General features: G+C 41.7%; 2 protein-coding genes across 5 annotated transcripts; one reads left to right on the top strand and one right to left on the bottom strand.

Annotated features, from left to right (window-relative positions):
* Positions 1–8,918: 8,918 nt before the first annotated feature.
* Positions 8,919–23,930, bottom strand: TACC3 (transforming acidic coiled-coil containing protein 3). Of its 4 annotated transcripts, none has more exons than XM_034416130.3 (16): positions 23,655–23,930; positions 21,570–21,732; positions 20,706–20,827; positions 18,685–19,410; positions 17,719–17,803; positions 16,809–16,980; positions 16,214–16,260; positions 15,971–16,101; positions 15,344–15,437; positions 14,496–14,666; positions 13,638–13,714; positions 12,282–12,325; positions 11,153–11,313; positions 10,202–10,308; positions 9,988–10,108; positions 8,919–9,524 (listed from the first exon to the last, which is right to left on the bottom strand). In XM_034416130.3, exons 2-16 carry the CDS (start codon positions 21,729–21,731, stop codon positions 9,456–9,458), a joined length of 2,289 nt encoding a protein of 762 aa, XP_034272021.2. In that variant the 5' UTR covers position 21,732; positions 23,655–23,930; the 3' UTR covers positions 8,919–9,455. The 4 variants fall into 4 exon arrangements, with proteins under 4 accessions (XP_034272021.2, XP_087751741.1, XP_034272006.2 ...); XM_087895615.1 differs by having other exon boundaries at positions 15,344–15,434; XM_034416115.3 differs by having other exon boundaries at positions 18,685–19,413; positions 23,655–23,862.
* A 4,468-nt stretch (positions 23,931–28,398) lies between these two features.
* Positions 28,399–35,873, top strand: SLBP (stem-loop histone mRNA binding protein). Its single transcript, XM_034416154.3, has 9 exons — positions 28,399–28,784; positions 30,413–30,538; positions 30,865–30,969; positions 31,341–31,400; positions 31,806–31,937; positions 32,549–32,698; positions 33,818–33,902; positions 35,097–35,179; positions 35,618–35,873. The coding sequence occupies exons 1-8, from the start codon at positions 28,738–28,740 to the stop codon at positions 35,136–35,138; spliced, it is 747 nt and encodes a 248-aa protein (XP_034272045.2). The 5' UTR covers positions 28,399–28,737; the 3' UTR covers positions 35,139–35,179; positions 35,618–35,873.
* Positions 35,874–68,603: the final 32,730 nt, after the last annotated feature.

Genomic DNA, 68,603 nt, shown 5'->3' with positions numbered 1-68,603 from the left:
GCTTCGCTTCTCACCTAAGAAGCTTCTTGAGTTCCTAAAGACAACCATGACCCGGATGATTGAGAATCTCCCTAGGAAGTTTGTGTAGTTTTAAACTTTTTAATTTGCATAGTTTTAATATTTTAATTTCTATTTATCTTTTATTATAATCTGTTAGCCACCCAGAGTCACCTTATGAGGAGAATGGGCAGCACAGAAATTTAATAAATAAATAAATAAATAAAAGTAATAAATAAGAGCTTCTTGCTTAGAAATTGCTCCCAAACGGTTAGAGAAATAAATTGTGGAAGGGCTCGCTTTCATTGATCAGGTGGTTAAAACTGCAGGTGGGAAACTTTACAGTAAAATAGAATTAGCTCCTTTAGCTGAATTTTCGGTCTGGTTTACCGGAAAGACTGGCATTGATTGGGTTCATTCACAACATTCCAGATCAATATTCAGCATATTTTTGCAATACCACAAGATGGTTTCAAAATAGTTGAAATGAAGCTTCAAAACGGTTTTTGAAAAATAGATTTCTATAGACACATACTTTTGGGGGTGGAATAAAAAAAAATGTGCTATTTTCTTACAATGCCTGTTAGTTTTGTACATTCCAAGCATTTGAAAATTGCTCTCCCAGCCCGAGTTCATTAATTACCTGAAATATATTATATATTCATATATAATATATTTATGAAAAATTTTACAAAGGTATATTTCTTATATAATTTTAAAGCCAGGGTTTGAAAACTTGGATGTTTCTTTCAACCTTTATTCTTGTCCACGTTGCAGTCAAGAAGTTTGCAAATTGTGACATTTGGGGGAACATTTTCCCAGTTCGGTGTCTTACAGCTTCTGTATGGCTTTTGAACTTTTTAGAAGATGTGAAACAAAAAAGAAAAGAAAACTTATTCTGTTTTTGCTTACCTGGCCCCAAAATAATAATAATAAAAAGTTAAACGTAATTTATTGTCACACCTGCCTTTAATTTATGAGTGAATCTTTTAAGATTTTATATGTCCTGGATTGGCAACTGTTTGTTTAGTGACTGCTCAAAGTTACAATGGCATTGAAAAAAGGGATTTATACCATTTTCCACATGGCTATTGCAGCCTCCCCAGGGTCATGGGATCAAAATTCAGACGCGTGTTACTAACTTAACAACTGCACTAATTCACTTAACAACTGAGGCAAGAACAGTCATAAAACGGGGCACAACTCACTTAACTGTCTTGCTTAGCGACAGAAATTTTGGGCTCAATTGTGATTGTGAGGAACACCTGTGTTCAAAGCTGGAAAAGGATACAGGTAGTTGTCGATTTACAAGCATTTGTTTAGCAACCGTTCAAAGACATAAAAGGGCCCCAAATTTCATGGCTGGGGAATTCTGGGAGTTGAAGTCCACCCATTTTAAAGTTGACAAGCTTGAGAAATGCTGGTATAAATAGATGCAAAGCTTCAAATGTGACTCTAGAAAGAGTGCAGAGAAGAGCAACCAAGATGATGAGGGGATTGGAGGCTAAAACAGATGAAGAACAGTTGCAGGAACTGGGTATGTCTAGTTTAGTGAAAAGAAGGACCTGGGGAGACATGATAGCAGGCTTCCAGTATTTGAGGGGCTGCCACAAAGAAGAGGGAGTCAAGCTGTTCTCCAAAGCATCTGAGGGCAGGACAAGAAGCAATGGGTGGAACCTCATCAAGGAGAGAAGCAACCTAGAACTAAGGAGAAAATTCCTGACAGTGAGAACAATTAACCAGTGGAACGACTTGCCTCCAGAAGTTGTGAATGCTCCAACACTGGAAGTTTTTAAGAAGATATTAGATAACCATTTGTCTGAAGTGGTGTAGGGTTTCCTGCCTGAGCAGGGGGTTGGACTAGAAGACCTCCAAGGTCCCTTCCAACTCTGTTATTCCGTTATTCTTATTTCCAAACCTTTCCCCTCGTAATTCCTTATCATTTTTCAAATCAACCCTTTTGAGACAAGGGGAGGGCATTTTTTTTACAAGACAGAGCTCTTTTTTTGTTGGGGTGCAGAAGTATTTTCTGTGGAGGCCACCCAAGGTAGCCATCTTCCTCTCCGCAGCACCAGGAAACCCCCTCCTCAATTCTAGCGCAAAATAAGAACCTGGGGAGGTCAGAAAGCTTCTGTTTCTTGAGTCGCAGGTAGGAAAACTCAGAATTTCTCTCTGGCTGCAAGTCAGCGGGAAAGGAATGAAGCACTGGGGTTATCTCTTGGCTTCCTGCTGTGTCTCCGGAGGATAAATGGTGCCAAGTCCCTCCTCAGCAGCAGTTGTATCTGCTGCTATCTGGAACAAGTCGATGCTTCTGTATTTTGCACTGAAATCTCTACATCTGATACACTTTAATACACTTGTCAAGCTTTTTCTTCCCCACAAGTGTTATCTTGTAATAATTGCACTTTGCCTCCAGCCATGCTCGCTTTGCATAGTAAACAGATTGTTTAATAAATGAGAGTGTTTAATCGGGACTTCTGGAACTGCTGAACACTGATAGCTCTGAGATATGGAACTTTTTAACAAGTTTCTTTCAAGTCAAGGTTGGCTCCTACTGACGTGGAAGACAAGTGTGGCTTTTTGTCCTGGCTATTGCGCCATCCTGGATGCATTTTCACCACCCTGAGTCCCTCGGGAGAAGGGTGGTATATAAATTTAAATATTAAATTAAATTAAATTTTCAGATTCTGTAGAATTTTCTGGAGATCTCCCATCTGAAAAGTAACCCAAACGTGAACTTCCCAGGTCACTGAGGCCCTACCGTTTGCTAAGACAAGCAGCCTTGGTTGAGTTGGAAAGGTCTCCTTCTCTGGGACCTTCTTTTATTGGCCAGGGTAGTGGACACCATCCCCCTTCCATTGACTTCCAAGGCCTTCAGCTGGAGCAGGAGAACCTCAGCCTGTCCTCCAGGAGCTTCTGTTGGGAGGAAAGATTAGCATCGTCTTCAACAGTTGGGTTCCACCAAGGGCTTCCACATCTCCATCTGCTTTTAGACAGCAACAGACAACAAGCTCTTGCTCCTTTCATACATGTGTACAGATGTGTGCAGAACCCACACAAACATGTTAGGGCTTTTGTCAGACTGGCTGGTTTCAGCTCCTGTCCTCCAGAAATACAACTACACAAGTACCTAACCTAGCAACACAACCCTCAGTCCCTCACCATTTGTGATGGGGTCTGGGGGTACTAGGGTTGGAAGCCAAGTCCTTCAGTTACCTATTCCTGCCATCAGGCACAAAAAGCACAATTTCAAGTCTGTTTTGGCCCCCAAAATGTTGTCCCTGAACACTTGCCATCAAATGGTGATTATTCCAACTTGTATACCTTTCTGATTGCAGTGATTCTGAGCAGCTAACAAGCTCCTCCAAAAAACAAGGAAATAGTCTGAAACTCGCTGAATGACAACAATGACATCCTGCCCAACTCAATGCTCTGTTCTCAGAGGGTAGAGGAATCCTCAGTCACCTTCAAAAGCCATGTTCCTGCTAGCTGGGGAATTCTGGGAGTTGAAGTCCACAACTCTTAAAGTTGCCAAGGCTGGATACCTCTGGATTAACCCATTTTGGGTTTTTTCCCCCTATACAACAAGGTGAGAGAAATCTAACTCTACCTGAGTTCAGAAGTGTGATAAAATATAGCTCTAAATATATTTGAGTTCACATTACACTCCAGGGGCCTCTGCAGTCCATGTCAACATATCTGGCTGGTTATTAACAGAGGATCAAAAAAAGTAAAGACAGTGTTATAAAAATCTCTGCCGTTTTGCATGCCACACACATATTAAAACGGGGCAGGGTGTCAATCATGCAGTGTAGTCATCATCTTGACATTTCTGCACGCCAAGACACACTCGGTTCCCCTCATTGAGTTCACACAATAGGCTCACACATCCCATTTGGTTGAGCAGATTTTGTGACCTTTGTCAAATGGTACCCAGCCTTGAGCTATTGTGACCCCAAAGTCAGTGGAATCTTCCTTACAGAAACAGACATTAAGACAACACCTTGCTGGTTTCAGCATCCCTTTGTGACACAATGCTAGAGAAGACGGCAACCATGGCATTTCGAAACACACAGTGCTGAGGAAACAACACCAGTTGGAAATATGTATTTCAGACTGGCAGAAATTCTCCTCAAACTTGTTATGAAAGCAAGGAGTTAATCCTTACTACACTCATAACAATTTGGTTCCTTGCCCAGGCAGATAAATCATTTACTTTTTAATTAAACTATGATCAAATTGGTATAGCTTGTTTTTGAAGCAAAATCTTAAAAACAGTTTCGCTTGCTTTAATATTAAGTTGCTGCTGGCAAAACAGGAAAACCAAGTTGATTAATGGGCTCCTTGCTAGCAAATATTTTCAGCACAAGAAATATTTGATACGAAATGTACAAGCACACACATACATTTATCCGAACATATTCGAATGACGCAACTCCTATACCAATGCTGTTGGCTCTTGGTTCACTTGTCCATCATTCGTCAAGTGGCAATTTTCAAGGATGCTGTTTTAAATCCATGGCTATCAATCATTCCTTGAAATCTGGAGAAATAAGAGCCACTGAAGAACAGGTTACTCACAAAAACCTGACACTACTCTCTACATCCACCTCTTTGACAATACTCCTTCGTGAAAACAGTTGTAGAGATGTAAAATTGGGTGAAAGTCTAAGATCAGCCAAAGAAACCGAATGAGATGTGATGTGTTGTAAAGACAACCATGGTGAAAACAAGAGTACTTGAGCACAATTTGTCAAGCATATCCCTCATTCTCCCAAAGGGTTTTTTTTCAAAAGACAACTTTGTTTTTTCCCCTGAATACATTTCACTTTTCATCCAAGAAGCTTCTTCAGTTCTAGTTGAACAGTTCTAGTTGTAGCTCAGTTCTAGAACTAAAGAAGCTTCTTGAAGGGAAGTCCTTCTTAGTGTCAAACAGTCACTAAATAAGTCAAGGATTGCCTGTATTCTGGTGCTGAATACTTTGAAAGGTATAGAAATGCTCAGGTTTATTCATCAGTATTTTATTTATAATAACATTATAATTTTCCTGACAGTTAGAACAATTAACCAGTGGAACAACTTGCCTCCAGAAGTTGTGAATGCTCCAACACTGGAAGTTTTTAAGAAGAAACTGGACAACCATTTGTCTGAAATGGTGTAGGGTTTTCTGCCTAAGCAGGGGGCTGGACTAGAAGACCTCCAAGGTCCCTTCCAACTCTGTTATTCTATTCTATTCTATTCTATTCTATTCTATTCTATTCTATTCTATTCTATTCTATTCTATTCCATTCCATTCCATTCCATTCCCTAAGCAGCACAGTTCGTCTCCAATGGAAACCTTGCTCTTTTTTTTATTATTTTTTTCCCCTTAAGGCATGTATGAACCGAATGCTACCGGTTCCCCCCCCCCCCTCTTCCCTACTTAATTAACCACCCCTATACATGCAGGGCGTGTGTGCGTGTCAGCATCTCTCTGAAGCATTTCCCTGGCAAAAGGTAACGTCAACATTACACTGGAAAAGGCAAGCTGTTTCTTGCAAGGTAGAGACTGGTACACACCCAGTTATTTTGAGGGATCAAAAAAAATTAATAAATTTGGGATGTTGGAACCAGCCCACATTAAAAGTCCTTTGAACATTTGCTCAGTTAAAAAGTGAAATTACCCAAGGGCTTTTTTGTGTGTGTGTGTATGTTTTTTTTTTTTTTTTTTTGGTGAAAAGTATAAAATGAATACGGCATACACCTTTCCTAAATATAACCCCAGAAGTGAAAAACGTTAAAAAGAAGAACACACCTACGGTATTTTCACTTTCCACAGAGCAAAGCACAGCATCAAAACCGTGGCAACCTGTAGGACCAGCTCCAAGCCTCTTCTAAGCCAACATTCTGTTATTATAAGCAGCTGGAATCGCAAAGCCCGGAAAATAGATCAGCAAAACATCAATACAATTTACCCTCCTACCCTCCTCGCCTAGAAACAGGTACCAAGCACCGAACCAATTCTGATCTCTTTTCAACACACCTCAGAGGCAAAGGCAGGTTGAGCCTCCATGAATCTCTCTGACCCCTTTCTGAAGTCACCTGATTTGTTTCAAGCCAGCCTGCAGATACCCACGTTGAACCAAGGGTGGGGAAAGCAGCTGGGTGTTTGCACAAGCAGCTTCTAAATGGAAAATAACTTTCTCACGCAAGCGGTCAGATTTAGGAGCTGGAAGTATGAATCAGACAAGCATTCACCTCTTGATGCTTTCACACATTCGGGTTAATTTTGCAGGTTGGACAAAGCCGTTCCCTTGAATGAAAGAAGAAATTGGTACTGATAGAAGAGAATATTTGCAGCTCAGGGTTGAACTGTGGGGCCCTTGGTGCTCTCTGAGCTGGTGGTTTTCTTGCAGACGTTTCATGACCCAACTAGGGAATATCATCAGTACTAGAATGGAGTAGGGTTTGTGGAGAGCAGGAGGAGGAGGAGGAGGAGAGGGGAGGGGAGGAGAAGGGAGGAAAGGAAAGGTCCTTGGTTGTTTTCTTGCAGATGTTTCATTATCCAAACATCATCAGTGCTAGGAGGTTTTGCTAGAACAAATATCACGTCCTTCTAGGCTAATGACGTTACTTAGTGGGGTAATGAAATGTTTCTACCAAGTCCAGAGAGCACCAAGGACCCCACAGGGGGGAAAAAAAGCTTATTTAATATTCTTCCTGTCACAGGTTCAATCTATCTCTCAAGGACAGAAAAGAGAATCTGGGAGAGAGAGAAAAGGCCCCAAGTACAGAGTAGCCTTTGGATTGTGGTCTGATCCAGGACTAGAGAAGAATTAGTGACAGGCAATGGGGCATCAAGCTGAACCACCTTGGGGACCAATGACCTTAGATTTGAGCACAGTAATTCTTTCAAGCTAATCACTGGGGGGAAAAAATTTGGAAAATTCTGGCTGGATGCACAATGAACATTTTTAGATTGTTCTTAAGGCACCAAACACCACCATACTGAAGAGTTTGATCTGCTAGGAAGGCGGTAACCATGTCCTCAAAGGATGTAGACACATGCATGGATGGAATGCCTTGCCTCCAGAAGTTGTGTTGAGTTGTGCTCCACCAGTGGAAGTTTCCAAGAAGAGACTGGCAGCCATTTGTCCAGAATGGTGTTGGGTCTCCTGCTTGAGCAGGGGGTTGGACTAGAAGACCTCCGAGGTCCCTTCCAATCCTTTTATTCTATCTTCTATGATATAAAAAAATGGTTTCATGCAAAGTGTCCCACTTCATTTCCTTCTCCAGCTCATTGTCCGATTTTGGAGTCTGAACAAGACCCAGGGATCTGAAGTTTGTGGGGCCTTTTCATTTAGGAATCTTAAAATCAGTCCTTTCCCATGCTGAGATTCCCCATCTTTAAAGTGGTCGTTTTGTGGAATTTCTGTTTGTTAACTAGAGGTAGAAATGGATTTGGGTAAGAGTTTTGCTTTACGCGATCATCTCAGGAAAACAATTAAGCAAGAGCTTCTCTTTTAAATAATGGTGGAACTGCATGTTGAATGTTTACCTGCATACATCCCTCATCTTTCTAGTATGATTTGAAAAATTTAGGCAAAAGGAGGAAATGCATGAATGCTGACTTGTAAAACAACATGGATGTTAGAATGTAAAGTCTTTATAGCATTTGTTACACGGAATATAGATCTGATGCTTTAAATTCCTGAGGATCTGTAGGAAATAGGATCCATTTTATAATCTTAGAAATCAACGGGTAGAACAGAGATCCCTTGGTCTCTTGAGAAATCAAAAGATGATCCGTGTGGCAACAGTGACATCTCCTGGTTGGGAACGGAATAATTATTTAAGTGTAAAATAGCGTAATTATGCCTTTAGGAAATTGGTAACTTTCCTTTCTTTTCAATGAGGAAAAGGAAGCGACTGCCTACTTGTGGCCCTCTCTCCTTGCCTAGTCAACATCTACATGGAGCCGCTGGGCGAGATCGTCCGTCATTATGGGTTGACCTATCACCATTGTGCTGATGATACTCAGCTCCACATCTGGTGCCCAGAGTGATGAGGTCACACTACCTTTTCGTGGTGCTTGGAAGTTGTAAGGACCTGGGATTGGGGGACAACAGGTTTCAACGGAACTCTGCTGGGCAAGACTGAATGGCTTTGAGGGCATGGAACCTCATGATCCGAGGTTTTGTCATCTTTAATCCTGGACGGGGCCGCATTACCCCGTTCAGATCCAGTTTGCAATTTAGGGGCTCACCTGGACTCACATCTCCTACTCGAAGAGCAAATGATGGCGTGACTAGGAGAGGTTTTGCACAGCTCGTTTCTGCACCAGCGGTGACCTTTCCTGGCTCATGATTCCCCTGCGCTCAGTCACTCAAAGCTCAGTCCTCTCTTCTCTGGACTACTGCAATGTACTCTACATGGAGCTACCCTTGACATCCATTCAGAAGTTTCAGCTGGTGCAAACTACGGCAGCGAGAGCCATCTCTGAGGCCCCCAAGACGGCCCATGACACACGTCTGCTAAACAAACTTGGCTGGCCACGCATCTGCTTCCGGGGGCAGTTCAAGGTGTTGGTTATGACCTTCAGAGTCCTTAATGGCAGAGGCCCAGGCCACCCGAGGATCCACCTCATCCCGCTAGGACGAGCCTCTCCTACTCGTGCCTTTGATTGGTTCTTTCCATTTCTTTTATAAGTCGCCTGAAGTAGCCCCATGACGAGATAGGCAGCAAATAAATTTAACAAATAAATAATAAATGTTACTAGTTTTATGGTATATTCTTTGCTAGGAAAAATTTGAAACAAATCTCAACATCCCTAACAAATATTGACATGGTCTTAAAAAATTAGGAGTTATAAATTGAGTTTTCTACTTGCATTAAATGCATACTATTTATTCATTTAGTTATAAAATATACAACCTAGTAAATTTACAAATTTAATGAAACATTTTTATTTTAAAGACCAAAGAAAGAGAGAGATAGATGGCTCAACAACCAGAGACTTATTTTGCAATTTCAGCAAATTGATTTGTATGAATACATCAACTTGTTAATGAACAATTTTTATTATAGAGTCTGTGCAATATATCAGAAGCATTCATTTTTTAAATGAAAGATAAATTTTCTGTTTCATACAAAATGAAACTAATTTTCTTTGCTGACTATCAGAAACATATAAGGAAACAATAAAGTTGAGTTCAAGAATGTAGAAAATATCCTATCAAACATTGGGTAGTTTAAAGACTGCAGGCTAAAAACAAAAATACCCCAAACCTTGCCATCCACAGAAGAGCCACAGTAGGCCTTTTCAATTACTTTTTAGAAACAGAAAGTGGGAATAAAAAGAAACTATTTCATATCAAATAATATTAGTCAAACTAGTGACACTGAAGCGTAGAAATACATTTAATAAATAATCTACCCCAAAATTGGAAAACAGAACAAAACGGGAGGAATGCAGAGATCTAGCACAATTTTTCCATCTTAGAAATCAATTCTTCACAAATTTTTGTGAGTTCCTTGTTTTCTTTTACCTGTTAAAGAAACAAAAAGAAAGCCATCGTATGGTAGATGTTGCATAAATACAATTTAGAAAGTAACATTTATATTAACCGAGTTCTCCTTCATAGGAACAGCTCTCTCTGTGTACATGTATGTGTGTGGTACTTATAAAAAGGAAAATGTAGTTGCATATGTCGATTATACAAGGAGCTGTACACTTTTAAGTAGAGTTCAACTTGAATTTTAATAGCCCACACTTTCCAAATGTCAGTTTGGAGGGCAGTTTTTTCGTATGCCCCACAGATGAATCCAACTGACTTGCAGGCTTATCAATGAAGAGTTAGCTAGAATTGCTACGTAATGTGACGGACGTGCCATAAATTCGCCATTACTGGTTTTCTTCTTTTAAAAAACCCACCCAGCGTGGGAGACAAGTCTTGCCTCCGTGGTCGGCCTCGTTGCTTGGGAAGAGCGGGGGCTCTCGGTTGGACTGACCTTTTGCTCAATGCTGCTCTCCAGCGACTGGACCCTCATCTGTTCTTTGCGCAAGCTGGCATCGAGGGCAGCCACTTCCGATTTGGCTTTGCTTCTCACCTGGGCAATCTCCTCGTTGGCTCTGCGTGGGAAGGAACAAAACAGCCACGCACGTTAACTCAGTCAAGGTTTCTGCTTTCTCCCCAACTCGGAAGGACCCAGATGCCCAACTCACTGATCCAACTTTTCTTCTGCGTGAGCCTTCAGGGCCTGGTATCTCTGCTCTTCCTTCTTAATTCTCTCAAGGTAATCCTCCACGCATTTCTTCAGCGTGTCTTCATTCTAGAGGACGAGATTGGGTCCTTTGGATTTCACTGGCCAGGACAAGCCCCCACCTTCCCCGTTGTCTTCTTGAACACAAAGCCATCACACAAAACAATCCTCTTCGTTTGAATGGGAATATTATACCTTTGTTCAGTTTGAGGCTTTCAATTCTGGCTCTGCTAATAAGCACTTAGATTTCGAAATAAAAAATGCCAGTCTTAGCTCCTTTCACCAGCATCATCACCATTGCTAAACTGTTGGTAATTAGATTCTTAAACATTCTTATGTGGATATTTAAGGTAGCATTTTGCCTGTTTTTGAGGCAAAAACTTTCTTTAGGCAAACCTGTTTTTCTCCAGTAGAGCAAATCCAGATATCTGATCAGATACAGAAACTGGAATTTGTTTAAAATAAATGTTCATTTAATGACACCCTTCTCTTCTGACCAATTAGCGTAATTAACCAGGAGACAATACTGGTTCCCTATGTACAAAAGCAAATATCTTTTTAAAAAAAAGCAGAAATAGCACCCTCCTATTGAAAATAAAGAGCTATTAACAGCATTCCAAAGAAAGACAGCAAAGTGTTTTAGGATCTATTTATACTCCTTCAAATATACAATTATCCCCAAATGTTTGAAGATTGGTATTTGGCACAACTGTAGTTATTTATATTGTATTAGCAATGTAGGCAGCTCTGTTGCCGATTGCAAAGATCCTCATTCACGAAAAGGACACCTAAAGCTTCCATCCTTTAAAGCCAAAATGCTTGTCATGAAAAAAATGAAAGTTTCAGGGAGTCAAAAGCAGCTCAGAGCAGAGCAGCTGAAGGAAAAAAAAACAAAACAAAAACACCCGCTCACCTTCTGAAATCCTTCTATGGCCTCCTTTTGTTTTGTAAACCGGTTGAAGAATTCAGAGAAAGACTTTTCCAAGGCATTCAGGTCCGAGACCGCCTGCTGTTTTGCATCCAAGGCTTTCTGCAGTTCTTTTTTTGCAAGCTCCTTCTGGGTCTGACAATCCTCTGCGGAAAACAAGTCAGTTCAATGGGCACAACCTTCTAGGACAGGAGCCCCCAGCCTGTTGGGAACTGGGCTGCACAAGCAGAGGGCGAGCGAGCAAAGCTTTATCCGCGCATGCGTGGGATCTAAGGTTCCGCAACACCCCCACCCCCACCGCCGGTCCATGGGAAAAATTGCCTGGTCCTTGGTGCCAGAAAGGTTGGGCGCCACTGTTCTAGGAAATATAGAAAAAGCCAGAAGGAAATTCCCCCCAAGACACTACCTATTCAATTATTGATCTTAAAATCTAAATGTCGATGGAGATTCTCAGTCATCCAAGTCATTGGTTGTCCCAAAGGTGCTTTTCCAAGAGGCAACTAAGCTTCCTGGTTTTTCTTCACCCAAGAAGCTTCTTCAGCTCTGGCTGGCTGGTGGGGAAGGATTTATATTCATTGCAGACAGCTGGTCATTTGCATCCTTTTAGAGAGAGAGGACACAGATAAACCTCCAAGTAGCCTCAACGACTCTCCAAAAAGGAGGCAAATGACCAGCTGCCTGCAAAGAATAGAAATCCTTCCCTTCCCCACCATCCAGTCAGAACTGAAGAAGCTTCTTGAATGAGAAGCAAAACATCTTCAAAGAAAAAACAAAAAGTTCAGTTGCCTCTTGAAAAAGCACCTTTGGGACATTTTAAAATCTAGAAATTTTGGGCAGGGGGATCTAATCTCAGGGTCTCCCTACCTGAAACCCTCCCACTATCACTGAATGATGTTCCCAGTCTTCCTTAGCCCTCATCATAATGACTTGGCAGTACAAGTTGTGTAGTGTCACAACACCTTAATCTAGCCATCCAGTCTGTTTTCTAGCCGACTGCAGGTGAGGTAGTTTCATGCGTTCAAGTCTCAGGCACAAAATGCCAAGTCCAGAGGGGATTGTGGGATGTTGCTCCTTCCTCAGAAAGAGATATTTACAGCACCTAATCTGAACCTACCCATCACTTGTACGATGATGTCCTCAAACTCTGCAACAATTTTTCTGAAAATGAAAGAAGAAAATTATATTAACATGCCATCAGGATATTTAATCAAATGTCACACTGTTGAATAGGTCCCACTTTCTGTCAGCAAGTGCCTTTGAGACGTCATCGTTCTCTGAAGACGGCCTTTCCTTTCACTCCCAGGCCCTCCTAGCAAAACTAGGCGGTGAAGGAGATGAAGAGAAGACAAAGCAAGAAAGGTCATTTGCCCTCTCAAAACAAAAGATGGGCAAGGCAAACAATTGGCAAAATGAAATCAGGAGAGGCACCTACAGCCTCATCAGTTACCGATTGCTGGTGAGAAAAGGAAGATTAAATCCAGGGGTTAAAGGCTCCTGGCTACAAACCAGGGGACGGGAAGTCCTAGTCCTGCCTTAGCCATCAAAGCCAGCTGGGTGACTTTGGGCCGGTCACTCTGTCCGACCCACCTGACAGGGTTGTTGTAATGAGGAAAATAGGAGGAAAGAGGATTAGGTATGTTTACCACCTTATTTATATAAAAATAAGAAAGGAGGGATATAAACCCATCCATCCATCTCTGGAAAAACAGAATGCAAAGCAAAAGCATGCGACCTAATGCAGCCGTTCTCCTGGCCATCATTATCCAATGCGGAGTCTTTTGCTGGTCTTTGTGGAGAGAAAAGCCAATTTATAATTGCATCACAAAACTAGACCAGGGCTCTTCATGACGTGAGGATTAAAGAAATGCTCCTTTTATTGTTGCGTGCATGGTATAACTATGCACCCCTGCTTGAGTTTCCTCCCCTCGTATGCAGGTAGTCCTTGACTTACAAAAGTTTGTTTAGTGACCATTCAAAGTTACAATGGCAGTGAAAAAACTGACTTTTGACCATTGTGGCATCCCCATCATCATATTATTAAAATTCAGAGGCTTGGCAACTGGCATGGACTTATGACAGTTGCAGTGACCTTCTAACGAGCAAAGTCAACAGGGGAAACCATTCACTTAACAACCGGGTTACTAACAACTGCAGTGATTCACTTAGCAAGAAAGGTCATAAAACAGGGCAAAACTCACTTAAAAAATATATCTCACTTAAGAACAGAAATTTTGGGCTCAGTTGTGGTTGTAAGTCGAGGACTGCCTGTACTGAAAACTCAGTCAAGGTGCAGCTATTCTGAGTTTCTTCCTCCTGCTCATCACAAGGCAAAGCCCAACCCATAAAACATACGTTCAAAAAAAAAAAAAAGAAAAGAAAAGAAAAGAAAAGAAAAGAAAAGAAAAGAAAAGAAAAAGAAAGACAAAGGGCAACCTCTCTTGCACACACCCTCCTCACCAGTGATACCTACTCCATTTCTTTCTTTTCAGCATAGATCTTGTCGTGCTTCTTCTTCCATTCCAAGGCCTCCGTTTGCTTTTCTTGGATCTGAAACAGCAAAAATTCCCTAAGCCCTTAGCAAGAAGAGGTGGGTGGTTGGATTTCGGGAGGGAATGAAAGTTAGCTAGGCCACGTTTTTCCCCTGGCTTCCCTAAGTTTTCTCCAACAGAAGCACAACAGTCCTAGGACCGCAGTCTTCTTTTGTCAGGGAAATTCCACTGGGGAAGCTGGATAAAACCACTAGGATATAAAAATCTACCACAAGGCCCTGGAGCATACCATTGAGGGGACCAAATGGCAGCCGTGGAATTGGATGGCTTTGCAAAACAAGCACGTGGAAGATGGTCCTTTGTCTTGTTAGGTTTCCAGAAGAGCCCAGAATTTAGAGCCATAACGCTTACAGGCAAAGGCGGAATGGCTTGCATTGAATTGGAATGCAGCAGGAGGGGCCAATTAATTTCCCCACAGGACGCTGCTACTGTGGTCCCCGCCATGGGCCGCATGGGGACAGCCAAAGGGTTGAGATAGCCTGGGGGGCTTGGAATGCCCAGGTCTGGTCTAAAGCAAGGATCTCCAAACTTGGCCACCAACCGCCAGAATTTCCCAGCCGGCCGGCCGGGGAATTCTGAGAGTCGAAGTCCACAAGTCTTCCGGGTTGGGGATTCTGGGAGTTGAAGTTCATAAGTCTTAAAGTTGTCAAATTTGGAGACCCCTGGCCTAAAAGATGGCTCCACCCATTGAATGGTATTTACGTAAGAAAATGACGTATCAATTTCCGGTAGAACGGGCATGGAGGGAGGTTCGAAACAAAAAGCGGCAAATTTCTTACCTTGGCAGTGAGGTTTTGGACAGCAGCATCCCTCTCAAGCTTCACCTGCTGCAAAGCTTCCTCCGTCTCCTTCTCACTGGGTTTCAGCACATTTGCCACAGCTTCCAAAGGCTGAGCGCAGGAGAATGGGGGCACCTCTTGATCGGCGGGGATGTCTGCAGGTGCCTTTGCCTGTGGTCAGAAACGGAGAACAGCTGCAGTGTTACTCGAGAAAAGCTCATTTCCTCAATGGTCTGCAGGTTGTCCTTGACTTACAACAGGTCATTTCCTGACCACGGTACTGAAAAAAGTGACTTATGATCGCTTTCCACTTAGGACAATCGCAGCATCCTCATGGGACGTCCTTAGGACAATTCCTTGCATCTTCCTATGTGGGAAGAGTGGTTTCTTTGACCAATCGTCTTGAGCAGATCTAAAGACGCTTCTATGTATCTTCTATGGCATGAAATGGGAAGCACGAAGGCCCAAACTTCATTTGTCAGCAATACCTTGATGTTTTAAATCTGACAATGCCCCAAAGGGGCTTTTTTCCCCAAGAGGCAACTGGACTTTCTGGTTTTTCTTTGAAGATGTTTCACTTCTCAGCCCAAGAAGCTTCTTCAGCTCTAGCTGGATATTGAAGGATGGAAGGAGTTATAAAGAGCTGAAGAAGCTTCTTGGATAAGAAGCGAAACATCCTCAAAGAAAAACCAAGAAAGCCCAGTTGCCTCTTGGGGAAAAAAGCCCCTTTGGGACAACCAGGACTCGGAGGACTGAGAATCTCTGAAGACAAATCTGATGGTGTGTTGGCTTCCATTCTACAAACATTAAAGGGAACAAACCACCAGAAATATTTGGATGGCACTTACCAGATCTGGGAAAATGAGGCTGTCAAGCTCCACCAGTTTTTCTTCCTGTTCCGGTGCTTTGACTTCAGTGGAGGCAGTTTTTGTAGAAGTTCTGCTTAGAAAGAAACAAGGGCAGACATGTTGTAGATCAGGTGTTTTTTTTTTCCCCTTACCTCTTAGATTTAAAGTAGTAATAGCACCTGCCTGTCTTCAACTTGGCTCAGAAGCTCAATGGTTGAAAACCAACCAACCCTGTAATCTCTCACTGGCGCCTCTTGCCTTCGTCAAGCTGGCGGCCCTGCATGGCTCAGAAGAGGAAGCCAGCCAAGCCGGAGGGGTTTTAACACTTCTGCTTAACCTCCTTGTTGGGGTCGCCAAGTCTGGCCCCCAACTTCCTAGGATGGCAGCCGTGGAGCCCTTATAGGGGCCCAGACCCCTGTAAGACCAACCCCTGGGCTGATGGAGCCCCCCCCATCTAATTCCATTTAATTTCTGAGGTAGGTTGTTTCAACCATTGATTCATAAAATCAATCGAATCATAGAAAGGCAACTTTGAAATGTAAATACTGCATTTAAAGAGGTCTCTCAATGAGCTTCTAAAATTCTCACTTAAAAAAATAATAATAATAAAATAAAGGCAACCCCTACCCATTTTGTATCAATGCAGCTATTGGAAAAGCCGCTTGGTCAGGATCGGGGCCTTTCTTCTTAGGGCTGTCTCTGAGCAGAGGGTCAAACTTCAGGTACAGGGACTGCTTTCTCAAGACGGATTCCTTCAGCTGGAAGAAACGCACGTGTGAAGTCGACACAGGCTGCCACTTCGCACCTATTTTGTGTCTGTGTGGGCGGTTGTGCATAGGGCAGTGTCCTTGAACAAGTAATCTTACTTACCGAGGCCATTCCAAATTGCTCTAGATAGTCTATTTGGGTTCCGAGAACTAGGAGGAGAAACAGATGAGACGCAATACAGATCAAAACTTTGTTGCAGAGTAAATTACTTTCAGAGACAAATAAAAGTAAACCCTTCCTGCAATTGATAGCTGCCTTTCTTCCCATTGGCCGTGTCATCCGTTTCACTATTTGCTGTTAGCAAACAGAAAGTACTTGGCCAAAGCTTCCAATCAAAGACGATTCTGAAATAATTACTAATGTGGATTAACAGATTTAACACAACTGCTTCTCTAAATGAAGAACTGACCATGGCTTTCTCGCCTTCATTAAAACGGCACTTTCAGCCTGGTGAAACTGCCCGGGGGGTTATGGTTGCAGCACTTAGTTTTCTTCTCTCTTTTGAAACAGTGGGTAAAATCTTTTGGTTTATTAGTCTGGTGCTATTGTCTACAGGGTTTCGGAGTGCTCTGTATAAATAATGTTCCAAGCTTCTTTGAAACAGGACAAGCAAAAACAAATAAACAGGGACATGTGACTATTTACTTAAGTTTTGCTCATGGGAACCTTCCAATGTTGACTTAAGGCTCACACCTACCTTCCATGGGGGATCTGAATTCTTCATTTTCTGTAAAGAGCAGGTTACTCTCGCTCTCCGGTTCTGTCCTTCCGCAAAGGGCCTGGGGCAATGGGTCACCTGCAGGCAGCTGCCCATTCAGAGGCACGTCTCCTTGGTCCCAGGCCTCAGGTGAGATGCTTTTTGGCTTCTCCTAAGTAAAAAATATTTGGGGGGGGGGGGAAGAGACATGTTCAGTAGGCAGAGGTTGTTTCCAATCGCACGCATGGCTAAACTTTTTTTTTTTTTTTTTAAATTTGATTTATATGCCGCCCTTCTCCGGAGACTTAGGGCGGCTTACAGTGTGTTAAGCAATAGCCTTCATACTTTTGTATATTTATACAAAGTCAGCTTATTGCCCCCACAAACTGGGTCCTCATTTTACCTACCTTAGAAAGGATGGAAGGCTGAGTCAACCTTGAGCGTGGTGAGATTCGAACTTACAGTAATTGCAGACAGCTGGTGTTAATCACAATGCTTTTAGTCTGCTGAACCACCAGGCCCTTTTGAACTTCTCCCTTTCATTCTGCTGAGCTGTGCTATAACAGCACAATGGGCGGTTATTCCACTGCAGGCAGATTGTCCTAGCAGAAGTCTTGTCCTGCTAATCTCGTTTTGCCAATCCCACAGACCAGCCCCCGGCTTCTCGTGAAATCAGCAGAAGCAGCAGCAGCTCAAACACCACTTCACTGTGGAGAACGTGTCAAAGAACCTGACGAATAATAGCCTCGGAATAAATCGGACCAACAGTTTAACTGGGAACCCACGGAGGACCTGGTGTTGCAGAATCGGAGACAGTGGCGTTCTCTGCAATGTCCCCAGAAGCAGGGCCGATCTCTCTCTCTGCAAGGCCCGCGTGGCATAAACACAACCATGAGTTTTGGGATGATACCTGGGTTTCTTCTGGAGGTTCACTTCCGCCATCGTTTTCAGCCACAGCCTGGCTCTTTGCTAAAATCCGATCTTTAATCTCTTTCCTGAGCAACAGAGAAGGTTGATATTAGAACGTCTTGACAGAAACGATGTTTGACATTTCATTTTATTCCATTCCTGTAGCTGCTTAACTCAACCAAGTGACTCGAGGTGGCTGGCAAATCTTTTGTGCTTTTTAAGTCAGTCATTTGCAATTCAACACCTCTGTGGTTCTCCTGCTTTCTCTGTATCGTACAGCTAAGAAAGGTTTGGGGGGAAATTAGCTTTTTTCAAATAACTGGCAGTATAAATTACTAGTATGCCCCAAAAGTTCTAGGCTCAGAACCATGGTTTCAAGTACTCTGAGTTCAGAAGAAGCCACGAGGCTTCTTCTTTTCAGTTCATTCCATTCAAATAAGCCCTCTGACCATTTTTTTCAAAAAATTAGACAGCAGGCAACACTATGAAGGTACTATCCATTGATGTACTTTTGTGATGTTGAAAATCTAAACATGGGATCAGAGGCTTAATTATTTCCCACGGTAAAACACACAAAACATATTATAATTTGTATTCGATCGGAATCCAAACTAATCAAAATGTTCCAACAGATTAAAACTTTCCATGTGGAGATGATTGTTTTCCAGCTCAAAAGAAACTTTGCATTGCTTGCAATATTGATAAAACATGTTTATACTTAAAAACTGGACAAAATCTAGCATAATGAAGTTAAACAAAACTTTGGACTGGCTAAAAGAACTGGATATTGAGCAAAATTTTAAAAAAAACTGATAATGCAACCCAGAACAATTGACTAGATGCACACCACTTCATTTACACCCAAAGGTAAATTTCTGGCCTTCCCTGATTATAAGGGCTTTACCAATACACGCTACAGTATATTTCAAGGCTCAGATTAGTCCGGCTACAGTCCCCAAACACTTACAGGCTTCTGGGGATTAATTCCATTGTCTCAAATGTATCTGGTACTTTCGGTTCCTGTGTTTGCGGAATGTCTGCTTCATCTTTTGGGACATCAGATTTCTCTAAACCGGGTGCAGGACATTCAGTGGCTGGAATGTTGGGCGCACACCCAAAAGTGTCAAAGTCAGAATCAAAGATCATGCAGTCAGAAAGTTTGGGAGCCCAGCTCTCTCTCGTTTCAGTGCTAGTCTCCTTTTCAATGTTCTTTATTTCATCATTGTTTAGATTTTCAAAGCTCCCGAATTTTTGAATGGGCTGCAAGGGAGGATTTTGTAAGTAGAATATTGGTAAGGGCTCAGAGTTGCAAGTTCTGGTAGAAACAAGGTTTGGGGCATGATCGCAACTTAGAATTTGCTTGGAAACGTCATCATCGTGCAGTAAGGAGTCCAGGAGGGAGAAAAGATTCCTGGTTGTGCAGCCTGCTTCCTCAGATGGAGTATTTTCAGGAACGCTTTGAGGAAAAGATAACGAACCACCTGAAAGGGAAAATCCAGTAAAATCTTCCCAAAGGGGCAGTTTCTGGCCGTTGGAGAAATTCAGGAGGTTGCCTGAGCTCTGAAATGGCTCAACATCATGGACAGTGGACAGGAAGCTTAGATCATCTGACAGATCAGGAATCAGGACTTCTCCTTCTGTGGGCACCTTCTCTTTTCCTGAAGGAATCTCAGTGGTCATTGTGGGTTGACTCCTGCTGAAAAGATACACAGTGTTCACTTTACTTAGTTTTAGAGGATACGGAAATTGAAGAAAAGGCGGCTTCTGTTTGGCACTCAGGAAGACCAAGGAGAAGAGGCTGTAATTCATGGGGCCCTTGTTTATTGACCAGGACATACGCTACCCACTTCTGAGAGCCTGTTTTGAAGCAGAGTATTTGTGTTTCATTGGGTGCTTTGATTTTACTCTTTAACACCTATAGCTGATCTGATCTGAACTCCATGGGAATAATTTGGAAATAAATATTGAATGAAACCTCTGCAAGAAAACAACAAACCTCAGAGAGCAGGGCTCTCCAACCGTGGCCACTTTAAGACTTGGGGACTTCAGCTTCCAGCAAGCTGCCTGGGGTATTCTGGGAGCTGAAGTCCACAAATCTTAACGTGGCTATGGTTGGAGACCCTAGAGCACAATGACCCTACAGATATACACCAAATATATAGGTAGCACATTGAATAATTATGCTCCAATTTCTGAATCTGATGCATTGGTGCAGTTTTCAAGATAGGATCATAATATTCCCACCCACCCCCAGGAAAAGCAGATTTTAAGTTTCTATATTAAAATTTTGAAAACACGATTGGCGGAATAAAAGATTAAGAACTGTTTCTCTGGAAGACTAAAAAGTACAATGTTTTTCTCGAGTCTTTATATTAGACATGACTCTGGCGACAAGGAGAAACTTATGGAAATGACTTGTGCAAAGTCATACAGGTGGCTTCATACCTAAGACAGGCTGTAACTCAAATTTTCCCACTATTATTCCAGAACTTTACTAACTGGTATAGAAAGAATATTCGGTCTAGTAAAGTAAAAACGAACAGCTCAAAACAGAATATAAACCATCCTTGCATAACCCGTCCCTAGACTCAACTCACAAATGATCTTAGAAGAATCCTGACATGTGTGGAAAAACGAAGAAGGTCTTCCCGTAGCCCATCGGACAGAAGGCAAGAAGCATCAAAATGTTTGACCGCAGAAGGTCCAAGCTAAGGCAACTATCCTTCCTTTCCAGACCGAAGGGCCAAGAACAGCCGCCATATTTAAATATGCTTTTAAACAACTAAGTACATTTAGCACAAGCCCCTCTTTCTCCGCGTAGGCTTCCAAGGGAGAAAAGTGCCAATTTCTACAGGGAAGGAACTCTTCCTTGTTTCAAAGGGGGAATTCTGTAAGGGAATGACAAGATTTTGGGAAAACAGACTGTCATCTTGCCACTTTTTTGGTCTAAAAATTCTCCAAACGCATATTAGAGAAGTCATTACTCACACAGCAGTGCATGTAGGCAAGAGAAGATTGTCTGTGACAAGAGAAATTTCAGCCTTTTTCTTTCTATCTGGACTTAAGATCCTGCGAGTTTGAGGATCCCGCAGTGGTGTTTGGAAAGTTACCTGAAAAAAAAAAAAAGGGGGGGGGAATAACCCTGTTCAGAACAGCAGGGAAAAAACTTACAACTGCATTTTTTTTTTACATATTTAAGAAGACATTAATATTCAGCTATTCCATTGCTAAGAGACACTCAAGCCAGGAGCCCAAAAATAGTTCTGTTAAAAGTTCCAGCAATTAAAAAAAAAATAAAAATCCAGAAAACTTTAAACACAAATCAGAGCTATAGTAAAAACTAAGCAACAAATAAATATTTATTTGTATCCCTATGTCTTCTACACAGTGCTGAGCTAACAAACCAGTTTAGAGCCAGTTGGTCTAATGGCTAAGGCACTAGGCTAGAAAGCTGGAGTCCATGAGTTCAAATCCCACTTTAGGCACAAAAGCCAGCTGAGTGATTTTGGGCCACTTACTCTCTCTCTCTCAGCTCAACCCACCTCACAGGGTTGTTGTGGAGAAAATAAGTGTGTATAAATGTTCACTGCCTTGAGTTATTTGTAAAAACATTAAAAGTGGGATACAAATAAATAAAAACAATAAAAGACATGCTGAGATACCAACTATCCAAGCCCACTTGAGCCTAAACGCATCTCTTTTGCAACCCCCCCAGCTAATAGCTTCTTCTAAAGTGGTATTCAGCCGAATCTTCCGGTATATGGTGTTCTGTCTCCTGGCTACAAAACTGAAGATGCCTTTTCCCCCTGTTGTTTCTGGTATAAAATGGCTGTGATAGACCTCCATGCGTACCTTCATAGGTTTCACTATTCCTTTGGGTGGCAGATTTTCTTTCTGCGACAGCCGAAGGATAGAAGTCCTGCCTGTGGTCTCTGCAGACGTCAAAAGCATTGCACAGTTTCCGGCCGCTAGGTCCTCACCGGCATTTTCTCCATTTAAAGCGTGCAGGCTCATCCTAAAAGGCAAAGCACGTAAAGCACATTATCTGAGAATTTTGCTTCGGGATAGCAGCCTTGGAATGCAACAACCTCTGAACACAGGTGCCCCGCTTCTTTCAATTAATTCACTGCTGGCAGCAGCTTTGAAACCGGACTCAAGAGCAGGAATGAAAAACCTGCATCCCCTTCAGGTTTGCAAAAATGGCAGCATTAATAAGCTTTCCCCACCAGCGGTCAGGACGGGGCCTTTCTCCCTACTCCTTTGAAACACAGAATTGAAAATAAGGAATTCTAGCTTGAGCCAGACTCTGCACCCAAGGCCGTTTTCCTGGAGGAGAAGACATTCCGGGGTCAGGAAGAAAATGATTGGCAACAATGCTCCCTTTTTACAACTCTTAATTAATCCCTTAGTTCGAAGTAACAACAATTTTCATAATTATACATTTAGCACTGTTGATGTTACCTAGTTTGGGTAACGGAACAGCTGCAGAAAAATATCCCCGCTCAGAGAGCAGCAAGGACTCCTACTACTCTATACTGCAAGTTTATAAATATACAAATGACAAGTATTTTGATATTTATAAATAATTGGCATAACTTTGTCTGGCAGGAGGTGGTCATTCTTTTAAAGTGCAGTGTTACTGTTTTATTATTTTTCTTTTTATTGTTTAATTTCTTTTATGTTGTGTTTCTATATCTTTGCAAGCTGCTTTGAGTTGCCAAGTGTGAGAACACTATATATATATATATATATATATATATATATATATATATATATATATATATAATGTTTATATATGTTTATATATATATATATATATTTATATATATATATATATGTTTATATATATATATATATATATATATATATATATATATATATATATATATATATATGTTTATATATATATATATGGTTCTTTTATTCGTAGGTTTATATGTGCATTACTGTTCTAGCCAGGGTTTTTCCTACGTAAATCAAGATGTTTGTATTGCCATAGTTCAGTGACATCTCAAATCACCCCTTTCCAGGCTTTATCAGACATTTTATGTTGTCTGCTGTGAGACTTAAGGGAGACTAAGATAGATCTATTTCGGCCTTATAAGGCCTCTTCAGTCAGCCACACCCTTATTTTATGACTCCTCCCTGTAAAGGTCAAATATTTACTTTGTTCTTTTATTCGTAGGTTTATATGTGCATTACTGTTCTAGTCTCACAACAGACAACATAAAATGTCTGATAAAGCCTGGAAAGGGGTGATTTGAGATGTCACTCAACTATGGCAATACAAACATCTTGATTTACGTAGGAAAAACCCTGGCTAGAACAGTTATATATATATTTATACATACATACATACATACATATATATATGTAGGTCTTTGGTTATTCAGGTCTTCTCCCACGTAAAATTGGAAAATTGCTCCTGGAAGCACGAAGCCGAGAACACCAGCCTGAAGATGAGGAATGAGACTTCGTCGAAACGTCGCCAAGACACTTCCAATTTTACGTGGGAGAAGACCCGAATAACCAAAGACCTACATAAAAACACCCACGAAAACCTGAGAAAAAAAAATAAAAATTTATATATATATATATATATCATGCAAGTCTTGGTGTATACTTGTACCCGTGAAAATCTACGAAAACAAAAATATATGTATGTATATATATATATACGTATGCATGTTTGTGTGTGTGTATATATATATATATGTATATATGTGTGTGTGTGTAATTATATTTTATTGTAAAAATAGTAAAATAAATTAGGACCTCCGAGTCTGTTCACACCAACCCTAACTCCGACTCTTCCCCAGGGGAAGGAAGGAAGGCCGCTTGTTAAGGCAGCCGGGGGGTGGGGGGGGGCAGAGAGTCCAGGGCTGCCTTCCCACGACCCTCTTGACCCGCGAGCCCCTCCCTTCGCCACCAACTCACCTGAGGAAGCGGGCTCGGAGCCCCTCTACGCTCAGCCGGGGGCGGGGACGGGGACGCGGGGGAAGAAAACAACGTGGGAACGGGCTCAAGACGCGTGTCAGGCGGGCTCCCTCACCGCCGTCCGAGCGCCGCTGCCCGACCCTCCCCCCTCAACGCCAGCTCCCGTTTCAAATTTGAACGTCGCCTCTTCTCCGCCAATGGAGAGCTTGGAATGGACTGACGTCACGCACGAGGCGCTGGGGCGGAGCCGCCCGGGCGCTCGCGCATGCGCCGAATGACACCCGCGGAAAACCCCCTCCCCCACCGGAGGGAGGAGCTTGCCAGGGAGGCGTGGCCCGCACTTGGACGCGGAAGGCCGGAAGCGGCGAGCGGTTTGATGTTTATCCTTTGTGCGTTTTGCACGCATGCGCGTGGTTCAGTTCGGAGATTAAAGCACTTATTGTTTTTATTTATTATTTTATAAATCGCAAACTGCCCATCTGATAGGGGAATGGGGGGGGGGCGGAAACATTTAAATGAATAAATAAATGGATGTAAACAGGCTAATTAATCCAGGGCGTTTTTTAAAACTAGAACAAAAGTTTGAGGAGCAAAACTCTCCAACCTTCAATCAATTTCAAGTAAATATTGAAATAAAAATTACAAAAAAAAAAATTTGAAAATGGAGGAATGGTGGCGGGGATATTCAGGGATCAATAATCTTTCAATGTCAATGTTTTTAGTTTTGAACTACTAATAAAAAACTTTAAAAAAATCTTTCAAGGTACAGAAGTTCATAACCTCTGGTAGTTTATGTCACATCATGGCCCAACAACACACTAATGATAGTGAGGGCTCCTGGGTGCTCCCTGAGCTTGCTTGTTTTCTTGCAGACGTTTCATGACCCAACTAGGTAACATCATCAGTGCTAAAAGGGAGTGGGCATTGTGGAGTGGAGAAGGAGGAGGAGGGAGAAGAGGAGGGCGGGAGGAGGAGGAGGAAGGGGTCCTTGGTGCTCTCTGAGTGTCCCTGTTTTCTTGCAAACTTTCATTACCCAAACTAGGTAACATTATCATTACAAAATCAAACATCAAAACATTAACATTATGCTGTTTGCTGTCAGTTTACATTCTGGTGTCTTGCTGGTCTGTGTGGGTGAGGGGTGCTCTTAGAGATTCCTTGGTTGGACTGTTTACTGATGGTTCTTTGGCAGTTTCTTGATTGGGGTGTTGCTTACTTGATTGTTGGTCTTGGAGTTCATCTATGCTGATCTGGGTGCTGATTTTTTTTGTTTTAATTTGATTTATATGCCGCCCTTCTCCGGAGACTCAGGGCGGCTTACAATGCGTTAAGCAATAGCCTCCATACTTTTGTATATTTTATACAAAGTCAGCTTATTGCCCCCACAAACTGGGTCCTCATTTCACCTACCTTAGAAAGGATGGAAGGCTGAGTCAACCTTGAGCCTTGGAGAGATTCGAACCAGCAGAAATTGCAGGCAGCTGTGTTAATAACAGGGTGCACTAAACCACTGTACTATCAAGGCTCTTGCTCTTGATTGACTGGTGGAGAGGGGCTGGAGTCCTTTTTGTTCTCTTTTGGGCTGGTTGATTGTCTCTTTTGCATAGTCTCTTGATGGCTATTAATATCTCTGTGTCTATTGATGGCTGATTTTTTAGGGTGCCTGCCCGGCTTCTAGAAAATCTCTGGCATTTTGGGACTTGGCCTGGTCTAGGATTGTGTCACATTTTCCCCAATTGAAACTAGGATTCAATCTGTCTCTATGTTGTGAAATGAAAGGATTTTCGTCATGCCTTTTCGACTGCCAGTTGGTGCTCGTGGATGCCTTCGGCCAGACTTCTGCCTGTTTGCCCTACAGAGAGGCTGTTGCAGTCCTTACATTGTGTGTTGTAGATGACTTCTGTTTTTTTCTTCTGGGGTTGCTGGGTCATTTGGTTCCAGGGACTTTTTGACAGTTGCGTGGGTATCCATTTTGTTGGAATGTGTGGTATAGATGCTCCATTTCCTTTTTCTGCTGTTCTGGGTTCCTACAATGTGTTTGGGCTCGTCTAAATAAAGTCTTTACACAGCTTCTCTTGTGGGAGGTTGGGTTGTTGCTTTGGTACCAGAAGGGAACCAGAGCTGACAGTCAGAAGGCATGACAAAAATTCTTTAATTTCACAAGATATAGACAGATTTAACCCTAGTTTCAATTGGGAAAATGTGACCATCCTACACCAGGCCAAATCCAGAAATGCCAGGGATTTTCTAGAAGCCTGATTGGCACCCTGACAAATCACCCATCAATAGACACAGAGACATCAACAATCTCTGTAGGCTATGCAAAAGAGACATTCAACCAGCCCAAAAGAGAAAAAGATTCCAGCACCTCTCCACCAGTAATATGCATAGATTAACTCCAAGGTCAACGTCAGACCAACAATCAAGTAAGCATGTCCCAAAGGAGCTTTTTCAAGAGGCAACTGGACTTTCTGGTTTTTCTTTGAAGACGGTTCCCCTTCTCATCCAAGAGTGAAATGTCTTCAAAGAAAAACCAGAAAGTCCAATTGCCTCTTGAAAAAGCTCCTTTGGGACAAGACAACCATGACCTGGATGACGGAGATTCTCTATAGACAATCAAGTAAGCAATAACCCAATCAAAAAACTGGCAAAGAACCATCAGTAAACAGCCCAACCAAGGAATCTCTAAAGCTGCCTCCACCAACAGGCAAGACACCACAATATAAACTGAGAACAGCCCACTCCTTAGTAACACTGATGATGTTACCTAGTTGGGTAATAAAATGTCTGCAAGAAAACAAGCAAATTCAGCACCAAGGAGCCCTCATTTCAACCCTTAGCTACAAATATTTTGTATTGGTAACACTAATGATTGTGTTAGTGATAGTTAGACATAATAAAATAGTATCTGATAGTACTTTATCATATTGTATGGGGTTTATACTAGGGTAATAGATGAATCTCAGCCTGTATCTTTATGAAGATTCTCAGTCATCCAGACCCTGGTTGTCCCAAAGGTGTTTTTTCAAAAAGCAATAGGACTTTTGTTTTTTCCTTGACGAGAAGTGTTGGAAGAAAAGTCCAGATCCAGTTCCAAAGCTGGGGAAAAAATGGAGGCTGCTTAAGAAAGAAATGTCCATTTATTGATTGGCAGAACCAAAACACACACAGCGTGCAGTTCTGGGACAGCTGACAAAATGGTTTTGTATTTACAGATTCCTGTTCTGTGCAAGAACATGGCCTTTAATATTCTAATGGCTGTTGGCTCTGTAGGCAGAAGGGGAAATGCAAATCCTAGGTGTTTGTCTGAGCTAGATAGATACAGATTAACAGAGTTAAAAGGGACATTGGAGGTCATCTAGTCCAAGCAGGAGACCCTACACCATTTCTGACAGATGGCAATCCAGTCTCTTCTTGAAAGCCTCCAGTGATGAAGCTCCCACAACTTCCAAAGGCAACTTCTGTTCCATGGGTTGATTGCTCTGTCTGACAATTCCTTTCGCTTGCCTAATTGTGTTAGTTATCTGGAGTCTCTGTCTGACCCAGTCTTTCTGACCGGATTACCAAATCTGCATTTCTAAAAACTGGCCTCTTCAGTTTCTGCTTGGGTCAGGGAGACTGGGGCTGGCTTCCGCCTCCCTTAGGATTTCCCCCTCATTTCTCCTTTAGGGAAAACATTCTATCCTGCCTTTTTAATACTCCCCAAAATATTTCATTCTCTAGGAGGGTGGGTGGGTGCTGACTTTCTACAGAAGCAAAACATCTTCAAGAACAAGAAAGTCCAGTTGCCTTTTGAAAAAAAACACCTTTGGGACGATCTCAGCCTGTAATTTTGGGGAATGTCCTGCAGTGTAGGAGAAAGACACTTTTTAAATCACATGCAAGCAAACAGCTCTTATTTTGGCCAGGCATCTAGGAACCTCTATACAAGACCAGAGGGTGACTTTACACAATACAGTATATATGCCAGATTTCGGTTCCTAACTAAAAACGGGACGCACTGATCCAATAAAACAAGACCATTTTAAAAATCAGAATGACTTTCAGAATTCCTGCCAATGCTGTTTTTTAAACACTACCCGTTTCCCCTAAAATAAGACCTCCCCTGATAATAAGCCCAATCGGGCTTCTGAGCGCATGCACTAAAATAAGCCCCTCCTGAAAATATTTAAACGCATGATCAGCCGGTCCCCGCCATTTCCTTTGGGTTCCTCCATGCACCCCAAAATAATAAGACCTCCCCGAAAGTAAGGCCAAGCGCTTATTTCGGGGTTCAAAAAAATATAAGACAGGGTCTTATTTTCGGGGGTCTTATTATTAATATTATCCATTGCCAAGGAGCTTGTTCTTATCTATGCTGCAGCAGTATCCTCTCTGCAGCATCTTGGCACGCGACCACCCTTTCGGGGTCCAGCATGCAATTATTCTGCCCGCCTTTAAGACAGCCCTGTTTTCTTGCAAGCACCAAATATTAGTAAGGTGGCCGAATTCCAAAGCGTGCAGCAATATTCCCTCCCCAAATGCTTTTAGGAAACCAAAATAAATTGGCAAAATTGCTCAATATGGAAGGAGCAATGGATCCCTCGTCGGGAAGCAGCTTCAGCCGAGGAAAGCATCCCGCAAAGCCGCAAAGAAAAGCGTGCAACCTCGGGGGGCGCTGCAGAGAGGCCCGTCCGGGCTTGCAAACTTTTCCCGCCAAAGCGCCGTTCGCTCAAAAAGGCAAAAGGGGGGCGGGAGGAAGAGGGGGCGGAGCTCCGCGCGCCGGAGCAAACCATCGCCACGCCGCTAATAGGGGGGGGGAAGCCCGGCTCTGAAGAGAGGAGGATAAAAGCCGCCCCGAGGCCTTTTGTACCTCAGGGTAAGAGCTCGGAAGCGGAGAAAATTTCATCCACGGAAGGCGGCTGGATAATCCGTCCCAGAGCTGTGAAAGTGGGGGAGAAAAGCCTCCCCTCTAGGATTCCCCCCTCCCATTTTCGAGGTGGTAGCGGCCGCTCGGGTTGGCGCGCGCGGCGCTACCTGACGCGCCTCAGTTGCGAGTTTGGCGGCTTCGGGTGAGGATCGTCGGAAACGCCTCGCTCTCGTCATGTCGTTTCGCCAGCGAAGCCCCTTGGCCGGCCGGACTCGTAGCAGGTAAAGGCCGGGAGGGCCGTCGACGGCCTGTGGTTGCCTCGGAGAGGCTCTGATCGGCCTCCGTTCGTCCGCGGAGCCCCGGAGGCCTTTCCTCTCATCCTCGCCCTCTCTCTCGCTTCCTTGTGACCCAAATAAGGCGCCTCTCACATCAGCCCGGCTTTGGCGGGGATGGCCTGAGGGGAGCCCCGTGTTGAAATCCCCCCCTCACGCACCTCGGTCCTCTGGGTGATGGGGGGGGAAAGGTCGCCCCTTCCTCACAGGGTTGTTATTGGGGGTCTTGGATGCCAAAAGCTGGACAACCGCCTGATTTAAATCCAGGTAAAAATGGTGTGTACAAATAGGTTATACATACATACATACATACAGCTTTTATCTGGATTTAATTCAGGCTATTGTCCAGCTATATATATTATACAATATATGTCTTAAGTTTTTGCGGGTGTGTATATGCAAAAAATTAAAATCTCGGGTGTTTTTCCGCGTCATGTTAAATAACGTATTTTGCATATACAATATATTTTCTGAGGTTATATATAATGCATATGTATGTATATATATATATATATATATATATGATCCTAGGCAGATAGAATAGAGACCCCTCAGGTGAGGTTAAAAAAGAGCCCCTCAGGTGGATCTCATGGGGGCCGATGGTGAGGGGGGAAGAAGCTGCTTTCTTTGGGAAGGAAAGTTTTGAAAACGGCTTTCTTTCAAGCAGCCTGGCTCTGGGTGGCAGTTCCTAAAAACAAAGAGGGTAAGACTCCGTAAAAGGGAGGAGGAAGAGGAGGAGTTGCTGATGCGTTTCTCTTTCGGCCTCCCTCCCACTTCTGCTTTTTCCCCCTCCAAAGTCCTCATTATAAGGAAGTCCTCGGCTTACAGTCGCTCGCTTAGTGACCGTTTCGAAGTTACAACTGCCCTGAAAACAAAGCAGAGTCAATTGGGGAAAGCTGGATTCACGTAACCATCACATGATTCGCTTAGCGACCATGACAGAATTGGATATGAGCACAGGACGACTTGCTTGCCAACTGTCTCACTCTGCAACCGAAATTCCGGCCCCAGTGGCGGTTTGTAAGGCGAGGAGCAGCTGTAGCAGGATGGAGCTCTTCCACCCCCCCCACCTTTATGCCGTACAGGCAGTCCTCGATTTAGCAACAGTTCATTGAGTGACCGTTCAAAGTTAGAAGGGATCTGAAAAAAGTGACTTACGAACATTTTTCACACTTGCGACCCTTGCAGTATCTCCATGGTCATGTGATCTATATTCTAATGTCTTGACAACTGATTCATATTTATGACTGTTGCAGTGCCCCAGGGTCAGGTGATCCCCTTTTGCAACCTTCTGACCAATGGGGAAGCCAGATTCACGTAACAACTGCTGGGATTCACTTAACAAATGTGGCAAGAAAAGTTGTAAAATGGGGCAAAACTCACTGAACAATTTTCTCACTTAGCAGCTGGGCTCAATTTTTGTCGTTAAACCGAGGACTACCTGCATTCAAGAGCTAGGAACAATTCAAACTGGCTGATCCCCAGGCCAGCTTCTGAAACTTCTAATTGTAAAAAATTATAATTTTTTGTAATTGCTTTTCCTTGACTGTTTCTTCTTTTTCATTGTCTCTTGGCAGATCAACTGCTTCATGGAGTCAAGGCAGGAAGCGCGATGCAGATGGGAAGCACAGGAATACGCACGAGCCCAGCGGCCCAACCATTGACTACGATTCGTACAGCCTGGCAGATGGCAGATCAGAGAGGTGGGTGTACAGAAATAGTTCCTCACGATTAAGCACAGTGAAGTTCTACTTGAGGCAGAGGTGGCCGTAAAATGTTTAGTTGCTGGTAATATTTTAGCACTGTACTAAATATTTTTAAGTAGCATACTGGTGTTATCCCAAACAAATGAGGATAAGCACTGTTCTGCACAGAGTAACTCAAAAGCTCTTCATGATACATGAAGGGTTCAGTAATGGATGGCTTGGCTTAACCTGCGACACAGTTGAGATGGGGTACGCTATGTTGTGTGTTTTGAATATTGTGACAAAGATGCTACTTTGTTTTTCCTGCAACTTGGTGTTCACAGTTTCACAACCCCAGAGGGCCACAAGCCCCATTCAAGATGTTCAGACTGGGGGAGTGCAGTTGAAGAAGATGAAATGAGGACTAACGTCAACAGAGAAATGGCAAGGTACAGAGCTGCAATTTGTTTAAATTCAGTTTCTCAAAAAAAAATCTTTATTCTTTGAGATAGGGAGATCTAGTAAGGTAGGGAAGGTATTACCCCTTTTCCATGTAGCAGACACTTGTGTTCAAAATAGAAAACAATTTTATGCTGCAAGACAAGTTGAAGAATGCGCTATAAAAAAGCTAGCTCTTGTGGATAATCCAGTAGGTCAGGAAAATGTGGGTAAGAGTCTTACCATCTAACAAATGTGAGAATATTGTTAAGTGTTACATTTATTAAATAAATAATAAAACACCAACAATGCTGTAGCAGAACAGCACTGTAGCAATACATGCACTGAAAATAACTTTATTTAAAAAACAAATGTTTTACAGATACAAAAGAAAGCTGCTGATAAATGAATTTGGAAGAGAAAGGAAGACCTCTACTGGAAGGTAAAAAAAATCATTGCTCATAGCAAATCTACCAGGGATGATCTGTGAAATGGAGGCTGATGAGAATGAATAATTGAAGTACAGCTATGTTAAAAGTGAGTGGGAATGAGAAGATATGAGGGAAATGAAGAAAAGGGGAGATATTTCCCATGTTAAGGGCAGAATAGCACTAAAAGCAGTGGTGGGATTCAGCCAGTTCGCACCACTTTGGGAGAACCGGTTGTTAACTTTCTGAGCAGTTTGGTGAACTGGTTGTTGGAAGAAATCAGGGCAGAGAACCGGTTATTAAATTTGAATCCCACCATTGACTAAAAGCATGGGTGGGCCCCCAAATCTCTTGGCTTGTGTCTGAGAATGCAAAGCCATGAAACGAGAATAAATGAAAAATAAAACTATATTTTCCAGTTCGGATTCCAAGGAATCTACAGCAGCTGTGGAACTGGAGACTGACGAGGCTGTTCTAATGAGGAGACAAAAACAAATAAATTATGGGAAGAATACGTTGGCATATGACAGATATATTCAAGAAGTTCCTAGGTAAGCTCTCTACTCACAGAGTGGAGATTCTTTTCAGTACAAAATATCGTTTAATTTGCAAGTAAAGACAATGAATTTTTCTTTCCAAGAAGTACCTATGCCTTTTTTTAGTCTCATAAATCACCGGAATCTTTTATAGCATTTATATGAATCAGATGTATAAATCATACTTCTAAGAAAGAAACACATCCTTGCTTTTGATGGGGGCAGGGGAGCAAAAGGGAAAAGGATAAAATAAGAGCTCAGAAAATTGTCCCTGGAAAGTTGGCCATAATGTCACAAATGATTTCTGGCTCACCCACTTTGTAGTAAGTTGCTACTATAATTTCTCATTTCTGTTCTCGCGAATGGCTACATTGAAGGCTGTGGCAGAATATTCTGAGAAACTGGATGCCTCTGATGTCAAATTTGCACTAAATTATTACTCTATGTAAATATTGAAACAAATATAAACTGCAGTAGGGCATATCTGAGAGGAGGGTGGCGTAAGCTCGTTGGAGGACGAAGGCCTGTTTTATTTGCTCTGGGAAAATTTATCCAGAAATTGCTGCAGTGCTAAATTGTTGAAGGTTGGTGGTTTACTAAAAGTAGCTGAAATGTTTTTTTCCAAGGTGTCTACGAGTTCCAGGGGTCCATCCAAGGACTCCAAATAAATTTAAAAAGTACAGTCGGAGATCTTGGGATCAACAGATCAGGCTTTGGAAAGTGGCGTTGCATTTTTGGGACCCTCCCCATGAAGAAGGTTCCGATGCACAAGGACTGTAAGTAGCAGCAGTGTCTCTTAAGGGCGCATAAATCGTAAGCCTTTAAATGTTGAGGGTTATTTTAATTCAGGAATCATTCAGCAGGAGCAAGTTTTTGAAATTTATCAGGCTTGTTTCTTACCAAGGTTAGCTTAAGGACAGCATAATTCTTTTTTGTGGAATTGAGTTTAATAACCATAGTACAGGTTAGGCCTCACTTAATGACTGCCTCGTTTAGCAATTATTCAAAGTTACAACTGCTGAAACAGTAACTTTATGAGTGGTCCTTCCATTTCGTCCCCGGGGTGTGGGTGGCCCTTTGTAGCCAACAGGCATTTGTGATGGTTGCAGCATCACAGAGTCACATGACTGCCCTTCCTACACTTTTTTGGATAAGCAGAGTCAGTGGAGAAACTGGCAGTGAAAGAGCAACTTGTGGTCGTGTGATTTCTCGCTTAACAACAACAGGTGATTTCTTTTAACAGCCACATTGGAGACGAGGCTTTTAAGTCCGTTGTGGCCCTTTGGTGCTTTGCTCACTGGCCACATGGCTTAGCAAGATTGCTGCTAGTCTCAATTGTGGTTGTTAAGTGAGGACTACGTGTAATTTTCTACAAAATGTAGGCAGCTATAGTGCTACGCATGTTGATATAACGATTTCTTTGTAGTAAATTAACTGTTTGTCTTTTTTTTATTTAAAAATAAACTATTTAACATGATGTAGTAGCCGGTTATCAGAATTTTGTGCCACTTCCAGAACCTAGTTGGTGCAATAGAGTACATGCAGTTATTTTAAAACAATTATTTTTCTGAAAGTTTTGTTTATATCAAAACATCAATTAAACAAGTTGCTGGAATACTTTTCTAAATTATTTAAATGTAATTCTAAAAATCATTGGAAATCAATGATTCCAAAATCATTGGAAATTACATGTGATTTATACTTTCAATTCCTATTTGCCTAACTTTTCCTAAATCTTGCCTAAACTTTGGCTAAATATTGAGGTCATTGGGTAAATCGGGAGGCAGGTTTTGTGGCTAAAGAGAGGCTAAATGGGTTAAGCTAAATTCTCTCCTTAATCGCAACATTAGTGACTTATTTTCTAATATTACTAATTCCATGTTTTATTTTTGCAGTAGCCCTGTTGATCTCGGTGATATGGAAACAGAATCTGTAGGAAGCAATTCCTTGGTGCTACAGGGAAGTTCCCAAGACAACAATGTAAGTAATTCGAAGCTTGGTTTAAGTTGTAATATTGCATTAGCTTGCATAAATTGCTAGTTGTGTGGTGTCTGTAGGAGTAGTCTATCCCTGGCCATTCCGAAGTAGTTTTTTCCCCTCTTATCTTTCCATCTACTATCTGCCTCTCTTCTCACCCTAATTTAATTTCCTCTTTTTGCCTCATTTCCCAATCATCATGCACGCTGTCTGTTTTCCTTCCCTTTCTTTATGTTTTCTGCCATTCGTGCAGTCACTGCTTTAATTAAGTGGGCTTCTGTTGTGGAAACTGTACTGAATGTGCTACAGTGACACCCCTTCAGCCATTGGAATAATCTTGACTAATGTATGTCATTGTAACTGTCAGAGTAAAGTTTAAAATATTAAATAAGGCTGTAAATTTTTGGTGGGAAGTGATCAGGGGAAAAAAAAGGTTATACCTCCTGAGCGAAGGGAGGTCGAATGAGTCCGTGGTGTGTATAGAAAAATCAGGTGAGAGTATGCACCTGGGTGTTCGTCAGTTTTATTGAGAATAATTGTGACGTCTTGAGGGTAGATTGTTCACTACAGGTAGTCCTTGAGTTAGGACTACAATTGAGCCTGGCGATTACGGTCATAGGTTGGGACGGTTGTAAAACAGGTCACCATATGACCAGACCTGCTTTCCTGTGGTGGTAGTTAAAGCAAGAATCCTGGTTGTTAAGGAAACAGCATGGCTGTTCAGCAGACTCACTGTTTGCTATGGGATGGTTTTTGCTGGAAAACCGGGGTAAATGTGGCTTCTGGCAAAACCTTCAATCATGATCATGGGACCGCAGGGCGCTGCAGACAGCCATTGGAGCCAGTTGCCAATAACCCAAAATGGGGCCACATGGCCATGGTGGGGGTGAGTAAATATCAGAACTTTGAATCCATGCGGTAAGTCCCATTTGGGAGTTCTGTTGTATATTTGAATGGTCGTAAGTTGAGGACTACCTGTACTTCTGGGTATTGAGAACTATGTTGTCAAATTTTCTTCTGTCTGGGATGGCCTAAGGGCTCCTACCATGGACTAGAAGACCCCCAAAGCCCCCTCCAGCCCTAGGAGCCTATGCTTTTCCATGTAGGGCCCAATCAATGCAGCATATTTCTTGAGTAAAATTAACCAATAATATTATGAAGTTCCTGGTATGTTAATTTGGTAACCTTTTATTGCAGGTGAATTGTACAGACACCAACCAAACTGAGAAGAAGAATTGAGCATCGATTTAATGACTAAATCCAGCCAGAGGCACCTTCTGGTATGAAGCTTATGTCACCGGTAGAATCGTGTGTCCAGCAGGGTCCGTTTTCAGGAAGGGGCAACTCCAGTAGATTCAAACAGAAATAAGAAATTTTACTGCGTTACCATCTAGAGCTGCGGCAACTTTTAAGATGAAAATCAATGTTTCTCTGACCTCCTTTGAAAGCATAAGAATGGAGTCATATGTAATTGAGTAACTGCCTAATTTATATACCTGCATATGAAACAGGGGGCTTTGTAAGCAACTGGATTATAGTTAAGAAAAACCCGAATGGGCAACGTTGCCACAGTTTTAGCAGTTTTAAAACATGAAATTTTAGTAAAATAGTTTTAGCACTTGGTTAATGTCTTTTAACCATGACACAAGGTGGTTCTGCACCCTGCCCTGTAAGTTTCACAATGTGAGAATTTATGCTTTTCAAATTATTTCTTTCAGAATTACCAAACAATTGGCAATAACCTTTTCCCAGGACATGCAGGCCTCTTGGAGAAATAAACGGCCTCTTTCGGGTGGCACACCTCACCGAGTTTTAAGCCGATAACTTGTAAATAATTTTCTGCAGGGCTGTGTGTACCTTTAAGGACGGCTGACTGAAGGGAGCTTGGGAATGTTATTTTTATTCATTCTTAATATAATTTTTTTTTACTATTGTTGCTGTTTTTGTATGGAATAAAATATAAATATAAATAAAGCAAGACTGTCTTTGTATAACATGAATAAAAGTCTGCCGTTTTGAAGCATTCTGAAAGGAGGTGCAGATAAAGATCCAAGTAACTCAAACCAGCTGTTCGTGTGGCTAATTGCGGTTGTAAGTAGAGGACTAATTCTACCAGTGATTGGATATATCTTAATTCTTTAAAAAGTTATTTTGAAATTGCAGCTGTATTCATCTAGTTTGGTTATTCCACTGAATTTAATCAGATGGGTGCATTTCTGAGTGAAAGAAATGAAATTGGATTGCAAAATGAATGCCTCTGGTGCAAAACTTTTGGCGTATCTGACTCAAACTGTATCTTGCTGTGGGATCTGCAGACCCCAAAACAACTTTTTAAGTCTAAGACTGAACTGCACAAGTTTCCAAGAACCAATGGAGGAGCCGTGGCTGGTCTTGGAAGGTGGAAGAGCAAAAAAAAAAAAAATCCCTTTTCCTGGTCATTGTTGGCCTGTTTTGCTACAGCTGGACAATTACTGATTGGATTTCTGCCTTCTGGAGTCAGTCGTCCATTCACCCTTCAAGAAATGTCCTTTGATTATGTGGAGTTGAGCATTTGTGCTTAAGTGCATTATTGCTCTTAAACAGGCACACCCAAAAACGGCATGGGAAATACCAATGTTTAATTGGGACAAATTGCATGTGGGTTTGTTTGTTTTTTTTTGATACCACCTCAGGAGACGCCATCCTTTCATGATGCCTTCCTGACAAATGCCAGCTAAAGTTGTTTATGCACATGCGCGCACACACAAAGTCTCATTTTGGTTGCACAAAACTAATTGATAAGGGTGGGGGTAATCCTTCAGAGATTTTTAGCTCAGCTAATTTGGATCGGAGTCTCCTAATTTTGTAAATGTTATATAGTTGTTCAACTAGAAGCCTTCGGCTCATGTTTTCAACCACTCTTTGCCTTTTGACCTGAATGATATGGAAAGTTTTATTTGAGAGGACACCAGCAAAAGGTCCCTGAGAAAATTGACCCCTTGCCTGTAAAGAAAAACAACCTCAAACCACAATTGGCTTTTGTTTAGCCATACTTCAGCTTCCTTTCTCATTTTTATCTGATTCCCTGGGCTTAATTCATGTTTGGCTAGTGGCCTTTGCCTTCTCTCTCCAAGCTCAGCTCACTGGGTCTCTACATGCATCCACAGGGAAATTGGGGGGAGGGGGTGCCTTGCTACTACATGTTGGAACCATTTTGCCTTGTGATGGACTCCAGGGTCGGCTAATTGAAATGAAATCCTTTTTTCTCAAACATTCAAACAGAACAACTGATGGGTAATCCACTAAAATGTTTCATCCCCAAGGTGTTTGATGAAAAAAATGAATTTCCCAATGCTGCTACTTAGTCCACGACAGCTGGCCTGGTGGAGATGGAGGTACAGATAGTCCTTGACACAACCACAATTGTGCCCCAAATTTCTGTTGCTAAGCAAGGCAGTTAAAATGAGTTTTGCCCTGCTTTATGACCGTCCCTGCCACAGTTGTTCCGTTCATCACTTCAGTTAAATGAGTAAGAGTCAAGTGAATGTGCCTTCCCCAATTCCTTGTTAGAAGGTTGCAAAGATGATGACCCATCATCAATCCCTGCCAATTTTGAACATGTGACCATGGGGACACTGCGACGGTCGTAAGGGTTAAAATCTGCCATAAGTCACTTTCTGTAACTGAATGGCAGGTTTCTCCTGGCTGAAGCTCTCTTCTGCAGTCTCCGTGCCTTTCGTGTCTTGGTTGACTTGGGGTCAGGTATCTGTAAGGGCCCATTGCGAAAGTGATTCCTATAAAAGCTCATGAAATTGGGTTATGCTTTTGAGGCTAAGTAGGTAGTATGAAATCTTCCCTGCTCCCTCCATTTTTTAAATATGCGAATATATTTATCTAGACATGCAAAATGAGTTGGAACAAGATAGAGCAGTGATGGATGAGCAGGCGCTCCCTTTGCCAACTTTATCATTCCTTCTTGTCAGTTATGGAAACGATTTTCAGAAATTGAAAGCTGTGGAAAAAATGCAAAATAATAATATTTTTAAAAAGGCTAGAAGAAAGAGGAAAATTGGATTCCACTTTTCCAATGTTATCTGACTTTTAGCCTTACCCCAAGTGATATGAAAAGGCAAGTCTGAAGTAATCCTTTTTGCAGCCCGTATCTAAGAAACAAAGACGGGAGCAGAGTCTCTTTCAGCATGTGAGAATGTTGACATAACTCCATACAGCAGAGAGAGCAAGAACATACATTACAGTATGGCCCAAACGTTAAGCTTTACAAAAAAATAGGTGCCATCTTTGCAGGACAATGGATACTATTATAATCCACCACTAGATGGCACCAATGTTCCAGAAATTCAACTTTGTGGTCTACCCTTTGCAGGAGCATCTACACCCAAGAATAATTGCAGGTGAAATGGAAGTTTCCTTGCTTGCCTTCCCCTTCTGCGTGAGAATTTTTTTTTTCCTGAACAAGGCACATGTCTAGTCTAGTGAAGAGAAGGATTAAGAGTGATAATCTTCCTGTAATTGAGGAGCTGTCACAGAGAAAGGAAGGTCAATTTATTTGCCAAAGCACCTGAGGGCAGGATAAAAAGTAACGGATGGAAACTTATCAAGGAGAGATCCAACCTGGAATTAAGGAAAAATTTCCTGACGGGCTATTTGAAACAATAACAGCATAAAGAGCACATGGTTTTTAAAGCAATGAGTTGAGTGTTTCCTTTTATTGTGTAACAGAGAACTCAGGGGTGACTTTATAATAAATCCATGAACATTTTTGGGATCCCTTAGCATTGGCTACTGTGGAAACTGATTTTCTGCATTTGCTCCAACTACATTGAGGCTGTAAGTAACACAACAAGCTTCCTTTGCTTTCAAATCAATATTTGGAAGGAAATATATTCAAAGACTTCAACATGAGCCTGAATTATGTTCCTAAAATATGGAATTTCATAGATCACACGAAGAGCTTTGGTTCTGCTGACCTGGGATGTGGCACAGAGGATAATCCTACTTAACTGGAATGGATCTAGGCTATGATTGTGTTCTTACACTTCTGGATGGAAGCCACCAGATGGTATCAAAGATCATAGAAAAATATATCCACCTCCTGCTTCATGCCAAGTTCTGAGCTAGTCTTTTGCTCTCTTTTTCCTACATATCTTGCAGAATTGGAAGTCTTTGGAAACAAGCCCTTCAGATGAAATCTAACCAAATTTCATAGAAGCTGTTGCTGAAGGTTTACTAGAAAGAGTGCAGAGAAGAGCAACAAAGAAGATTAAGGGACTGGAGGCTAAAAAATGAAGAAGGGTTGCAGGAATTGGGTATGCCTAGTCTAGTGAAAAGCAGGACTAGAGGTGACATGATTGCAGTATTCCAATATTTGAGGGGCTCCTACAAAGAAGAGGGGGTCAACCTGTTCTCCAAAGCACCTCAAAGCAGGACAAGAAACTAGATGGAAACTAACCAAGGAGAGGAGCAACCTAGAACTAAGGAGGAACGATTAACCAGTGGAACAGAAGTTGTCTTCAGAAGCTGTGGGTGCCCCATCACTCTTCAAGCGGACATTGGTCATTCATTTGTCTGAAATTGTACGAGGTTTCCTGTTTGAGTAGGGGGTTGGATTAGAAGACCTCCCAGGCCCCTTCACACTCTCTTATTCTGATTAGGGCACTGGAGGCCTCAACACTCTTTATACAGTAGATATCAATTTAAGCACACTAATTAACTTTCCCGCACAAGCAGGCAATCATCTTAAGTCAACATGCTGGGTTTGATTTTTTTAAACTCGGTATCAATATGTGATCTCTGAAAGGACAATACTAATAAAATGTAACACGGTCCTGACACAAATTGAATGTTTTAGACGTATTCAAATCCTAGCAAATCTTTACATCTCCAAGAAGTCCTTCAACCCGATATCCTTTTAAAAAAAAATCGATCATGTGGTTATTGGATAAATAAAATATGTGATTGTTCAGCACATAAACACCCTTTGTTAAATGTGTCCGTCAATAGACAATTCGTATAAATGATACTAACTATCTTCAGAGGCATAATATCACCTTTATTGATAAAATAAATCTCCAAAAGACAGATCAAATGGACGTCAACTAACCAAGCATGACATTAACAGGGATTAGCCCGAAAGCAACCCACATGGGACAAAGAATTTTCAGTCAAAAGCCATCATACTTCTTCGTATTTCTTCTCGGTATGTTCAACAAATGCCACCAAGGCCGTAAACTCTTTTATCATCTTACATTTATTTTGTCCATGTTCGTCACAATCTATCTTGCCATTTCTCTCTGGGTCTTCCTAAGTCTCTTAATATCTTTCTCAAGACACTCACTTCTGAACGCATGAAAGGATGGAACCGAGCACAGTTCCCATGGCCAGAGGATGCCCGGAAACAGTCTTAAGTCAATCACAATGAACTAAGTCAGAAATGGATGACCTTCGTTGGGTCACAAGTGATCTCAAAAAACGCGGCCCAAGGAAATTCTACGTCATATTGGAGAAACACAACCCTCTTTTCCAGCGCAGCGAAACTTTTAACAAAGTGGGCAGACTTGCCACTTCTGCCTTAGTGACTTAACAATGTCTTCAGAGCACCAACCAGCAATCACTGAAGTGAGATACAGTAAAGTCGGCGGTTAGATGTAGGAGTGAAATACTACCCGTTCACTGTGGTTTGGGCAAACTGGTAGTGATAAAAACTACCGGTTCGAGCAAACCGGTAGTAAAAAAATGCTTTTGAAAGTTAAAAAAAAGGTTTGAATGATCACAGCTGTGCGCACAATCATCTGAACTTTTTTTTTTTCTTTTTTAAAGAAAATTTTTTTACTACTGATTCGGGCGAATAGGTAGCAAAAATGCTTTAAAAAGTAAAAAGTAAAGTAGAGTAAAGTAAAAAGTAAAAAAAAAAGTTGGCCATGCCCATCCAGTCACATGAACCTCCCCCCACCAAGCCACGCCCACGAAGTCATGCCCACAGAACCGGTAACAAAAAATTTTGCATTTCAACCCTGGTTAGATGCCTCCAGAAGATGCTCCCAGTTACTCGCAGGAGACACGAGCTGTCGAGGGTGTCAGGTTATGATGTTTGTTCTGCAGTCAAGAACCAAGAGGCAGGAGAATTTGAATGTTTCTGCTGGCTTGGTTGAGACTACAGGGAAAGGCAAAATGCATCAGTGCCCTTAATGCAAGGGACGGGCGAAAGTCTTTCTTTGGGTTGTTTGTTTCCAGATATTTCCAAGGATACGGCTGGGAACCCAACGACTTTTATCTTTCTGATTCTTCGCAACCTTTTTCTATCCAGCAATTTCAGAATTAAGTTCAGAATTAAAGGCCCACTCCACTCCACTCCACTCCCAATTCCTGGTGTTCTCATATTGCAGTTCCAACTGGTGCTTTGAGGTCACGAGTCTCTTGTTCCAGCTTTGCTTCCTCGGTGGCCTCAACCAAGTTATTCTTTCCCTGGCTTAAGCCTTTGGCTTACCCACCTGCAGAATGCGGAGTAATAATATTGTTCTTTCTTTCAAAACTGAATGGGAAATAACAAGACTATGAAAAGCAAAGCCACCAGAGGGCCTTTGTAGGGTGTTAGATGAACAGCTGTGTGTACATCTGGAAGCTCCCAACCTCTGTTAGATGAAGTAGGGACTATTATCAGGTTTCTGGAGCAGCTTCTTCAATTCCATGCTTCTCTCTTGTACAATGAAGTATCACTTTTTCTGACCAAACCTTTATATCCAAACTTGGTGTGGTTCAGAAGGAATCTGAAATCTGCTGATGTGTTTAAAACTGCAATGATCTGACCTAAATATTAATAATAATAATAATAATAATAATAATAATAATAATAATAATAATAATAATAATAATAATTTTATTTCTATACCGCCCTTCTCCTGAAGGACTCAGGGCGGTGTACAGCCAATTTAAAAACACAAGACACAACAATAATTAAAAATTAAAATAATTAAATAGATTTGGCCGATTTAAAACCCCAAAAATTAAAATACCCCAATTTAAAATTATTATATTGACAGCCCTGCCTGGCAGAACAGCAGGGTCTTCAGTGCGCAGCGGAACACCCGGAGGTCGGAGATCTTACGTATTTCCGGGGGCAGTTCATTCCACAGGGCTGGGGCTCCCACAGAGAAGGCCCTCCCCCTGGGTGTTGCCAGCCGACATAACTTGGCTGATGGCACCCTGAGGAGACCCTCTCTGTGGGAACGGACTGGTCGGTGGGAGGCTACTGGTGGCAGAAGACGGTCTCGAAGGTATCCGGGTCCTGTGCCATGGAGCGCTTTAAAGGTGGTAACCAACACCTTGAATCGCACCCGGAAGACCACTGGGAGCCAGTGCAGCTCGCGCAGGAGGGGTGTCACGCGGGCACAACGAGGTGCGCCCATAACCACCCGCGCGGCCGCATTCTGGACCAGCTGGAGCCTCCGAGTGCTCTTCAAGGGGAGCTCCATGTAGAGAGCATTACAATAGTGAATTTTGGTTCATGGTTGGGCAAAAATGTTTGCCCCTGTGTAGTAAGCAGTAAAATCAGTGCCTACATTTATCCAGGGAACACTTGAATCCAGTTGAAAAAATTTACCTTAATTGTCCTGTTTGATCTTACGGTTGCAAAATTTGGTTAAGTCCAGATTTCAGATTCCTTCTGAACCACATCAAGTGTAATAAGACATTACTACAAAATTTGCAGGTGATTTTTGCCATTTTAAAAGCATGTTAAGAAGGTAGTGTTTAGTTCAGCGGATTCATCATTTTAATCAGCGGATTGAATTTTCAATTCTTCCTGTCTCACACAATCTGATTTCAAAGTATAAGGATATTTTGTAGGACTATAATCCCTGGAAGGGGAAAAAAAAATAAATTAAGAACTAGAAAAATTCTCCAAATCCATTTTAACGTCTTGACCCTGACTCCCTCCTCCTCCTTGTACACCAAAATCACAGTAGTAGAACCATAATATTGGGGAGAGAATGATGCGAAAAGAGATGTGAGATGGTGAGTATTGTATCCCTACAACCTAGAAATGCATGGATTTCCACCAGAAGATTCCCGCTTTCCAAGGCTTTCCTTGCAAAGATCAGAGTTGCAAGTCTTAAACAGCTGATGAATTTGGCCATTTAAAGTATGATGTGCAAATCCTGATCATCCTTTAGAACATATTTTTTTTCTTTTTTTCTCTGAGACAAACCCAAAATGTTTAAAGTTCCCAGTGTGGCATTCTGAGCTCTGTTTACAGAATTTCACCTTAGCACTCAACCTTCCCGTAACAATTTTTTGGATTTTTGGGAACTTAGATTCTTACCACTCCCCCATCTACCTCTCCACTTCTTTGTGCACCTGGGTATGTGTATGCATGTGTGTATATATATATGAAAATACTTCTTTTCCACCCTGGAGAAACCTTGTTTGCTTCCTTGTTCTCCTTCCCGCCCAACAGCTTTGAGCCAAACAATCAATGTGGCTCCTCTCAACTTTTTTCCCCCCTTTTCCAATTAATTAATTTAAATTGACCATTAAGTCAGCAGAGGTTTTGATTGATATTTTCATTAACAGCCCTCTCATGCAGACCTGTCCAACACCTAAGAAATGTATGATAATGTCCAATCTGCATGAAGGGCCTGAGCCTCTCCCTTCACCTCTCAGTTCCAGTGAGTTATTACTCGAATTGTGCTGGCTGTTTCATTGAGTGTAATTTGAATACAGATTAGCTGCCCTGGTGTTCCAGAGCTTTAGCATTATCATTACTGGGGACAGTAATTTGACTGATGAACACGTGGGTTATCACAAGGTTATCACCTTCACAGTTCTGGAAAAGTCTCCCACCCCACACGTGGAGAGAAAGACACCGGCAGCTTCCGTGGCAAAATTAAGCTCTGTAAATTGGTTCCTCCAATAACTTATTGAATAAATTCCTTTCCTAATTAAAGAACCGATATCCTTCTTTACTCTCAGATATTCCAAGGCTTTATTAGATTGATGAACTAATATCAATTTGACTTTCTTAAAAAATGTGAATTAAGCGCCTTCATCCAATTACACACGAGCACTCCATTCGTGTAAAGTGATTTAGAAAGCTAAAGGGACAAAGGAAATATATTGGCTTGAGCTCATGAAAGCAATTATTATTCGGCCACTCCTTCTCAAAAGACATGCTTTTTCTTAATTAGGATGAAAAAGAATGAACAAAAAAAGAGTCTCCATAATTTACAGGAAAAGGAATCCAGACTGGGATGATACTGAAATTTCTGCTTAAGTTATAGTATAGCTAGGCCACTCAACTATAATTATCTAATCCTGTGATGAGTTAAAGTACTCAAGGCGTTAAATTCGGCTCCATTATAACCGAAAACCAGGGCTTTATGCTAATCTTTCAACTCAAGGAATGTGAAAGATGCAAAAGAAATGAATTTATAATTTGAACCGAAGGGAAAGCATTAGTGTGAAAGTTGCAGTGGAGCTGAATTCATTGGGGCAAAAGGTTCAGAGGTTGTGATAAATGCACCTGTCAAAAAGCCAAATAAATCCAAAATTCATTGTGCATCAAAAATGTTGGAAGTTCAATTTACAGTAGCTGCGCAGATGACAAGGAAAGCTAGTTTAAAATGAACAAACATCAAAAGCTGACATGTTTGAAAAGCCAATTGATTCCATTCAGGACTCATTATCAGCAATGAAGATTTAATAGGATCAGGATTGAATTTCATATATTCAAAATTGTCTGTCGCATGATATTTTCATAAGAAAGTATCCGGGAGGCTGAAAATCACCATAATATTTTTTGACCCCAAATTGTAAGTGCTTCTTAGGAAAAAATATTGTCTCAACAGAGATTCTAGATTTTGTGCTTCTATGATTTAATTGGAAGAAAATATCCAAAGCAATGGTTTTTTTTTAAAAAAAACAAAAAACAAAACAAAAACAAAAATGTTTTGCCAATGAGGCCAGTTGATGTAAATCAATTAATCATGAAAACAATTTGGCATGTGGAAAATTGAACCTTTAGTTAGATGCTATCAGCTCAATATCCTTTCTATTGTCCCTGGATAGAGATAATACTTCTCTTATCTTCCTGAGAATCTACCTCCTCTACTTGAACAGAAATGATCAAGTGATAGTTATAAAACCCTTGATGTTTGTCCTTGGATGAAAGAGGCCCACAGAGACATAAAAACATCCGTTACTAGAATTGCAGTGCTGAATTTTTACAACCTGGTTAAAGTGAGCCATTCAACCTTTCCGTGGCATCTCTGATTTAAAGGGGTCTTTAGGGCGGGAAACGCTCCAATCCTCAGGTAGAAATGCCTTTAAATGGAGAAGACCCCATAACCCACCTGCCTGAGGGTTTGGAAGTTTATTCTACTTGAAAGAAGATCAGCAGAACAAGCTGGTTCTTTGAAGTCACTGGGCATTTAGATCCATTCTTCCTGTGATTTCGTTCAGTTCTGAGTTTAAAACTGAGATTCCAAGAAACAAGGCCTTGACTATGTGGAGCCAAACAAGGCCCAACCTTCATCAGAAGAAGCTTCCTGCTTCCAGTGTCAGGGTTCCAAGTAACACCCCCAATGAAAGAAGACTCCGAGGCTTGAAGTTCCTCAAAGTTCCATTTTAGTAGAGATGTCATATTGGCACACCTGGGAAAACCCGAATCTGAAAGTTTCCAGGTTTTCCCCACCCAAAGAAAAGTTCAAGACCCTGCCCAGCACCCACATGTCCATCACATGATCCCATCAAGCACTGTCCCAACTGGAGATGCCTCCCAGTCACCTGACTCCAGGTGCCAGGGCAAGACGTCCTTGACTCTCTGAGAAAAGAGTGTTATTATGGCTAGATATCTCCCATACTCCATATAATCCCCCTTCCCATTTTCCCACAGTAGAAAATGTGGCAGGCCTGAAGGCCCAATGTAAAAGATGGCTTCCATGCCTGAACTGGTAAAGCATTATCCAAGGGGCGGTCACAAAGAAGACGGGGTCAACCTAGTCTCCAAAGCACCTGATGGCAGTAGAAGAAGCAACAGATGGAAAACTAATCAAGGAGAGAAGCAACTTAGAACTAAGGAGGAATTTCCTGACAGTGAGGACAATTAACCAGTGGAACAGCTTCCTTCTAGAAGTTGTGGGTGCTCCAACACTGGAAGTTTTCAAGAAGAGATTGGACAACAATTTGGCTGAGATGGTATGGGGTCTCCTGATTGAGCAGGGGGTTGGATTAGAAGACCTCCAATATCCCTTCAGACACAGTTGTGCCTTTTCAAGCAGGAGCTGTGAGTTTAGCAAGACCCCCAAGTTACACATCATCCCATCCAAGATCAGAGATGAAATATCCCCTGATTTGAGCAGGCCAAACACCCAAAGCCAGCCAGTCAGTCTTGGTAGGACCATTGAGTCAGATCCTCACAGCCTCTAGACACTTGAGACAGAACTTGGATGGCTTCATTTGGCTGGAGTAAAAAGATATGGTTTCTATCTGGAGCCTCCAGATGTTGTGGGTGCTTCATCACTGGAGGCATTTAAAAAGAGACTGGACAGCCATTTGTCTGAAATGATCTAGAGTCTCCAGCTTGAGCAGGGGGCTGGACTAGAAGACCTCAGAGGCCCCTTCTAACTCTATTATTCTGTTAAGAAGGGAATGTCACATGTGAATGGGGTCCCTGGAGATGTTATTGCCATCCCAAGCACCTTATTTCAATAGATCTCTCCTCAGAACATATGATTTTATGCTTATTGGATCTCCTCAAACAAGTGTCTATGGAGATTCTCAGTCACCCAGGTCCTGGTTGTCCCAAAGGTGCTTTTTTAAGAGGCAACTGGACTTTCTTGGTTTTTCTTTGAAGACGTTTCGCTTCTCATCCAAGGAGCTTCTTCAGCTCTGATTTTAGATCTTCAACACAGTCTTTGCAACAGTTTCAAGAAGGCTCCACACCATTTGCACCACTCAGGTGACCCTGAGATCACAGATAAACCTCCAGGTGGCCTCAATGACTCTCTCAAAGGATGCAAGTGACCAGCTGTCTGCAAGGAGTATAAATCCTTCCATTCCCCACCATTCAGTCAGAGCTGAAGAAGCTTCCTGGATGAGAAGCGAAACGTCTTCAAAAGAAAAACCAGAAAGTTTAGTTGCCTCTTGAAAAAGCACTTTTGGGCCCTCAAATAAGGTTTGAAAAAGGTTGGATGTTCCATTTTTTTGAACTGGTCTTCCAAGACAAATTTGAAGCTCTTTAATGCCTGTGGTCTGAGCTTGTCAAACAGTGACCTTATTTTGATTTCAAATTATTACCTGCCAGATTAATTTTGGAAAGAAATATTACCGTGAAGGACTTTTAATGCGATATTGAATGATATTCCTAAAACAGAGGCTTTGTCATTTCATGAATAATTTTTAGGGAAATAGAAAGAAACTTCTCCTCCTGACTTTAAGGAATGGATTCAGGATCTGAGTCTATTGGTTAACCTGGTTTCCAAATTCTCTGTGTCCCAGAATGAGAAAATGAAGCAAAATGTTTTCATGGGGTCTATATTGAAGGACCGAACAACTTTCACACTGATACAAATGGACTTTATAAGAGCTTTTATCTCTTTTCCTCCATTAATTAGTCTTTGTTTTTTCACATTTATTTTAACCACCATAAAATACGTAAAAGGCCTCGTAAAAGGCTCATTCACTCTATGACTGTTGTTTGTCTTTGGCCTGCAGCTTTCTGTATTTCCCTTGCTGTACTTTTCTATATAATTTCTATTAGAAATGATGCAACAATTTTTATTTGGTAAATTTATATAGCTGCCTATCTCACAAAGGGGGCAGCAAACAAAATAAAAAAAGAATAGTACAACTGCAACAACAACAAAACCATAACAAAGAGCTTTAAAAATCTTAAAAGCAATGAAACCATTAAAACATAATTTGCTGAAGTGCAGAGTCAGTTTTCCTACCAATGCAACCACCTTACAGGTTCTAATCCCACATTTCTGGAACCTCAGGGCAGATGGCAAAGCCAGGTTTTCAGACTTCGTTTGTTTTTATTTTAAAATTTTTACTAGAAGAACCCTAAATGTACCTCTTCAGATTGTTTTGAGGAGAGTCAGTCAGTCTGTCTGTGTATATCTATCTATCTATCTATCTATCTATCTATCTATCTATCTATCTATCTATCTATTTATCTCCATGCATCCACACATTCATCCACGCTCCTTCCTTCCTTCCTTCCTTCCTTCCTTCCTTCCTTCCTTCCTATCTATCTATCTATCTATCTATCTATCTATCTATCTATCTATCTATCTATTTATCTCCATGCATCCACACATTCATCCACGCTTCTTCCTTCCTTCCTTCCTTCCTTCCTTCCTTCCTTCCTTCCTTCCTTCCTTCCTATCTATCTATCTATCTATCTATCTATCTATCTATCTATCTATTTCCATGCATCCACACATTCATCCACGCTCCTTCCTTCCTTCCTTCCTTCCTTCCTTCCTTCCTTCCTTCCTTCCTTCCTTCCTATCTATCTATCTATCTATCTATCTATCTATCTATCTATCTATCTATCTATCTCCATGCATCCATGCATCCACACTCCTCCCTCCCTCCCTCCCTCCCTCCCTTCTTTCCTTCCTCTATCATTAATCAGAATCCCAACTAGTACCAAGCCCTTTCTCAGGGCTCCAGAGCTGTTTGATATGTTCTCATTCTCTCAGTTTAGACGTGCGATTATTTTACAGTTGCATTCTTTCTGCAGAATTTCTTATGGCAACCAACACGTTCCTTTAACTCAGTTGCATTCTTTGTCACAAAAAGAGATTTATTCTTCAACACATGAAGTGATTACCAAGATAGCTGCTGGAGAGAGTGGCTCTTTTCTATATTTTATATGCTTTAAGGCTTTTTATTAGCTTTGTGTTCTTGCACTGAGAGACCACCTAACATGTAAAATTATTCTTTTAGATATAAAGACCAGGAGCAATTTAGAAATAATACACAAATAAAATGGGCCTTTTTAGGCATTACTAGTTGATCAGAAATGAGATGATCACATTGTAAATGGTGCTACTGACCACTGATGGTGCATATACATTAACTTTGCCCTGTCTTAAATGAACTAAATAAGATAGTGAACAGACACATCACAAATGCTGTAGAAGTTACAATCCTACCCAGATGTGGGTACGTTTTGAAGGAAGGAGTGGAAACGATCTGTTCTCAGTAAAAGCTGCAACCGGCGCTGATGAGTTTATTCTGAAAAATTAAGGAAACTTAATAAGGAACTCTTTGGTTTTCTTAACCTTCAAAAGCTCTCTTCTTTCATAAAGCTGGTGTAAATATAGCAATAACAACATCAGATAAAAGCAAGATGCATCAAAAGATTTAGGGGACTTGTTGTGTATTTAAAAGAATTATATCTTGTTTATAGTACAGTATAAAATGCACAACTGATTTATATAGCAGCTAGTCCATGGCAGAGGAAATCTCATTTCAATCATAAATGGCAGGATTTGATTTAAGAATTCATTCTTTAATGGGTCTGCAATGTTCAAATTTAAACTCGCTCAATTCATCAGCAAAATATTCAATACGGGGCACTGGGAACTCATTTAGGCAAACAGTGACTTTTAATATAAATTTTCCAGGAGATTTCTTCATTGATTGAGCAGTTTAGTGCAAAATGATTTGTGCGATACATTCTCCAGGATCAATGAAGGTTGAGTCAATGGCTAATATAAAACCATCATCGCGCCAAGTACAGAGCGCATAGCAATGAACTTTGACTTCACCCTGAACTGCTTAGAAGGAAGACAAGGGTCTGATCGAGTCAAGGAGAAACGGGGGGCTGCGGTTTGGACATCTCCACCCTGGGCCTTTGTATTCTGTTGCTCAGGGCTTTCCTTCTTGATGGGCAAAAGGGTCTTCCAGCCATGATGGAAACCTTAACCGATTTGTGATGTCCCCCATCCCAACCTCTATCCTGCCTAAATAATAGAACAACAGAGTTGGATGGGACCTCAGAGGTCTTCTAGTCCAACCCTCTGCCCAAGCAGGAGACCCTACGCCATTCTGGACAAATGGCTGCCTAATCTCTTTTTGGAAACCTCCAGTTATCTTTGTCTCAACTCACCAGCAAAAGTCTGACTTCCCTCTATGATATTATATCATAAAGTCTACCAGATTTGACAGATCTTGAGTCTGTCTTAAGAGAGAGTTAGGGGGGAAGCATCAGAAAATGGTATCTATGGAGATTTCTCGGTCATCCAGGTCATGGTTGTCCCAAAGGTGCCTTTTTTAAAAAAAAAAAAAGGCAGCTGGACTTTGTTTTTCCTTGAAAACATTTTTCTTCTCATTCAAGAAGCTTCTTCAGTTCCAAAGAACCAAGGAAGCTTCTTGGATGAGAAGCGAAATGTCTTCAAGGAAAAACAAAGTCCAGTTGCCTTTTGAAAAAATCACCTTTGGGACATCAGAATGCTGTATATTCCCTTCAACTTGTAGAAAAAGAGAGAGACAGATGGACTGAATAGTCACCTCTAGGTGACACGGGTGGGAATTTATTTATTTGTTACTTTTTTATGGTGCTCATCCCCTCTATATGGTGGCTCTGGGTGGCTTTCCGTTTATAAAACAGATAGAAAAATGATTAAATATATTAAAATAGTATAACTACACAGGTTAAAATGTTAAAAACTACTTATAAATCTAATAAATAAATAAAGTTCAAGAAGGACTTCTCATTTAGACTGGAAGACTTTCAGCTTATTCCAATGGAGGCAATCAAAATACTTCTAGTATCTGTGAAAGCTAGAAAATAAAATTTTAGACTTTGGTTTGGTCTTAAGAAAGTTATTGCTTCCCTGCTAATATTTCAGGATGTTTTTTTTTTCAAATAAAAAAATGCAACTTGACATTATACAAACATCTTCCTTTCTTCCTTCCTTCCTTCCTTCCTTCCTTCCTTCCTTCCTTCCTTCCTTCCTTCCTCCCTCCCTCCCTCCCTCCCTCCCTCCCTCCCTCTGTAACTTCTAATACTATCCAGAACAGGTTTCTATGCAGATTCCGTGCTAATGAAGGCCAGTCCTTTATTGATTTAATTTCCAGATTATTTACAGTTCAGCAAGTGATGTTGCTCAGTTCTGGCACATCCTGTCAGCCTCTTGTGAGCTACGAGGCAAAAGATGATGAACGACTGAAGGAAATGGGTGATCCTTTGAACCGTAAGGTCTCACATAGATTGTCCCCTGCCTGGTATCATCTACCATATCAGCCCAGATGTGGGCTTTGCTCTCACATGGAAATCAATGGAGCACCAAACCCTGAGTTAAAGCACACGTCTTACTTTGTACATAGATGGGCTATGGTGGCGCAGTGGTTAGAGGGCAGTACTGCAGGCTACTTCTGCTGACTGCCGGCTGCCTGAAAATTGGCAGTTCAAATCTCACCAGGCTCAAGGTTGACTCAGCCTTCCATCCTTCCGAGGTGGGTAAAATGAGGCAATATGCTGACTCTGTAAACTATTTAGAGAGGGCTGTAAAGCACTGTAAAGCAGTATATAAGTCTAAGGGCTATTGCTACAGATATCAGAATAACAGAGTTGGAAGGGACCTTGGAGGTCTTCTAGTCCAACCCCCTGCTCAAGCAGGAAACTCTATATCATTGTAGACACATGGTTGTCCAATCTCTTCTTAAAAACCTCCAGTGATGGAGCATCCACAACCTCTGGAAGCAAGTTGTTCCACTGGCTAATTCTAATGTCAAGAAATTTTTCCTTATTTCCAGGTTGCTTCTCTCCTTGATTAGTTTCCATCTATTGCTTCTTGTCCTGCCTTCTGATGCTTTGGAGAATAGGTTGACCTTCTCTTCTTGTGGCAACCTCTCAATACTGGAAGATGCTATCCTGTCACACCTAGTTCTTCTTTTCACTAGACTAGAGATACCCAATTCCTGCAACCGTCCTTCGTGTGTTTTAGCCTTCATATTTTAGAATGATAATCTACAGTAAATCTAGCTTTAAAATGGGAATTACTTGGGACACTACCTTATTATCTGCCCTAGCAAATCTGATCACATACACCACACATAGCAAACTAGGCTATAGTCCCAGATAGCATAAGCAAAGGCTGAAAAAGTTTGCAACCTCTAATTCAACATATTTTGTGAACACCTGAATGGAGAAAGCTGGTTTAATGAAACAAAATTAAGCCACTTTTTGGGGGGGACTTTGTACCTGTCTATGGGGTAAACTAAAATAATTTGTGCTCTTGGTTTCCTAAAAACTAAGCTAAATTCTTCTATTGAACCAGTAAGGAGGGTGTGTGGGCCATGGAACACCGTATTAAAGATAGCTAGCAGTTGCTAAGATTCAATGGTCATAGAGTTATTTTTTTCAGCACTGTCATAACTTCAAAAGGTTGCAGAAGGAGGCAGTCTGTAAGCGAGGCCCCCGGTGCTCCACGGCCTCGCTGGATGAAGTTTTGGTCTTCTCCGTACAAATGCAGTTAAAGAAACATTTCTTCCATTCCTAGGGCATCTCAAGGAGCCCTGGATCACTAGCTGCCTACAAGCTGCAAACTTTGTGTTTAGGTGGTGAGATCTTATCAAAGTCTAATTTATCTTGAGATCAATGTCATCTTCAGAAGACCTTAGGGACAAAATGATTTTAGCGGCTTCTCTTTCTTTCTTCAGCCAACATTCCGGGTTGCTCTCGTAGCTGTCGGATGTCCTGCCCTCTTTCCTTGGAGCTCAGTTTGCACAACCCGCTGAACAGCCGAGTTACTAAGTCAGCGAATGAAGTGATTCACTTGACAAAATGTGGCAAGAAAGGTCGTGAAGCAGGGTAAAACTCACTTAACAACGGTCTCATTTTGCAACAAAAATTTTGGGACAGAAATGTCTTCTGTTAAAGGCCATCTCCCCCCACCCCACCCATTGACCAGCAAGGGACACCAAGGCAGCCCCCATTATTCAGTCCCCTTCAAAGGGTTATAAATACTGAGATCCATTAAGAAAAAACTACGTAATGTTGGCTTTAAACAAACTCAATCCATCATCCTTCCTAACATACACATTTTTATTTTATTTATTTTATTAGTCATATTTCTATGCCGCCCACTCTCCGAGGACTCTGGGCGGCTTACACCAAAGACAGTATACTAAATAGCAATCTGGGTCCTCATTTTACCCACCTCGGAAGGATGGAAGGCTGAGTCAACCTTGAGCCGGTGAGATTTGATCCGCTGATCTGCTGAACTAGCAGTCAGCTGAAGTAGCTGCAGTGCTGCATCCTAACCACTATGCAACCTCAGCTCTTCACATCCTTTCCTTTAGGGTGATCAGCCCACCAGCAATGGAACACAACCGATGTGAGATCCCATTTCTCTTCATCAGCTTGACTTCTGATGAAGAGGATGGGTGGGGGGACATTAAGAGGAACAAAAAAACCCAACACTGCATATCAAATAAGCCTCTGTTGGACCTTCCCAACTTCTTCTGTTATACATCGAGTCCACACACACCTTACCCGGAGTGTATGAACAGAGGCATAGAATCAAAATCATGTGACGTGTTACTATCACTTTATAAAGCCATAGAAAAGAATGGGATGGCATGGGATGGGATGGCATGGCATGGCATGGTATAGCATAGCATAGCATAGCATAGCATAGAATAGAAAATATGGGATGGGTTGGGATAGGATGAATAGAATAGAATAGAATAGTTGGAAGGGACCTTGGAGGTCTTCTAGTCCAACCCCCTGCCCAGGCAGGAAACCCTACACCACTTCAGACAAATGATTATCCAATCTCTTCTTTAAAACTTCCAGCTTTGGAGCATTTACAACTTCTGGTGGCAAGTTGTTCCACTGGTTAATTGTCCTCACCGTTAGGAAATTTCTCCTTCATTCTAGGTTGCTTGTCTCCTTGATGAGTTTCCATCTGTTGCTCCTTGTTCGGCCTTCAGGTGCTTTGGAAAATAGTTTGACCCCCTCTTCAGTCTCCGGACATGTCTTGGACAGGCCTCAGTGCTTAAACCCAGATCTATTTTGGCATCACTGCCGATGAGAAAGGATCAGGGCAAAAGTCTAGGATCTACATGGAAGAGACTTTAAATGAAATCCCCTTTAGGGGAATTTGCTTTTTCTGGAAATGTATCAAGGTATTTGATCATAATTTCGATCCAGTGTTTCTCAGGCATCAAATAAGGCAGCCTCCCCGGTGTGGGCATGAAGGCCTATCAAAGCAGAGAAGCTCAGGGCACCGGGAACGAAACGGTATTTGCCTGTTTATGTGAAGAATGATTAACTTTAAATGAATCGTTGACCTTTCTTGAATGACATGTGACCTGTAAGATATCAGAGCTGTAGATCACGAGCTATTCTGGAAAATTGCTGCCTGCCAACTGAAAATAAACAATAAGATATCAAATATAGTTTGGTAAAATTGACTTGGTTTAACACCGGGGTGGGAAAAAAGTGAATTATTTTGACTCACCAGTCAGAACGCATCAATTCATTTCAGATCATCCTTGATCTGAAACTGGAGGTGCTTTTTTTGGAGTTTTTTTCCCCCCACGTTTCGTAAATTGATGTCTGCTGGAATGCGAGCCTTATTTATACCATATACGCTTGAAGAAGAAATCTAAATAGAAAGATGGCTAGGATAAAATATTCCAAAATGTTTTAGAGTGATGAGGATGGCTGTCTCAGTATACTCTTCAGTTTGAAAAGTCAGACAATAAAGTCAGACATTTTTTAAAAATAATGGTTTGAATTTTATGGCCAATTAAAGCAACCTTGAACGGAAACTGTTCCAGTGTAATCTTTTTGAGAGTAATCCATTTTATACTGTGCAAACCAAGCAATAAGCTATTGAAACCTGTTACAGCAATGCTTTTTCTGCAAGTTTTAATTAATATTTGCTAAAGGTGCCACATTTTAACAGAACTACCGTACCCGTGAATCATAGCTACCAAATAGCCATTTCAGTTTTTCATTAACCAGAATGCAAATGTTAGGCTTATCACTGGGTTGATATGTAATTCTTGTTGTTGTTCAAGATCAGATCTAAGAAGATGGTATCTGGGTCAACTTCCCACTTAGAGGGGCCCAAATCCTGACTTACTTTTCTTGTTCCTTTCTTTCCTTTTAATGATTTGCCTTCCCTTCTTTTTTTCCTTGTTGCCTGATGTGTACTTCCTTCCTTCCTTCCTTCCTTCCTTCCTTCCTTCCTTCCTTCCTTCCTTCCTTCCTTCCTTCCTTCCTCCCTCCCCGAGTTGTGGGTGCTCCATTACTGCAGGTTTTCAAAAATAGACTGGACATCCCTTTGACTGGGATGGTATATAAGGTATCCTTCCTTGAACACGGGGTTGGACTAGATGACCTCCAAGGTCCCTTCCAACCCCAGGATTCTCTCTTTTGTTTTCAGCGCTAACAAAATACTATTGGAGATCACAGAGAATTACTAGCAGCCCATACATTTCATGTTTTAAGCCTCTGGCTAAGGCCTACCAGCTTTAAAACAATATCATTAGATTAAAAAAAAAAAAGCAATTGCAACCAGCAAGCCTATATATTTATTTATTTATTTATTTATTTATTTATTTATTTATTTATTTATTTATTTATTTATTTAATTTCTATACCGCCCTTCTCCCGAAGGACTCAGGGCAGTGTACAGCCTGATTAAAAGCACAAAGACAGACAAAATTTAAAAATAATTAAAATTATTAAATGATAGGCTCAATTTAAAACCCTAAATTTAAAATCCCATTTTAAAAAACCCAATTAAAATCTTTACCTTGATAGCCCAGCCTGGCGGAACAACAAGGGTTTGAGGGCACAGCGAAATACACGGAGATCAGAGATTTTACAAATTTCTGGGGGCAGCTCATTCCAAAGGGCTGGGGCTCCCACAGAGAAGCCCCTCCCTCTGGGTGTTGCCAGCCGACATAATTTGGCCGATGGCACCCTGAGGAGACCCTCTCTGTGGGAGTGGACTGGCCTAACATGCAAACTTTGAAAACAATAGATTATTAATAAGCAAATGAGAAAAAAACATTGTCCAATTCTTTTCATTATTACTGCAAATATAAAGAGAAACTTCAGTGGAGACAATCAATTGAAATTAGATATGCTAATAGATTAACAGAAAAAAAAACATTCTCCCTGTTTCCATGATCCTGCAAATGTTTACCACAACATGCTAAAAGCCAATTTTGCTGACCAGTTTAAACCCAGAATTGCACAAAAGAAGCCACATTTTGTGTAGTGCCCCATAGATCAAAGGGGGAAAAAAATCACTGTTGTCTCTTTATAGGAATCCTAATTTTTTTTAAGCCAAGATAAATTTGGTTTGTGTTTACATGTGTAAATATATGTATGTGTCTTTTTGTTTAGCAGGAAAAACTAATTCATTCAACCAAACAAGTGACTACGTAGCAGATGAATAAAGTAGAAACAATATAGGAAAGATTAGTAGAGACCTGTGTTAATCTGAATAATATTGGGTTGGCTTTAGTTCTACTGAAATTAATTGAGACAAGTTATTCATGACTAATTTAAAATCCTATTGATTTTAGTAGAACTAAACTGTGACAAAGCTCCTCGTGATTCAACCTATTAATAATATAGAAATAGATATTAACCAGCCTGAAATAGAAATAAAATAAGTTACATAAACCAGCCCATTAATATTGCTTTTCATATTCATGCATCTTCCCCAAATATAGTGTGATAAAAACAATAAATCAACAGCCTTACTACGTGCATCAGTAAGATTATTCACAAAAAGATGAATAAGAATAAGAACTCACAATTCTACTGCTACCTCTTCGTTGTAACAAATTGCACAAATAATCATTAACATTTTTCACGAAGTTTGCAATGTGTCTCATGCAGCCTAAAAGGTTTATATTTGTATATTTTCTTCTTTTAACTGAAAATATGCAGTCAGTGTTGCATTGCCATTGGACTTCATAAAGTTTAAACATCATAGCATTTACATCTATTTCTACAGTGTGAAATCAGCAACTTAGCAGCTGTCAACAAATTCAATGGCAACTCATAAGAACATAGAATAATAGATTTGGAAGGGACCTTGGAGGTCTTCTAGTCCAACCTTCTCTTCGAGCAGGAGACTCAATACCATTTCAGACAAATGGTTGTCCAGTCTCTTCTTAAAAGCCTCCAGTGATGGAGTACCACAACTTCTAGAGGCAAGCAGTTCCACTGGTTGATTGTCCTCACTGTCAGGAAATTTCTCCTTAATTCCAGGTTGCATCTTTTCTTGGTTAGTTTCCATCCATTGCTTCTTATCTTGCCTTTTAGTTCTTTGGAAAATAGTTGGACTCCTCATCTTTGTAGGAGCCCCTCAAATACTGGAACACAACTATCATGTCTCCCCTAGTCCTTCTCTTCATTAGGCTAGACCTACCCAATTCACTATATTCTAGATAGCCCATAAGAAAGGCTGAGAAGGCCAAAGAATGGAGGCCTTCTCACTGGAGAAGACTCCTGCGAGTCCCTTGGACTGCAAGACGATCAAACCGGTCAGTCCTAGAGGAGATCAACCCTGACTGCTCTTCAGAAGGCCAGGTCCTGAAGAGGAAACTCAAAGACTTTGGCCACCTAATGAGAAGGAAGGACTCACTGGAGAAGAGCCCAATGCTGGGAAAGAGTGAGGGCAAAAGAAAAAGGGGACAACAGAGAACGAGGTGGAAGGAGTCGGCGTGAGCTTAAATGGACTCCAAAGGATGGTAGAGGACAGGAAGGCCTGGAGGAACGTTGTCTATGGGGTTGCGATGGGTCGGACACGACTTCACAACTAACAACAACAAGATAGCCTGCAAGGAGATATCACTTGCCAAGTAATGCAGGTTAAAAAAAGGTGTATTAAAAAAATAAAATAAAACCAGGAGAACAAAAAACGAATTATCAGAAGATTCATAAATGGCATGTCCCAAGTACTTTGAAGTCTTTAGCAAATAAAGGAATGAATTCAGTTTATGCTAGCTGGGCAGTGCCATGTTTCAAACTGTCCTGTAGGCCGAAAGTCACAGCCATTTTGAAATAATAGAAAATATTTGTAGCTCGAGTTTTAGGTTTTGGCCGAGGTTTGCTCTCCAAGCTTGTTTCAGTTTAGTTTCCGAATGTTCCGTTACCAGACTAGGTAACATCATCAGTGGGATTGTCTTGTCCTATTCTCCTTAGTTTATAAACTGACCACACTGGACACAAGACATTTATAAGCTAAGGAGAATAGGACAAGACAATCCTGCTGATGACGTTACGTAGTCTGGTAACGAAATGTTCGGAAACCAAATTGAAACAAGCTTGGAGAGCAAACCATGGCCAAAATCATATCCACTTTTTCTGCAAATTTCTGAAGATAAAATTCACACCCCTGGCAGGGGTGGGTTCTACTTAACTTTACTACCGGTTTGCAATGGGGCCGCACTTGCGCTTGCTTCGTGCGCGCAGAAGCTTCTGCACATGCACAGAAGTATTTTGATGACGTCAGGGTTGGTGGGCGGAGCCTCCCACCGGTTTTACTACCAGTTCTATAGAACTGGTGCGAACCGGGGGCAGCCCACCACTGACCTCTGGTCATATCTAGCTTTTAATTTCTAAAAATATGTACTGATCTTTAATTTGTGTATTCATTATAACTAGAAGGATTCTGTATTCAGTTGCATAATAGTTAAACCTTTAATTCTAGGCAAATATACCACAGCTAGTCCCCGACTTACAAATATTCGGTTAGTGACCACTCAAAGTTACAACAGGACTGAAAAAAATGACTTATAAACTGGTTCTCATGTCTATTGCCATCTCAGCAACCTCATGGTCACGTGATCAAAATTCAAGCATCTGGTAATCAATACGAATGTACATATTTATATACGTAGCATCTTGGAGACACAAGATTGGCATTTGCAACCTTCCCCACTGGCCTCTGACAAGGGAAGACAAGCGGGGAAATCAGATTTGCTCAACAACTTTGTGATTCCCTTAATCGCAGTGATTTGCCTAATAACCAATTACTAGTAATTACCAAATTTTGTAAAATCAGGTGCGACTTACTTAAAAACTGGCCACAAATGTGATTTTAAGTCAAGGACTATCTGGACTGACTACTGTATCTTAAAATATGTAGACTATCAGTTTCGTGCCTACATAATCTGTTGGCATTACCTCATTTTGGAAACGGAGCTGGTTTACTTTCATCCACGAGAGGAGATAAAAAGGTTTCCACAATAATGTGGTGGAATAATGCACAATTATTATTACTGTTGATGATTTCATGATAGACATGAAATGTGTATCATGCAAAGAATGCCATCATAAAGATGCATCTGATAAAGTTCCTGTTTTTATGAGACACTCTTATGCCAGGCATAAAATAATAACAATCCTAAAACATCTGGAGCACCACTTGACCACTGTTGGCATTGACAAATTCGCCGTCAGTCAATTACAAAAGGCAGCCTTGCTCAGAACAGCTTAAATCCTGCGATGATACCTCTAACACCATCAAACATCCACATCTGCCTCTCCCAGGTCTTAGGGAAGGACTGGATAGGTGGACAAAAATGCCAAGTCCAGTTTGAACATCTGGCTGACTGTGTGACAAACCAACTATTAAAATAATTTTATGTTCTTTGGCCTCTTACATATGAAGACTGGAATTCTTCTGTGTCCAGTTGACTCTGCATATATTTAACCTGCCTTGGATCATTACAGTTTTTTTAATGGTAATTATTAAGAAGCCCTAGGTCCTTCCTTGTCTTTTGGTTCCAGTATTAAGACTCTGCTTCAGGGATGCTTCTGCCAATCTGTAGATCAGTGGAATAGAAAGAATAACCAGTAATCAGCACTAATTGCTGGCCCATTAGTGTTGATGAGGTAGGAATGTCAAATGCTAGGTACAAATGACAGGAAGTGAGTGCTAATTGCGCTATTCAAAAAACATAACTGTATGCCAGTTATGAGACAGGAAGAGGACACCCTCAAAGGAAAACCCCAAATAGAACAAAATCTTGAACAGACAGGAAATTCTGCAACTGGAAAGATTTAAAGCCATCCCAAATTAAGCAACCTGTCTTGTTGGTGGATGTCAAACCCACCAACACACCATCACACCCGTCAAAATCTGTCAATCTCCTTCCTTTGGGTTTCTGGCCTGGTCCACTTTAGGAGTGTGAGGTTCACCTTGAAGAAAACAGAAATCTCATGTTAAGGAGTTCTTTGTTTCAATGATAGGGTTATGCCTGTTTTTGGAAATGCTGGCATTACTTCATGTTAGCTTCATAGAAATATAGAATCCTAGGGCTAGAAGGGATCTTGGAGGTCTTCCAGTCCAACCTCCTGCTCAAGGCAGGAGACCTTATAACATCACGGAGAAATAGTTGTTCTTGAAAATCTCCAGTGATGGAGCACCCACAATTGTGGGAGGCAAGCTGTTCCACTGATATTTGTCATATCAATTTGGAAGACGTTAGGCCTTTTGTCGAAGAACACAATACAATGGTATGTATAGGGGAGTGCAATTATGAACGAGTCTATGCACAAAAAACTACATTTATCTTGGGTTTCAAGTGCTGAGCCTAATCTTTCAGATTCCTATCAGAATAACAGAGTGGGAAGGGACCTTGGAGGACTTCTAGTCCAACCCCCTGCTCAAGCAGGAGACTCTATACCTTTTCAGACAAATGGTTGTCCAGTCTCTTCTTAAAAACTTCCAGTGATGGAGCAGCCACTACTTCTAGAGGGAAGCTGTTCTCACCGTCAGAAATTTCTCCTCAGTTCTAGGTCGGTCCGTTCCTTGATTAGTTTCCATCCGTTGCTTCTTGTCCTGCCTTCAGGGGTTTTGGAGAATATCAAAACTATACCAAGAAACCAACATGGATGCACCTTATCTGGAAGGCCTCTGCCCACATGCTTGGGCACGGCTGGCTCCGCAAAGAAAACGTGGCCATCTTCTTGTGGTAGAAGAAATCTCCCACCACAGAGAAAGGAGCAGATTAAAATAGAGTCAGCTCCACTGTCAGGTCTTTACAGCACAAGTCATATAACGGGAAAGAAGAAAGATAACGGATAGGTAGTATTTTAAGGCATATTAACCCAATTACAAGTGTATTTTGACAATTGTAGCTCCAGCATTTATCACACCGCATTTATTAGACCTCTGAGCTAGGTTATGTCAAATGAAACACTGTGAAACGGGAGCATTTCATTAAATTGCTGCTGGAGCCGCGTACTCAATCCTGATCCTCTTCAACTGGCGATTTTATCAAAATCTTTGGAAATTGAAGCAATCACTAAAAGGTGTCAGGAAATTAAAATGTTCTGTCTCAGTGAAACAGATACACTCCTTGTAACATATATCAGCCGGTTCCCTCCTCCTCTCTCTCTTTCTCGTTCTCTCTCTTTTTTAAAGACACATTACTATGCAGAGGAAAGTCATCAAATACCGCAGGCGGAGGGAACTCCAGGATTATCCGGCTTCTGCCATTTTTCATACTCGTGAGCCACAGAGAGTGTCTCCTACCATGGTGTTTTCTCCCAGCCTAGGAGAAATTTACTGCTGAAAAACAATACGTTATTGGCCCAGTGTGATTAGACACACAAGGAATTGGTCTCTGTGCATAAGCTCTCGGTGTGCCTGCAAAACAATAATGCAATAATAATTATCATAACAAAGGATAACAATCATAATAAGGATACCAATAAGAGAATGGTGGAACAGATGAGAAGGATAATAGTAATGCAGCCCTACCACACAGGTAAATATCCTTAGGCATAAGACACTGCTGGGGGGATTAGGTGTTCAGCAGAGTGAGGGCAGGAGGGGAAAAACTGTCTCTGTGTCTAGTTGCTTTGGCATGCAATGCCCTATAGCGGCATCCTAAGGGGAGAAGTTGAAACGGTTTATGTCCAGGATATGAGGGGTCTGTAGGTTTTTTTCCCAGTCCTCTTTCTGACCCACACAATATACAGGTTGTTAATGGAAGGCCGGCTGGTTGCGAGTGTTTTTTCTGCAGTCCTAACTCTGTCCTGTCCTGTTCCCTTACCTGTAATGTAACAATCTGTTTACAGATCCGTAAATTAATTGTAAAGTAATGTAACCAGGCAACATTTTGCAGTCTGGGTCCCTTTTGGATTTCATGGGCATTTATGTGATCAAGAAGAGTTAAAAGGAAAATCTTCTGACTTGTAAATGGTTTTTTTTTTTAAAGGAGGAAAGGACGTCTGGCTAAACCCTTTGTAGGATGGTTTCCATCTCCATCCATTCAGTTTGCTGGGGTGCAGGTGGCCCTCGGCTTACAACTAGTGGCTGTTCAGAGTTATATTGGCACCGAAAAAGTTAGTGACTTATCTTCAGGTCCTCAGTCTTATGGCCATCACAGCATACCCACGGTCACATGATCAAAATTTGGATGCTTGGCAACTGGCAGGGATTTATGATGGAAAAGACAGAAAAGATTGGAGAATGTTAAGAAGGCAGAAGACAGTTTTATTGCATTGGACTCTGGGTCACTCATAGAGTGCAATCGAAACAAAGAACAGGACAGAACAGAACAGAAAGAATGAAGGATGGAGTGGAGTAGAGTAGAATATGGAATGGAATGGAATAGAAAGAGGAGACTATACTAGACTACACTAGGAATAGAGTGGAGTGGAGTGGAGTGGAGTGGAATGGAATGGAATGGAATAGAATAGAATAGAATAGAATAGAATAGAATAGAATAGAATAGAATAGAATAGAATAGAATAGAATAGAATAGAATAGAATAGGAGGAATAGGAGTAGGAATAGGAGTAGAACGGAATAGAACAGCCAAGTGTGATTGGACACACAAGGAATTTGTCTCCGGTGCTGAAGCTCTCAGTGTACATACAAGCAATGAAGTGATAAATCGTAAGTGAAAAGATAGAATCAAAAAACATAAGACAGACCCAACAAAGTGAGAGTCATAAGATGCCAATAGGACAAATCCAGGACAAAAGGGGAAAAAAAAAGATACGAAGACCAGCTTTCAGAAGGGCAGCTACTTCTGCCTGGCATAGAGAACGGCAGGGACCCCCCAGGGCAGATCTGCCATACAACGCTGTGCATTTGAAGCCCCGAGTCTTGGTTCGCCTTCCTTTTTATTCTCTTCTGCAAAATGACCAGAGGGAACCAAGAACCTCTTCCGTTGCAGGGCGTGGGGTCTGTGCAAAACACAGTGCTAGCCAGCAGCTTATGGGGAGAAATGTTTGCTATTACAAGTCCTTGTTTAAAAGCATTCACCCCCCCAAAGACTCCCCCTCCCTCCCTTATTATTCTCCTGTTTTTAATTCCCATTAACTGGCGCAGTGGCCCCCTGGCCGTCTTCTGCTCCTGTCACTCCAGAAAAGCTGCATTGTGCATTGAGTTTCATTGATTTAATTACTCCGGGCTGAATGAATGTCGTCAAACTTAGAACAGCTACTTAAAATGTAATTCAGTCCAACGATGCATAAAAATGCCAGAGTGATAAGAGTAACGGAGAAGACCCTCTGGAGGAAGAAGCCCCGCACCTCACAGCCCACATCAAGGAAGCTGGGTCAGAGCCGGCTCCATCGGAAGCCCAGAGTCCCGGATCCTGGGCGGAATCTTCCTGCAAAGGGAACTTAGAGAAGGGATCCGGCAGAGAATGAGACCCTGGTGCATTCCTCAATGGGCTGGATGGAGGGGGACCCTCACTCATTTTTGCCAGCCAGTCTAAAAGGCCGGCCTTTCTCTCTTCTTCTCAAACTGCTGTTGCAAATATCTGATTGCTTAAGAGAATAAGCCTTCCTTCCTTCCTTCCTTCCTTCCTTCCTTCCTTCCTTCCTTCCTTCCTTCCTTCCTTCCTTCCTTCCTTCCTTCCTCCCTCCCTTCCTTCCTTCCTCCCTCCCTCCCTCCCTTCATTCCCTCCCTCCCTCCATTTTCCTCCCTTCCTCCTTCCCTCCTTCCCTCCTTCCCTCTTCCTTCTTTCCTTCTTTCCTCCCTCCCTCCCTGCCTCCCACCCTCCCTCCCTTCCTTCCTCCCCCTCCCTCCCTCTTCCTTCCTTCCTTCTTCCTTCTTTCCTCCCTCCATTTTCCTCCCTCCCTCCCTCCCTCCCTCCCTCCCACCCACCCTCCCTCTTCCTTCCTTCCTTCCTTCCTTCCTTCCTTCCTTCCTTCCTTCCTTCCTTCCTCCCTCCCTCCCTCCCTCCCTTCCTTCCTTTTTTCTTTCTTTCCCTCCCTTCCAGCTTGGTGACTTTTTGTCAATCACCCGGAGACTGGGAGTTCTAGTCCCGCCTTAGCCATGGGTGACTTTGGGCTAGTCTCTCTCTCTCTCTCTCTCTCTCTCTTAGCCCAACCCATCTCACTGAGTTGTTCTTGTGGGGAAAATAGGAGGAAGAAGGCTTATTAGATATACTCGCCACCTTGTGTTCCTTATAAGACCATTGAAGGTGGGAATCCATCGATGTCTCCCAGGAAAGAGGGGTCCCTGGGCGAGGGTGGCTGCTCTCCCTGCCCCTCCCTCCCTCCCACCCCTGCCGAATGGCTGCCATCCACCGGAGAGACAATGCCCTCGCAAGCCTCTCTTTTCTGCTTGTCGGTGTCAGGGAGCTTTGCCACCCTGGGGTCAAAAGTTATCCTCCCTCGCCTTTTGTGTTCTAAATTTAATTGTTCCAGTCCTTTTTTCCCCTTAAAGAGATCAGTAAAAACTGTTAATTTGATCAATACTTAATTTTTTCAACCCGAGCTCTTTTCTTCTGCTGACTGGTGATAAGCAGTCAAAGGGGCAGCGGGACAAGTAAATTGTCAGGAATTTTTCCGCTCTCTTCAGGCCATTCCACCACTTAGAGTGATGTAATTTATACCCCGGGAGTCGCTCTGCAATTACCCTGTCTATTGCTGTCGACAGTATCTCGCTATCTTTTAAATGGATCCAGCTTCAGTCGGCCGGCCAAATGATGCCATTCCTCATGCTGCAGTCCTAAAGAGATAAGTTCTTTAAAGAGGAGACCATTTATCAGGTGATACAAGAAGAACACTTACAAGCCTGCTTCTTTGTTTAGCTCCTTGGGCAGCCTCCTCGGATCCCTAACGCTTATTGATTGGGAAGGAGGAGGAGGAGGAGAGGAGGAGGAGGAGGAGGAGAAGGAGAAGATAGAGATGGAGAAGGAGAAGGAGAAGTAGGTGGTGGTGATGATGATGATGATGATGATGATCCTGGGGAATTGGAGATGAGCAAGCCTTACATGCCAGGAAAACGGCTGGAATGGCCCTTCCTGTCGCCAATGCAGAGTTATATTCAGCAGATATAATCTCAACATGCTCAGAGAGAGAAATATCAGCCTCTACCTAGGATCGAACTCACACCCTCCTGATTGTGAGGTGAGAGCTCCAACTAGGCCACCGCACCACTCTCTTCATATGGGCTTTGAAATTTATTTATTTATTTATTTATTTATTTATTTATTTATTTATTTATTTATTTATTATCGATCGATCGATCGATTGATTGATTCATTCATTCATCCATATATTTTATATGCCACCCATCTCATAGCCAACAAACCCGCATAATGGCAGTATAGATTTCCCCCTTCCTCCTATTAGTGCAGGTCCCACTGTCCCATTGAATGTCATTGTATTGTTATGAGAAAGTGTCTTTGGGTTTTTCAACCAGCTTCATGAGTGTCCTTGGCTCCCACAACTCGACTGCTTGAAGTCTGGAGCCTACATTCCATCTCACCCTCTCCCCCCAGTCTTTTGACAAGTTGAGAATCGATAATGTTTGCAACAGCATAAGTGCCCTTCGAGCTTGACCGTAGTATTGTTACATCTTTCTTTGAGGTTGCTTGAAATGGTGTCACCCTGTTTCTATTCTTTGCAGTATCGTTTATTTCATCCAAGAATGCTAGGCCCGGTTTCAGCCAACTTTTTCCCAAACCTCCATCATATAAATCTGTTTAGATAGGAACCATACCTGCTTGCTCATTAGTTTTATTAAATATCAATTTCCCAGAATTCTTTGTAAAATTGCTTTGTGTACCTTATATATCCCCAAGTGGTTATTTATTTTATTTTTAATGATTTGCTTATAATCTTTTAAAATGACCCAATTACCAAGTTCTGTGAATAGAATCTATTCTATTCTAGGCATGAAAAGCATAATTAGAATCTATGCTTTTACTATAGAGTTTGGAGAACCACTTGTCTGAAATGGTACAGGGTTTCCTGCCTGAGCAGAGGGTGGGACTAGAGGACCTCCAAGGTCCCTTCCAACTCGGTTATTCTGTTAACTAATATTTCACACTAGCAGTTTTCCAGCACCATTTCTAACGATTTCTAATTATCCTAAAGAACTATTTTCATAACACCCACTGTACTATTAGGTTTAAAAGCTCCATTAGTTCATTCCTTTCCATTGTTACCCCATTTTCAATCAAGCATGCGTATCTATGCACTTACAATCCCTTGCACAACTAAAGCTTATTTTTATCCCGTTTAAATATCTTTCTAATTAAAAAAGAAACGGATACAGTATCATACAGTGCTAAAAACAGAGAATCTGTCTTGACTGAAATAAACGCATTTTGCAGGATCCAATCTGGGTCAGTCACCGGGACGAGAGGTTTTGTCTTCCAAGCTTTTGGACTCGTGCTGGAGCCCATCCTCGGGGGAACTTCTCTCCAGCAGAGTCTGTGCTGTTCTGTGTGTGGTATTTATGTGGTGCCTCTTGTGTGTGGCTTTTTAGATGTTGATTGGGGTGTGTTGACGGTTGGCATTTAAGTCATTGGCTGTTGCTTTTTGTGTGTGCTGCCAAGCCCTTGCCTCCTAAGTATTTGATAGACTGGTGGTAAATCAGCACTCCTGTTGACTGACGAAGGGCCCATCTTCCCATAAAATACATTTTATTCTTTACATTCCTATCCTGCAGGAACCTGTTCCTCACCACAAAGGTCACCTGTAAATCTAGTGACAGCTGGGGACTGAGGAGCACTTCCAGACTGAACTTTGCCTTTCTGGGGACCTTTGCCACCTCAAATGAAGAAGTTTCATCTGAATTCTCAAGTCCAAGAGCACCTCCATCTTGCCTGGATGTAATTCCAACTTGTTCTCCATCAACCAACCTGTTATCAGATCTAAGCAATCTTCAAGAGTTTGGTAAAGAAACTGGGGATTAACAATACAAAAACTATAATCTCCACTAACTTGGTGGCTTTTAGGTGGAATTCTGATCTTAGCATTCAGTCTACTAGGTAAATGAAGTGTCCTGAGATGCCTTCAAACCAAGGCCAGCAACTCAGGCACCAGGGAGAAAACAAAAAAATGTTTCAAGACCTGACAGGAGGGTTCACCCCCTCTCTAGTTTCCAAATATGTTATGTCAGAAGAGAAGAGATGTTCAACTTAGTGCAATTAAGAGAGGTCTTCTTGGAGAAGACCCTGATGTTGGGAAAGACAGAAGGCCAATGAAGAAGGGGACGGCAGAGGATGAGATGGTTAAATAGTGTCAGCAACATAATGAACATGAATCTGGGAGGACAGGGGGCTCTGGCATGTTATGGTCCATGGGACCATGAAGAGTCGGACACAACACAACTTAGCAACATTAACAACAACAACAACAAAGAGAAGAAGCTACACGTGAAAGAAAAGGGCTTACTTAAGCACCTCCTTCCCTCCTCCCCTTCCGAGGCTCCAAAAAAGTATAATTGCTTAAAGCTCCATTTGGAAAGAAATAAAGGGCAATAAATATCGACATTTTTGTCTTAGCATAGAAGCTGTCAAATCTGGATGTTTAGCTTTAAATTATTCATGTCTCCTGGATATTCCAAGCAACATTCTCACGTCAACACAAAGCATTCAAAGAAACTCACAAAAATGGTTATGCTTGATGGAGGATACACGATTGCGGACTCTTTCCTTGCTTAAAGGTCTCAAATTGCTTTGTCTTTCATTGCTTGCTGGTTTGTCAGCTGGCTGTGTAAACTATCTTGTTGGAGATGACATCTAGTAATGCTGTGTTAGCTACAAGAACCAAGCACGGATAGCTCAAAAACTCAAGTCAGTTCTATCACCTATTAAAATTTCCAAAAATATTTAACTTTCAATAGTTCAAAAATGGGTTTCTTTCTGTTCTCTTCCAGTACGCTAGAAACCCCCCAATTATCAATCAACCAATGATCAACCAAAATCCCATTCAATCCTACCAATATCACAACAAAAGAACATCCGATCATTAGCGTTTGACCTGCTCAAGGTCATTGCTGAGATAATTTCTTCCCGATAATAAAAGTGATGAATGAAAGTCTTCTGTAAGATTTCCCCCACAAAATGTTGGGTGGAACTCGCCAAATTGCTTCCTTGGCAATAAGGCTGAACAAATGGGACTGAGGAAAATTTGAATTTCTAACATTGGGAATCTGTGGCGTGCTTAATTTGCCCTAAAGGATTCAGAGATTAAAACTTGTTCTTATGATCAAGCAAAACCCTGGGAGGTATTTTATCTCTCTTGATAACAGAATATGGGATAGACGGCCAAAAATTAAAAGACTGGAGACATAATTTTAGCAAGGACCGATCAGGCTTTGCAGAACAGAGGAAGAAACTGGACATCTTCCAGGCATCAGATGATAAAAAACAATAATTAAAAAAAAAAACCCACCAAAGGATTAAATGGATCAATATTCACAAAATAGACTCATGGTAACCTAGA

The sequence above is a fragment of the Pantherophis guttatus genome, chromosome 5, assembly GCF_059756535.1.
Source record: "Pantherophis guttatus breed Tessera chromosome 5, ASM5975653v1, whole genome shotgun sequence".
NCBI lineage: Eukaryota > Metazoa > Chordata > Lepidosauria > Squamata > Colubridae > Pantherophis > Pantherophis guttatus.
Note: the sequence above shows the minus strand (reverse complement) of the source record. Positions and strands in the feature narration are given on the sequence as shown.

Excerpts from the sequence above, each read along its gene's own strand:
- SLBP (XM_034416154.3), top strand. The coding sequence starts at position 28,738 with ATGTCGTTTCGCCAGCGAAGCCCCTTGGCCGGCCGGACTCGTAGCAG. Across the intron at positions 30,970-31,340 it reads GTCAACAGAGAAATGGCAAG|ATACAAAAGAAAGCTGCTGA; the intron begins GTACAGAGCTGC and ends AATGTTTTACAG. Across the intron at positions 33,903-35,096 it reads GAAGTTCCCAAGACAACAAT|GTGAATTGTACAGACACCAA; the intron begins GTAAGTAATTCG and ends CTTTTATTGCAG.
- TACC3 (XM_034416115.3), bottom strand. The coding sequence starts at position 21,731 with ATGAGCCTGCACGCTTTAAATGGAGAAAATGCCGGTGAGGACCTAGCG. Across the intron at positions 19,414-20,705 it reads TTGCCTACATGCACTGCTGT|CAGGAGTCAACCCACAATGA; the intron begins GTGAGTAATGAC and ends GTATCTTTTCAG. Across the intron at positions 16,981-17,718 it reads AACCTCCAGAAGAAACCCAG|GAGAAGCCAAAAAGCATCTC; the intron begins GTATCATCCCAA and ends TTTTTTACTTAG.